This window comes from Ruditapes philippinarum, unplaced genomic scaffold (genome assembly GCF_026571515.1).
Source record: "Ruditapes philippinarum isolate M1 unplaced genomic scaffold, ASM2657151v2 ctg2432_1_1_1_1, whole genome shotgun sequence".
In the NCBI taxonomy this organism is placed as follows: Eukaryota; Metazoa; Mollusca; class Bivalvia; order Venerida; family Veneridae; genus Ruditapes; species Ruditapes philippinarum.
Window position 1 is genome coordinate 340,172 of NW_026852842.1, and position 72,089 is coordinate 412,260.

General features: G+C 31.6%; 1 protein-coding gene, 2 long non-coding RNA genes and 1 pseudogene across 3 annotated transcripts; 2 read left to right on the plus strand and 2 right to left on the minus strand.

Moving 5' to 3' along the window:
- Window positions 1–11,412: 11,412 nt before the first annotated feature.
- LOC132725968 (macrophage-expressed gene 1 protein-like) lies at window positions 11,413–15,836 on the plus strand (annotated as a pseudogene).
- A 6,621-nt stretch (window positions 15,837–22,457) lies between these two features.
- LOC132725936 (uncharacterized) lies at window positions 22,458–26,592 on the minus strand. The gene is made up of 3 exons (XR_009625128.1): window positions 26,360–26,592; window positions 25,460–25,538; window positions 22,458–23,062 (listed from the first exon to the last, which is right to left on the minus strand). It is a non-coding gene; the product is annotated as an uncharacterized LOC132725936 (long non-coding RNA).
- A 3,404-nt stretch (window positions 26,593–29,996) lies between these two features.
- On the minus strand, window positions 29,997–40,576 carry LOC132726043 (sarcoplasmic reticulum histidine-rich calcium-binding protein-like). The gene is made up of 5 exons (XM_060711294.1): window positions 40,379–40,576; window positions 36,877–36,948; window positions 36,486–36,540; window positions 34,491–34,527; window positions 29,997–32,504 (listed from the first exon to the last, which is right to left on the minus strand). The coding sequence occupies exons 1-5, from the start codon at window positions 40,535–40,537 to the stop codon at window positions 32,417–32,419; spliced, it is 411 nt and encodes a 136-aa protein (XP_060567277.1). The 5' UTR covers window positions 40,538–40,576; the 3' UTR covers window positions 29,997–32,416.
- A 1,174-nt stretch (window positions 40,577–41,750) lies between these two features.
- LOC132726053 (uncharacterized) lies at window positions 41,751–43,854 on the plus strand. Its single transcript, XR_009625140.1, has 2 exons — window positions 41,751–42,381; window positions 42,487–43,854. It is a non-coding gene; the product is annotated as an uncharacterized LOC132726053 (long non-coding RNA).
- The last annotated feature ends 28,235 nt before the right edge of the window (window positions 43,855–72,089 follow it).

Sequence of the window (72,089 nt, forward strand, 5' to 3'; positions counted from 1 at the left end):
GGGGGGTGTCTGTGTGGGCAGAGGGGGAGAGTCGTTGGGTCGTATAATGTGTATTTTATATATTTTGATTTAATTTACGTTCGAGCTTTTTCGTCTGTTCAATTTCTTAATATCTTTCATTCATTGGAAAATCGTTATTTCAATGCCATCACACACTTCGATAAAAAGTTGGCAGACGGGGAGGGCTGTGCCTCAGCAATCATTCACTCTAAACCAACACCTCATCTATCGCCTAGTACTCCATGCTTAAACCGAATAGCGGCACAAAATTACTAGATTTTCGCTCTGCAAGGTACGGATCTCCGACATGTTCAACAGTCAAGTCTTAAAGAGTTAGTTTTGAAAATCAACAAATTTGTGATAATTTTACCTCTATGCAATTTCCACGGAGTTTAGCCAAAGATATGTATGTTTGAAGACAGAAAGTAGAGAATCAACATGTAGGCAGATCAAAATAAGAGAAAATTAATATTGTTACAGTATATTCTGAGAAATAATGAAAGGAGGCTAGCCCTCTAAAAGGGTTCGCCTCTGGTATCTCTTTGGGGAGAAGTGACCCGTGCCTCGTTTCCAACGCCCTTCTTTATATTCCTGTGCTTAGGAGGTTACAAACACATCACAGCACAAACATTTAATCGCTTATCGTCGGCGCCAAAGCCTATTCTTTAGGCATTAGTCAGGACACCGGCAGTTGATTCAGATCTTTTGCGCCGTCCTCAGTGACGAGCACGCTCCAAGCGGAAGTAAGAAGTTAACACACACTCAAAACTGTCGTCTCCAATTTATTAGTTTATGTAAAAATAGATTTGTCTCTCTTGAAATACTTTATAGTATAGTTGTTTATGGTTATTTTTGGTTGCGTTGTCATATTTTAACCTTATATTATTTATAATTTTTTCATTCATTTTACATAATTTGGTTAATTTATCTTATCTATTGACCCTTTAACAATACCCTAATGTTTTTAATGTATATAAGTAGTTTTTTGAGTATAATTACGTTATTTATTTTAGTGTTACAAATAAAAGACATTGTAGATAGTTATATACACATTTGGACGACTATTGTGGGTTCTCTCGTTCAAGTGGCGAAAAATAAGAAATTAATATAGCAACGTCACCAAAATTGGAAATTATTGGCAATTTTCACATCTTGATACTGAAAAACGTACAGGACAAGATATTCTCATGCTCAAGCATTTTAATGTAAATTATAGAATAACAACCTCCAAGAAAAACAATATTTCATGTTGATTTCTCTTGTCTCTATTATTTTAATCAATCAGCATTTTTGAAACTAATTTAACATAGACTTTTTTTTATAACACATAACACTTCAATATTAACATTAACATTTGCACTAAACTGGCCTTACTAACGTATGACAATCCTCCCGCTTTCTGGGTTGCTCGTAAAACCCACAGTGATTCTCATACTGACGAGATTCAATTAAGGTAGGTCACATGCAGAGAGTTTGAGGGCCGGTGTGCAGAGGTCACGAGGAGGGGAAAATACTATATTGAAATAATAGACTTAATCAATTTAAATATGTGCAAATAGATAGACTGAAAAAACTGATAATATATATACAATCAGAGGTAGGTTGGGATCAAAAACACATGGGATAAAAGTCTAATGACGATATAATGGGAATAACTTGCAAATGGTTTTCATGACCGCTTGGTAAAAAAAATTACTATATACTTAATCTTTTGTAAAGAGGTGTTGGGGGGTGCATCCAGGATCCACACCAGTGTTTTAATCCTCAAATCAGGCTTCATATTTTTTTTCTAATTTCCTTAGTGACTTTTTTATGTGTATCTTTAAATACTTATATTCTAAGATTAAGAAGCATTTTTGAAGCTAAAGTTCCGCAGTTAATTAATCAATCTATAAATTATTGTATCATAAATAAATTTTTTGATATCACAGAATACTACCGCATCTCATTGACAAGTACATTAAAGTATTCATGTCATTTTATTTAAAGCCCAACAGACATTGATACTACCAGCTGTGGTGACAGATAATTTTTATTTGATATTTTAAATTAAAGTCATCTTATTACATCTTTATAACAAGTAAGTATTTAAGAATATAAATTATATGCCTAAATAATACATATCAAATTATAATTTTAATTAATTTAAAAAAAAATCTGTCTTAAATAACCATTCATAATAATATTACTATTACCTTTAATAATGTACTAATATATTGTATTATATAATCTTATTATTTGTCATCATAAAACTTGAACTTTAGTAACAGAGATACTCTTCTCAAACTAACCCGTTAGACCGCACTCAACGAACTTTAACAGAAAACGTTACGCGTACTGAGTCTTAATTTTTTTCGTTTCTATGACCGATCTTTATATACGCGCAAACCGGGACTCGAGGAAAAGGGGTTCGCAAACAAGCAATTTATACCACGCCGCCACACCACACATGATACAAGGAACAAAGAAATATCATAATAAATATTGGTGAAATTAATTATTGAAAATAGATATATTATAATCCTTAATTGATATTGATTATGTTGTCTCATACAGCGGCCCAACACTTATCTTTATAGATACTCTAAGTTAGGAATTAGGCCACTAGTGAGTACGAAATATATACATCTACTCCCTTCTTTTCATCGCAAATAACAATCATTACCCTTAAACAAACACTACCGACTAGGGTTGCAAAAGCTATTTTTGTTTGATTATTTTTGTAAATATAGAAAAATCACAAAATTCCCTTGTATGAATAATAATTTTCAATATTTATAGCTTTAAGTTCTGACATTTGGTGCATCTGCACATAACATTGCTTAACGGTTAAACTTGTATTCAAACGAGTCAAGTGCATCGTACGTTTTCCAACAACAAAGCAGACAATGGATCTCCGTTTTTATCCTCAATCCCAATTGCGGGACAATTAGGGCATTTCCCTCTTCGTTAATCCTGTAAGACCCATGTCACTATACACACGTTTATCATAACTCTCAGCTCTTATATTGCTATATCGGCACTACATCCTTCACGTCTGAAAGTGTTTTCTGCTCCGAAAGTACAAATATCGCCACGTGTCTCATAATATCACCTTTTTTCGATACAGCAACAACTAGGTACTTACACAGGTTTATTGCACCACAAAACTAAACTGTACTCTGTTTCTCAAATGAAATTACATTTGCGAACTCGGAAAACGTTTCTAATGGGTGAATATGCGGTTTCTCTTTTTATTGTCAATTATTCTCATTTAAATTATCATTCAATCAAAAGGTAAATATGGCATCTTTATTTCATTAAAAACAGATTTGTATGATTTAATAACGTCGACGAACAATATTGTAAAAGGCAAAATAAATAGATAAAATTAAAGGCATCTACACAGTTCACTATAATCCGACCCTTTCCTGCGCTCTAAATAAGTACATTCCGATTTGAGCGTTGGTAATAACGAAACGGGGCAGAGAGCTATTCTTCTTCTATAAATATATAGGTTTTTACATATTAACCAGCAAAATGAATTAAATAGTGTTACAATGCAGATTAAAAATGGACATTATTATTTGTTTTATTTTTTGGACGTCTATCTTTTAATTTTTTTTATTGTGAAAATTTGGGTTTAAAGATAAAAAAATTTTTCATTTAATTTAAACAAAAACAGAGTTGTGTGATTAACGCGCTGACAAATTTTAAATCATAAGAATATGGGATACTACCATATAAGTCGAAACTTATTTTTATATAACATAAACTTGATGTTCCTTGAAATTATTAACTATTATTGCACTACTTTATATTTTACCTTTCATTCAAATAATTTATGAGATTTAATCCAATTATTGATTTAGTTGAGCTGATTATCTGGCTTGTGACATGGTGAGGTGAAGATCTAGGTGCGGTTCGTACCTGTATTTAATTTATCCATTTATCTTTATTTCTTTCTTGCATTATCTAAATTCCATTATAATAATCTAGTGTGGGCTTAATTAGGGTATACTGAAACCTTACCTGTCTAGTTGTTTAACTGTATTTTTACAATTTGTTCTATCAATTTTGAATCATGGGTGTGTTTAAGAGAATGTGGAAGGTGTGAAAGGTGTTCAGGGCTGTGCGAATGTGCTGAATATTAATTCTTCTGATATGTAAATCAACTTATGTATATAAACAACTCAAAATTGTGTTCTTATCAGTGCTGCTTGAGAATGTTGGTTTGATAAAAAGAATACCCTTTAATGAAAAAATTAATGAGCATGCTTAGTGCCATATTTTTAATTAATTTAAGTGAAACGTCGTATAATATTCGTTATATATGTAAATATGACTTCTCTTATTAGAAAAGAAAAACCTCCTTGAACACCATGTTCTTCTGATTTAACAGTTAATGTCAATTAAGTATGCTATTTCATCTCTTTAGGATATACAAAATTAAGTATTAATACTTAAGCTTTATTATTAATTTGAGACTGAAGAAACATGAAATCTAATATGACTACTAAAGTAAATAATTTTTCTCTCTTATCAAAATGAAAAGGATTAGATCATGAATATTAATTAATCTCTCCTGTCAACTTTATTTCTTCTCAATTAACAATTTGTCGCGCAAATAAATCATTATCAAAATTCTGTTTTTGATTCAAATAAAATATGCCTTACAACCCTTTGATGATTATTAAATTTTAAAAGAAATTGACTTTAAAAGAGATTACGGTTTTATCACAAATTTAAACACTTTGCCTTCAATTAAATTGCAATTTTTGGAAGAGTATATATTCGAGTAGCAATATTTATGTTATGTTTTCTCTACCAAATTACAATACTGGCTAGTGAAAATGAATACTACTCTTTTTTGTCATATTTTTACTTGTCGGTGTTTGGTTTCAGTTTGCTATTGAATATAGTTGTTGGACTACCCTCTTCTTTTCATTTTCTTTTCTTCAATACTGTTTTAATTTTTTGAAGTTGTTTTATAAAAAGTTAAGAGAAGTCCGTCTTTTCTGATATTGCTTCCATAGAACACTAGAGAAACCATGGCCAATTGTTTGAGTGACATTAAAAAAAATGGACTCGTTCTTTTTTGTCCTTTTAAATTTATTCTATTACTCTTTTACGTTTTTTGTCTGTTTTTAGCAAAAAGAGGATAAGGGTTTTCAGTTAACATTTACTTAAGAATTTTTAACTGAAAAATATATACTGTCTAGTTTAAGTTGCATTGAAAAAGGACTGACTCCTACATCCCTCATTTTCTTTTACTGTTTTTAATATATTTGCTACAATTTTGATTATTTCTAAAGCAATCCACCTTAATTGAGTGAAAAAGATGACCCCAAAACCGCATATACTACTTACAAAAATATTGAGCAAATCCCTTATTATAATATCAGATGTTTCTAATACGTGTGTAAAATAATTGAAAGCATTCTAATACTGTAAAATATTGAATGCAAACATGAAGAAAATCATAAAGTATCAAGTTCTTTTTCTAAAAGCAAATTCAAGAAAACAAAATAGAAATCATGAAAGATGTTTTTGTTTGGATTACGTCGTACTTACACAGTATAGGTCATATGATGACTTTTAAGGCTTTATGGGTAGGTGGAAGTCTTTTCAATGTTGTCTCTCGTGCATATATCTAGGCCACGTAAACCAACCCTGGCATTTGATCTTAATTTCTAATACCTTAAATTTTTCCATTTATTTCTATAAACTTTCGCACGCCTTTAATATTACTTGATAAACTTTCAAACAATGTTATTTATAAGGTTACATAGGCAATAAACGTAAATATTTTATTAAAAACCCTTTTGAGAAAAGCAAAGTTGAATAAATTATATGGAATATGGACATTATTTTATCTATCGTTTTAGTGTACAATGTGTACTTTACAGCTTGAAATAAACCTGTCATACATTTAGGCCTGTTTATTGGCAAATATTTTATTGACGACTATTTTATTAGCAGTTTTTGATCATTCATTGTCGCCTTACCTCCATACAAGCTGCCTTACTCACCTGCTCAGTTCTTTACATCTCTCCTCCTCGCCGATCCTTCCAACACACCACCCGTTACGGTAATGACATTTTCAACCTTATCGTTCATGAAACCAACATTCACCCCAGCATTCCCGCTGTATATCACCTGGTACGGGGCCGACGAATCTACTAGAAAAAAAACAATAATAAGAAGAAATTCATTTAAAACAATCCAATAAATAAAATCATAAAAACAGCAACAGAAAACAACAACAACAAAAAAGAACACTAAAGAAGGGAAGTAATTCAAAAGGAAAATAGCCCTGGCATTTTAACTTTGAATATGAATTATCTGCCCTTCATTATGCAGACTTATCATAGTCAAAGGTAGATAACACGAAAAAGAAATCGACGATAACATTGTTTTAAACCAAGATGCCTCTATTATAATACACTTAGATCTAGCAATGTTTCAATAAATACTATATAATATATATGATAATTTCAAATCACTATGTTACACTGAATACGTTTTTCCTTTTGTTTTGGATAAGCACAAACATGCACTTGATTTAGGAATGCATGCTGTGTCAAAAGAAAAATACAAACATAAAGCCGTTGAAGGGAACAAGCTGTGATTTTATCATTAATTATAAAACAAAATTGAAAGATACACCTGTAACGTTTACTTTAACATATTTCTATCGTATCAAGTAACCTTTTTCCAAACATTCAATGGATATATATTATTTAAAATGCCCTGATAAATAACCTTGGGTTTTTATTATGAAAACAAAAGAATATCAAACATGTATTAATACCTGGATATTATATTCATTTAGATAATGATATCTCTCCTATAAGAGACAAAAGGAATTAAGATAACTTAATGTGCAAATATGTCTTAAATATAAATAATACGACATAAAGTTTAAAACACAATTAGTCACCTATGTAGTAATTATCATCTGTTGTGATTTCGTGAGAGGTCTTACATTTGTGCCCTCGTCGTTTGAAAAGCGTGTAGGGTGGCTTAGACTTGGGTGTAGTGAGGGGCAGTTTGGATCCGCCCGAGGCCGATAAGTGGGGGCAAGGGAGGTGTCAGTCTGTGTCTTGGTGGAAATTGGGGAATACATATATATATAATATCCACAAATCACCGGTTTACAAAGTTATGTTATGTTAACCAAAAACCACGAGCTTCCAACATTTTCTTGAAAAAACCGTTGGATTTTATTGAAATAGCAAAGACGGTTGACTACATTTCGCATAAATTGTTATACTTACATGATGTCAAGATAATAAGTAGTAAACTTACAGGCGAAATTGAACTAAATGAACGTCTGTTATTCATATGTGATCGCAAGTATGCTCTTCTTTCGAAATTTCAAAGTATTACATTGGTCCATTGTTTTCTTGTATAAGGCACTAGCATTCCCGGGACTACACGTCTGTTTTCATGGAATGACACAAATATGCCACATTGAAGGTTCCGTGATCTTCGTTGTATTTTATTTTAAATTTAAATATTCACAATTTTGATGTATTACTTAGTGTGCGCGCAAAGCATGTATAAAGCATATAGACCAAGGTAACATCGAAAGTTTATATATCAACACCTATCATTAATTTTTCAAACTATATTTGAAAGGGGATTTTTAAGCAATTTTATAGAAATGAATTAATTACTTTGAAGGGGTGTATGATGCGCATTGATAGTATTAAACGGAATCCTTTAAGAACGCCAAAACGGTAAAATTAGAAATGTTGTAGACTGGATTTGTTTGAGCCGATTCATGAACATGTGTAGCTCAAATATCAAGATTGTTGTTTAAGGCCATTGGTGTTGAAAGTAATTCATTCGATCGGGGATTTCGAGAACACTTGACATAAATGTGTAAGAAAAGACGACGGGAAAGGGCTTCAATAATTAAGCCTTTGAACATTTAGTTTATACGAAGGCGTAGTTAAAATGAGAATTGTATGTTATATGGACACAACTTTTAGTAGCAGCTACTAGTTGAAAATGATAATTAAAGTGATGAGATGTAGAATATGTTATGCAAGATGAATACTTGTTATATAGTATTCGGTGTGACTCTCCAGTAGTGTTATTACTATATTACTACTGAACGTTCTAAGCCGGTACCCCTCTTTGTTCTTTCACATGTTTACATGTATGTCTTGTGTATTGTTATACGTTTTACATGTTCTATTTTATTTTGTTAAATTGCTATTAGCGGTAAGTAATTGCTTTGCATTCCCTCCTCATATCCTATTGTGTGCCCTTCCTTATGTCCTTCCCAAATTTTCCTAAAACCAAAACCTTGTTCCCTTCATTCCCATAGCGGCCCATTTATTTCTCATCATTTCACTGATAACCTGTCTCTTCCTTCTTTTCACCGCCATTGTGTCCTCTCCCGTTTTTTTGTTTGGTTCAGTGACATCTGAGTACCATGACTTGTAGAGTGCTGTCGCCTTGCCTTGTTGAGTAATAATCTTCATCATTTTAAAGAAGAAACTAGGCATTATATAGAAACTACATAATGGTGATTTTGTTTAAGACAATCTTTGCAAGTAGGAATGCATAACGTTTGGAGTGAGTAAGGAAATGAGATGGAAACCCTTCCTGATGTTATATTACTTTTGTCATTCCACTTTTTATCTAGCGGTGTATAGTCCGAAATAAAATGAGTGAATAACATAAATAAGAAAACAATGTGAAGCAACCCAGCAACGCAGGACCACCGAAAGGGATTCCATAGTAAAATGGTCATACGATAATAGCCAAAAACAGCTATTTATAAAACACATAACATTGCGTATTTCGAAACTAACAAATAGTGAACAGTAGTGTGGCCGAAAGTGTGCAGTTTTAAGTGTGAAGTAATGTGTAGTAAAAAGTGCTACCTTTGAAACTTTGCCTTTTTCATATTATAAAATTGTGCATGTATAATGTTGGCATGTTTGAGATACATCATCCAATATTACATACATTTTTTATTGATAAGTCTTTTAGTCTTATGCCCATAGATTAGGAGACCATTTAACAGTTATATATGCCTCTTCAACATGCATTGACACGCTTATAAGACACTGCTTCATCACATACACTTACTACACAACAAACACGCTAATTTTAGCATACAGCGAAGATATCCTAATTTACGGAGCTCTTGCGTAATGCAGGTAGAACAGGTAAGTGCGAATGCTTGCTAATTACGTTGTTATGATTGGAAATTTAATTTGAGTAAAATCATCAAAGTGTTTAGGTAGCGCATCTGTAATATCATAGACACATATTTAGTATATAACAGACACAAAATAGAGAAAATGTTTACAGGACAAACATCCTTAAGTTACATATAAATCTATTATCATGTTAACTGAAAATATATCTAGAATCAATTTTCAGTATTAGATTAATGCCGAATTGTTTTCGGACATTCCCTTGAGTTTCTAATCTATGATGTAAATGACACAAAAACAACCGAGTTCATAATTAATAACTTACTATTTTCATATGTGAGAGTTGAAGAGAACTTTGCTTGTCATGAGCAGTTGTGGGTGTCAAGAGAGGGTACTGTCTTGTTGCGGAGTATACTACTCAAGAGAGTTGACTTATGAATTTTGTCTATTGTGACTTGCGTATTCTGTTAATATATTGAAGTAAAAATGATTGTTTCCCCGACTAAGTAGGTATTTAATTATAGGGGTACATCTCTTGACTGCCGTTATGGTACCAGAATATTCTAACGATGCTCTGCAATACAGTTTATATTTCAATAACCTTATGATATCTTTTGTTCCTGTAATACTTTGATTTATTTATTTGATTTATTTTTTTTTTCTTGCATATCTTATATAATAACGCAATTCAGTAATAAAGGGCACGCTGGAATAACGTCTTTTAAAAACATAGTGGTGTTAGCAGCAGATAATCCTGTCTAATATGCAAGAAAACGCCATCTGACGCAGTTTTGAATAATACACGGTTTACCTTTTGATTTTGTTGTTAATGTAATCAACTGATTCTGCGTGACTTGTTTTCGGGTATAATTGGTTCATTGGTAGATATAACAATGTGTTTTGATTGGATTATTAAAACGTATAGTGCCTCATTAAAGCATTATGATAAAAGATTTATCACGATAATATTTCTCTTTGATGTTAATTTGAGATTGTGCAACATATTGATATTGTGATAAAAATTCATGAGGGCCTATATAGCAATGTTTTAGGCCTTGTAGTTGACGATTTGATGTCAGATCTACTCGTATTAAGCAGTCATAGTTCAAAAATGTTGTTTTTAAGGAATCTATAATGAGTTATTTAAAGTCAGCACTTTCTTTGCACCACAATATGTCTGTGTTAATTTGTTCAAGTATTTTTTTGCTTATGTGAAGAGGAAGGAACTTTCGGTAGACATTTATAAAACAGTGAAAAGAAGTATTATTTTAAAATTAAGTCAGAATGTTCATAGGTATTAATAGGGAATTACGATAGATTTTCACCTCGCGTCCGCTTCTCTAATTACACATCGTGGCAGGGAGAAATTAGTAAATAAAAAGATTCATAACAGACTAGTTAGGGCATATCTATATTACTGAGCACGAAAATGAGTTCAAGGGTAGTTTCGAACTATATATTATACACATTACATATGAAGTATAATCGGGAGGAATCCCGCTTCTTTTTCATAAATGATGAACTATAAGATATTTTTTCACTTTCCGAATATAAATATAAGCGTCAGTATTTAAATTGCATGTGTTAATATCATACTTCAAGTTGGTTTAATACATTCTGCGTTGTTGTTTTGTTTACTCGGTTAATATCAATTGTTTGGATCTTTACGATAAATTGAGGAAATTTATTACGTTGATACAATTTAGTATCATAAATAACAACAAAATTTAATGGACGGGGAAATTAACTTATACCCTCACATGCTTTTTGTCCAACAACAGATACCATGATTCCAGCCATCAAAACCATGTTCTAATACACCGCACGATAATCATGTCTCTACCCGAACACAAAATGTTCATTTATAATATCATAATTAATTAAATGTAATCATATTGATCACATAAGAACATAGATACAACATGATTTATAATTCACAAGCAATATTATATAAGAACTAAATGAACATTTTCTATAGTTTGGTCTAATACTTGGAAAAAGTGAAGCCAGTTGTAGACCGTTTAGTACTAAGCAAAGGTTGTTGTTAAGAATTGTGCACTATAATAATCTATTCAGAATAATTTATGTCAAAGTGTAAATTTAAACAGAACGGAATAATATTGCAGGATATTTTCCCTGAAGATAAACTGTTTAATGAAAGACTCACAACTTTCCGGTCAGACCCTCTTCTTACCTTAATATTATAACCAAGTGTCTCGTATTAAAACGCAGTTATCTACAGCTGTGTAACTGAAAGTTTGTTGATTTCATTCTGTAATCATGAACAATTCCATCAGATGTTTTATTGCCAGTTTAGTTTACTCATCCTTTCTTTTGGAAGTGATGACCAAAGAAGAAAAGCATAAAGATAATAAGGAGAAATTTGAAATTGGAGACCCAAGACGTTGCGAAAATACCAAAGTTGGGAGATTTGAGGTTCTCCCAGGTTCTGGATGGGACAATCTGATGAATAAAGAAATGGGTATGGCGATAGCTGTAAATTACTCAAAATGCAAAACTACTGATGACGGTTTATATCTGATACCAGACAGTACACGAGCTATTCCATTATAGAATAGCAGAATAGATACATTCGCAGAAACAATAGAGAACTCGAATGAGTACACGAGTACATTATCAAAGTCTATTAATGTTGCAGCAGGTGGATCATACAAAGGTTTGGGTCTCAGTGGCAAGTTTTCTGCCGAGTATCAAGATGTTAAGACAAACCAATATCGAGAAGAGAGCGTCACAATGCGTGTTCAGGTTTTCGTTTCTTCTTTTTTACATAGAAGTTTATTAGTATTTTTCTGTTTCATTTTTGCATGGTCTATTTGTTGTAAATAAATTTGTAATAAAACCTGGAAATAAGTTAAGCACACCCCAGAAATTTAAAATTGGTTGTGATTATTTTTTTAAAAACAAAAAGCACTGTTATGATATGATGACTTCATTGAGCTAAGAAAGTGTGATATGACAAGTAGCGATACCAATTTAGTAATCACAAACCAGTACATTTATGAGTTTAGTTAATTTTTATCCAAATTATGGAAGTATAAGCAAATGTGTTGTTTTTACCAAACATGTAAGTGTTTATTAGTTTGGTGTTGGAGCGTTTACAAAACATTTAAATTTTCTTACAAAATGATTATATGAACTTCCCGACTAAACAATGATTAATGTCAATTCTTATTAAAGAACTATTTTTCTAATTTTCGTCAAACAAAGATTACTTCTGTGGGAATCATAGCGAGCACACTTGTTAAACCAAAATCTAATCATAACAAAAGTAATTGCAACGTTTTTTTAATATTATCATTTCAAAAACTCATCAATGATGAAATGTAGATAAAGCTATGTCGCAGCATGGACACTTTTAACGAAGAGTAAGCATATTCAAAGAAAGTGTAGAGACACTTTAAGTTGTTTCGACTTCTAAACTTGCACAAGTTGGTGGTTTTTATTTGACATCTTGTGCACAGAATTTAATTATGTCTTTTCAAATATTAAGCACATGATACCATTGCATAATAATCGCATTTCAATATCAATAACATATCAATAATCAGTTTTTATTCATAGCCAGAGCCTTAAAAATTTATATTATCGAACTATATTGGTTCTTTTATGTCTAACTTTTGGGGTCATATCATCCGCAATTCGGAAAGGAGTTTTGCACTTTCCATGACACTACCTTTTTATTTAGAAAACTGACTTAAACAATAAAGGCGATAATTCTACTAAAGACATAATCTGTACAGGAATTTGTACATTTTTTAACTGACTTTAGATTTAGTTGTCGGATATCCATATTGAATTTTGAGTTATTGGTTTCATTTTCTGTTTTAGGCTCGCTACGTCAAATATAGGGTTAAATTACAGGCGGATTCAGTATTTGATGAAGCGTTTCACAATCGTTTAAGGAAAATTGCAGCTATTCTGATATCAAATTATACTGAAGTAGCTCGCTATGAAAGTGGTCTTCTTGTTCGAGACTTTGGTACTCACGTGATAACAAGCATGGAAGCAGGGGCTGCTATAATACAGGTAAATATTTTCCCGTTATTAGTTACTATGTATAGGATAATATAATTCCCTTTAAAGTAAAATAATATTAATAAAAAGTGCAAAATCATGCAAAAACAGGGAAAATAAGAAAATTCAAAGCAGTTGCCTGTTTCAAACTTAGATTAGCAAATGCAAATTCTCAACCTGTAGTATTTCAGTAAAAAGTTTAATCATATATATTTTTAATTTACATTATATATGAAGAATAATCGTGCTGTCCTCATTTCATTTCTAAGTCCAAAAATGTCCAACTTCCAAAAAGCAATGAACATCTAGACACAAAAATATACCAATTGCTTTTTATCACTAACAATGCAAAGGGAAAAGTGCACATGAAAAACACCACCATGTGCAGTATACGAAAGCTGTGTTAAGACCGCCATGTCCAAGTACCTGACTGAAATGTCAGCTTAAGATTTCATTATCAAGATGTTACTGTCATATCACATTACACAACAATGTGAAATGCACGATTGAAACCAATTTCTTTACTGGAGAACAAAACCGAAACGAGAATTCCGAATTAGGACGGAATAGCTGTTTTGCAAGTGTTAGGCACGCTGTGGGTGTCGCGGCAGTGTGGGAGGAAATTATGGGAAGCCCTCGGGAGTTAGTCCTGGGGAGGGATGTGGCCGCTCTAAGCAAACAGGTGTAGTAGACGATCCACGAGATAGTAAACAAGCCATGAGCAAATGTAAAACAGGAGTATTTCCGATATAAATACGAATAAAATATAACGCGAAAATTTTGATTCCCCGTACTACAAATAATACTAGAGATAAATCAACATAAGAGACTGTATAGCAGACAAATATATAATACATGACTATTTTGACAGGTGAAGTTTCACATCAGTGCCAAGTCTTGTTGTGCATATCATTGGCATTTTCCAGTACTATTATTTTTGTCCTATTTTTTACCCTTTTTTTGTTCGGACTACTGTACTTATACTGCATATGCAATGTGATTGTTGATTTGTAATTCCTTGCCAGGATTGTGTCGATACATTAAGGTACGCCTGCAACATGAAGTGGAAGTGGGGGGGGGTGAGGTTCATTGCGTTCTATCGATTTTTGGAACGGGGGTGGGGTCCGGGGGTGCCTGGAAGTATATGGTAACTGATGGTAATGACTTCTTTTATGTCTTTCTAACTACTCTAGTAGTCTGGCAAGCATGCTACAAAGTAGTTGCGACGTAAAGGGAACAAAACGGCAAATGACCGCTAAATACAGCTGCTTAATTTTATGTTTTCTAGCGCAGGAGCGGGAGAACAGGTGGATGCGAGTTGATGCGGGGTGCGTGTGGTAGGTAGGCATGGTGACGTGGGGCAGGGCCCTTCCGCTCACGAACAACATATTGATACAAATGTGGATTTTTTATTTTAAATGTTATATGTCATTTGTTTCTATTCATTTGATATTAATTAGCTTTTATTATCTGTTAATTTAGATAAGTAATTCTTACTTTTGCTATGTAACTGCGGACTGGAAATATTACATATTATGGATAAAAACTTTGTAGGGGGTAGACGAATAAATGTTGCACAACAACAATGCGCCAATAATAATTCAGATGTTTTTATAATGCGTGACTTAGTTCGTCATATAGCTGACTACAATGTTGGCAACGGTAATACCAATACCACAAATTACGAAAACGGACATTTTTAAAAACAACACAACAATTCAATAAAATCAATCGATTACCAAACTTTATACGTTTACTGCAAAAATATTGCTAATGCACCCTTTTGTGCATTAACATATGCAGATTCCCTCGAACTTATTTTTATCATTCGTCCTGTTGGATCGGGTTTTAAATGCGACCTTGAGTTTCTGCAGAAGTTATTACACAGCATAAAAACATTAACATCCTGTAACGTGTTCATTTATTTATGACTTTGTTTTTTCAGGCATTCAAATTTTACGCCTAATGACTGGGTTGATTCAATTCGTCCAAATTTAGTTGCCTTAGACAAGTCTGGTGAGCCTATTTACAACTTCATAAACTACGTCACACTACCAGGTGTTCAACGATCTATAGTCTATGAAGTATATAAAACTGTGAAAACTTCGGTGGATAATTATTACGAGTATAACACACATCGCGGTTGCACGAATCAAAGTATGCCTAATTTTAGTTTTCAGTCAAATATTGACGACGGCACTTGCAACAAAACAGTTGCACATTTTGATATAGGTGGTGTATTTCAAAAATGTAAACCTAGCGGTTTTATAAATCTTTGTAAAGATATGAAGCAGCTAAATATCTTCACGAACTCCTTCAGCTGTCCTGCTGATTTTGAACCAATTTTAATTGATACAAATACAAAAATTGTCTATAGGTCTCGCCGGCAGTGCAGTTCTTGCTGGAAATATTTTGACTGTTGCCACTGGGAAGATGAAGAAGCACGCGCTGACATTATATTCTGCATATTGGTGTGCTAGTACAAGAACGGATTTACCTAACAGATATATGTTTGGTGGACTATTTACATCTACAACTGATAACATTATTACACAATCGAATTCATGTCCGATGTATCATCATTCCCATTCCGCCCTCCTACCTTTCAAAGTATTAACTATAATGTTTGATAGAGCATGAAGATCACAAATATTCGGCGGCTAGCTGTGATTGGAGTTTGGAGGTGAGTGGGTGTTTAGGAGTTGCAGAGAGATGGGGCAATCCGTTACGGGGCGTGAGTATGAATTCCTTAATAAACGTGTATATCTGAAATACCTTGGTTTCAACAACATAAACGAAAAATTACAGCTTTGCTGTCACTGACAACCAAGAACGATGGGCCACGGCCCATTCTCCAGTCATTGCCCAGCCCGTTCAAGTAAATACCATGCATAGAACCATCGCCTGGTCCTCCCAAGGCCCCTGTATTATTGCTAACCATGCCGGCAAAGTGCAAACAGATCTGCTTCTTCCTACGTTACACACAGACCCCCATCCTTTGCCAGTTCTGTAGGTCCGACATTTCTCGCTTCCTTTGATGACGATTACGTTCATAAAGGTATGGGCCCACGGTAGCTTATGGGACGAGAGCAGAGGACTGGCCGATGAGGAGGTAGCCTGGCGTTAGTAGTGGCGTGAAAGGGCGGCCGACACGTTAGCACTTAAAGCAGTTTCACAAGCGAAACTCGCCGAACGCACGCAGGTACAGGTGGGACGTCGGAACGGACGGGCAAGACAAGGGGACCAAAGCCCGTTCTGAAGAAGTATTGTACATGTCGATGTCTGTTGCAAGCTGTGCGAGGTGTAGTTTGTTGCGGTGGTGGGTCTGGGAATAAGGGTGAAGTGGGGAGGTATTGGCGAAGGACTGTTAAGTGAACGGCATGAAAGCGGACGAGGCGACGTTGAATGGGCGGGCGTGTATCACCACCCCGACATTTGGAACACTCGAACAACGTGCAAATGCAAGTTGTACAGTGTTCAGACTGATTATATACTGCATTTTTGTAAAAATGTCAAATCTACAGAAATTAAAATTTCAAAAGAAAACATGTATTACTTTTTATATGTAAAGATAAGTACCAAAGAAAAACACAGTCAAAACTATATTTTGATATATAAATGCATGGATTTCTTGCAGACCATTTCTTATTTCTACATGTGTCCCAGACAGAATAGACATCGAGGTTAAAATGAACCCACTGAAGAACAAAAGAAACAATTTGTTTTGGGACCGAGCCCTAAAGGTCAGCACATGGGTAGGAATTAATTGAAAAGAGAAATGATATAAATAGAGGATATTGAATTATCGAATGAGTGTATGTTCAATATTGAATTGAATGAACCAGTTGAAAAAAATTATATTATACGGACGTCTGGGGAGCATGATATTATATAATTCAACGAGTTCAATAAATTCAGTAATGAACTAACACGAATTAAATATTCTTTTTATCACATAAACAAACATAACCAAACATAAAGACCTTTTAAAATGAAAGAGAGTCATTTTTAGTAAAACGCTTACATTTAGCGTGTCTTTACACTATATTTGTATAACGCAAATGACGTCACGTCAAAATATATATACGGCCATGTAATACCGTTTTTACGGAGTCGCAAAAGCGGCACGGATATGTGATAAAGGATGTATTAAACATTAAAAATAAGATTACTTTCTGTTAGAAACGAGTTTTAAATGTTTACAGGTATCCAAGAAACTATCACCCAGTCAGTTCATATTTTCATATCAATATGATATCAAAATTACTAACAAGAATAGACTTGTAAATGTTTTGAGCGTCTTAAATTATCCAAGATAAGGTACTTATTGTGTCAGTACAGAAATTATTGAAGATTTTAATGAATTGCAATGTAACGACCAATGGAATACTTTCATTATTTTTACAACCCTTCTCACCCCTCCGTCCACATTTTAAAAGACAAAAATACCTATAGAGTTACACCAACTGATACATCGGTATCCCTTTTTACATGCCAATCTTGCAAAAAGTCATAGCATAAAAAGTCGGCTGCTTTCGACTTTCATTGAGTTTCCATAAATGTACATATTACTGTGATTCTTCATCGTAAATAGGGTTATAAAGTCTGAATAACGTCAATTTCCTTGATGTTGCGTAATATTGATATTCAGTCTGGCGTCACAATATAAAACGATAAAATCGTACACAGATGTATGATGAAAGCATGCATTTTAAGGTTCAATAGCAATAAATGCATTTAAAATACATCATATAATTGCTAGGCTCTCTTATATGTGTTAAGTTTATGCTAATTGATTTTGATACCACTCTTAACATAATTTGGGAATTTGGTAAAATGTAAATACTATTTTATTTAGCTCATATGTAACAGGAATAAACAAACTTGTTAAATTGATAACAGTTTAATAACGCTAATATCTTTTTAAAACAATGAAATAATCTTGTTAAATTCGCAACAGTTTGATAACTTCTTTAAAATTTGCTTTGATCAATCGCTTGTCACAATAGATAACATGTTACTACCACTAAATTACCGTCTGATGAGACATCTTTTTTGAAACGACTTGTATACATATAATCATTTTTGATAAGCAAACAGATTTCTAACGGACGACATGTAAGAAGATTTATGTTTAAAGTGTCACACCACATAAATGCTGAACACTGTCAGAGTATCCTCTTCATGATTCATGTCACAAAAATTGTCAAACAAATGTACTCATATCTACAAGCAATAACGGTATACAAGGATCGATGCAACAGCTATCACTAATATTGATACAATCACTATCCCAACAATAGCTCCAATACTTAGACCGGCTCCACCACCCCCTCCGCCCTCACTCGAACTTCCACTGAAAATAGAGTAATTCTACATATACATCGTTCCTCGAGAGAAAAAAAATCAACATTATTCCTGAAAATATCAACATGTATTCTACTCTGCTGTTCTACTGAAAACGAAACATCTCAATATATATTTACTGAAAAGAAATAGAATTACATTTCATGGTAACACGGAATTGTTATTTAAAGTTCAATGTAGTTATACCCGCTATCCAAAATGGTATAATTGTCCAAGTAGATTATTATTGAGAATTCTACAGTGCGTAGGAGAGCAAATATAATTTAAATATGACTTCAACTTTATTAAAGACTACCCCTTCATACTCCAAACTTAATCAATTAAGATGGCTGTTTCCATCCTATTTTACGATATCATCAATTACATTCGCAACTGTTCGGTCCTCTTCGTCAAACTCCGGAAAAGGATCCAGAACACAAAACTATCTAAACTGGCTAAAAAAAGTGAAGCATGCAAACAAATAGCAAGTAAATGCTAGGAGGTGTTGAATACAGTTTATCATAGGATTATACATTATATTTATTTATATTATATTTACATAGGATTTTACAAACAGATAGTACGAACACTTTATTTTCTTACATGCGTTAGTCATTATGTAAAGATTACACCCTCTACCCTTGTTGACATCACGTATTAGAGCTAGTTTCAATTCGTTTCTGAGATGATTATTGATAATCAGCGAATGTAGCAAATAAAGAGCAAAAAACAATCTCTTTTCTATTTTTTTCTTATAATACTACATGACAAAAAAAATGGTTTTCTTACTATGACCTGTATGATCTATATGATCTGTATCTGGAATCAGATCTATACGAGCGGGATCTACTGTAACTGGACCGACCTCCACCTCGCCTCGCCTCGACCTCGCTTGCTGAAAGAATAAAGCACATCGTGTTTCAAAGTAATGTTTATTCTAAGTAATAACCATTATTGTTTTTTTTATTACCATTTCCTTGCCATATTAATAATAAAACATATAACGCCTGCTTTAGCTAAACAGGTATCGCAGGTTCGATCTTCGGACAAATTGTCTTTTGTCTCTCAGCGCTGATCCAGAAATAATTGATAAGTAGCCGATACATTGCAGAGAAACTGGTATTTACTGGCAAGTTATCTAAGACGCCCTTTAGATTGGTCGACCAATGAGATGTAACAACATCTTTTGTGTTTTAAGTGGGGTAAAAAATCAGTTAAGAAACAAACAACCAAGTTTATTAATCATTTTTTGATGTGGCGACCGTTTAAAATTTATATAATTATTTTAGTAACAGCAACGTCATCTATTTGAGTGACGTTTTTCCATATATATATAATCAATTTTCACTATCAGACATAAATCGATAAAAGTAATACCCAGCAGTTTTAGCTTTTTTGATTCCCAACGTGCTTTAATATTGTTTGAAGAAAAGTATTTCTCCCTATTCAATCATCTTTATTATATCAAAATGTATAATAAACCTCGATAATTTCACAATATTTGATGAAACCATGAGAGCCTGCTTTAAAAATTGCTTGATCCGTTGATTTATGTTATGAAATTGTAATAAAGTATTTGTTCAATATACAAAAATGCACTATAGTATATGATTTAAGCTTATCGATTGATCTGCTGTCATTTACGGCCGCTTATTTTTGTAGTCGTTAGTTGTTTTTTCTCTTTGTAGGTTACATTTAGGTTATAGTGTTGGCCTTGGTTTGCAAGTGTCATTCTGCCACATTATTCCATGACAAGAAGTTACAGTATTATAAATGTTTATAAAGTTATAAAGATTTTACTCAAAATAAAAGAAACAAAATAATCTTACCGTCAGGAAACAGAAGATAGACAAAAACAAAAATGAATACAAACAACAGTGTATTCCTCATAATTCAACGCTTCTGTCTACTTTAATTTTTCATAACAAAATGTTCCTTCATTTTAACTTCAATGTATGTTATATTATTCGTAATTTATAGCTTAGACTTAACTGACCATCTGTATAACGGTCATTTATCGTTTAACTATACAGTAATGGGAGTTGTTACGTTTGAAAACGATCTATATAAACCTTAATATAGGTTTAAGAAAAGTTTTACTTTAATTCCTATTATAAGCAGTATAAAAATTGCCAAATAGATTAAAGAACATTTGTCGGGTATTTAGATATTTTGTCGCTTGGTACGACCATTTGATATAGATCGATATTTCTGACTTTGAGTGGAATAGGGTGAAGTATGCGGAAGAAAGTTTTATAAATACGTTCTTCCTAGTCTTCTATGTGCTTTACTTTTAGTCGGAGACTGACGTAATGGAAAGTATGCTGATTTAAACGGTTTCTAGTATTTTAATCATTTCTCCTCAAAAAGGCCAGCATCTGACTATTACCATGTGTGAGCGGTGCATAATGTCACGCGTTTAGAAATTGACGGGAATGGGATCAAACACGTTAGGTATATGGTTTTTTATGCTAAGTAATATGACATTTATTTGCTTAGGAAGCATAAAAGTGCTTTACAGTAATTGGCCTCCCACTTTACAGTAAATGGCCTCTGAATCATTTCATCTATTTTTGTATGTTTTTTTTATTTGTTTGATTGGGTTTTACATCACACCCACACAGTATAGGTCATATGGCGACGTTCCAGCTTTACTGGTGGAGTAAGACCTCAGGTGCCCTTTCGTGCATTATTTCAGGCACGATCTGGCACCTGAGTAGAACCACCGACGTTCCGTAAGCTAGCTGAATAGCTTCCTCACTTGAAAGAATCCAAAGTCCCTGTCGGGATTCGAACCCTCAGCGCTGAGGGGCAAGTGGTTTGAATATTTTTGTCTGTAATCTCTTTCGGTATCAAGGAGGCTGCTGTTTGCCGTTTCTATTGTTGTCCGGCAGTACGGCAGGGCTCTCATGTATAAGGGCTGAACAGAGAAAAGGAGGGGAGTTGGTCAGGGAATTGGATAAAAGATTAAGTATGAGTTTTTAGTATAATTTGTGTAAATGAATATAATTGAGTATGAAAATAATATTATAGTAGAAGACTTTGTCCTTCTACTCGGCTTCAAGTAAAATAAAGGATTAATATGATATTTGCAACAAGGTCAAGCCTTTGATTGCTACCGTCAGTATGATAATCTAAAATATGAGTTTATCTTGCATCGTTGTTGGTAATTTCATGCTATTTTCACTGAAATGAAAACCATTCAAGTATTTTTTGTATAGTAAATCCAATATCAAACATAACGTAAGGAGCGTGCGTATCATCAGAGTTTTATTAGCAAACTTTTTACAAAAAGGTCTTATTATTACAACTACTTTTAATCACACTTTTTTTTTAGTTTATAAAAGTATCAACATTTCGTGTATGTTCTGAAGGAATATTTTTCTTTCACATAGTTTCTAGTCGCTAGTCTCCTGTTATTGTAAACATGCTGTAAACAAATACTGTAAAAAAACAAATCAGCCGCTGCTTTAGGTAACAGAATAATTACAGTCTTTGCGGTTTAAACTAGAACCAAACTGATATGTGCTCTTGCACAATCCGAATTAAACATTATAGAGTAATACATAAGTTATATGTTCATAGCAATTATTTTAAAATCTCACTATTGAAAAGTATCTACTGCATTCAATCTTTTAATAGTATACTGCATACAATTGAACAAATATGAAATATTGGTGAACGAGTAAACGGCACATGTTGCAAACAAATGTTTAGTTTGCATGGCAAATCTGTTAAATATATACAATATTCATAGTGTTACACTAACACTATATTTGTTAATATAAGTTTTTATTAAATAAGATGACCGCATATAATAAGAGCTACAGAAAATGTTATATTTATTCTGTTATATCGTCTATATATTTATCTATTAGGAATATAATAGGTAACATTCATTTCATGAAGTGGGTAATTAATTAAAATTTATTTTTCATATGCATTTACACAAAATTGTAAATCATGCTCACTCATAGGAATATATTTGTGTTGGTAAAACTATACAAAGTTGAGAGCAAAGCCTGAAAGCTAATGCTGCGTCTTGATTCTTTCTTTCGTTGATTGTTGTACGAACAGTGAGACAAAAATTTGTATAATTAACCTAATTAAAATAAACAGAACAGAACAGATTTTATTATTCAATATGACTTGAACATAACAGTTCCTCGTCATTACACAAATATACAGCATATAATAAATAATAAAGAAAGGTAGTACGGTATGAGTATTTATGAACAACAAATAAGAAACAAGAAATACAAAAAATAAGGGAAAATATTGTATCACATAACGTAGTTCAAATTGTGATATTTGATATTTACGGTTTGAACACGACGTTTGGTATCACAGTAAAATATCAATGTCAATCCGTGTAAGAAAGGTTAAATCACAACACTTATTATCTACAGAACCAGTAGACAACAATTACAGTTACAGCAACAACTAGTATACTGGCAATAACTATTGCTACTATAGCACCGGTACTTAGGTTTCCTCCGCCACCGTCCTCGCTTGATCCCCTGAAAAACAACAACAACAGCAGTAAACATAAAAATGGTTATTCCAAAGGTGACCTTCATTATCATTATTGACGTGGATTTGGAAAGAAAAGAAAACAAGTACTAAAATAAAAATCTTTTCTGTGGTGTTCTGTAAGTGGCATCAATGTAACAACATGTCATAACTTAAAAAAGGACAATAAAATATTGCTTTGATTTTTACAATTACTTGCACAGGTTTTCTTTAACACATTATTTCCTGACTATTGACCTAATTTCCTTTGAACTTATATTGTGTGATTTACTAATTTTTCTGGGAATCAGTTTTATTTCTTGTAACAAGGTCCATTTTGTTGGTTTACTTTCCTCTCGAAGATCTATATTTTCCTATATCATCTGTATTTCATGCTCAAATTCATATTTCAAATTCTCAACAACCTCTTTGATTATAAAATCGTGATTTTATACATATCATGTGTCATGGTTTTATTTGGCTGCCTAGTCTTATAGGATTTTGAATAAGACGCATGATTTACTACGGAATGACACGATTAACTTTGCGAGTCGTCAAGTTGTGAACAAATTCTAATTTTCCAACTTTCCAACCTTTTTTCCCTTTTTTAGATGAACTGTAGTGAAACAAGCAAATTCCCATTCAAGTTGTCGCCCTTGGATGACGTCATTGGGGGATACGGTGGACATTGCCGATACGATTACTAGTAATTACATTGATAGGGGGAAGATTGTCAGATTGAAATTGCCAAAATTTTGTGTAATTGAATAAGATATTACATAAAAAGGATGGTCAAATGAATAAAAATGTTTACTATAATAAGGTTAATAACTTAATAGTAGACAATATGACAATATAATTACCATTTTCGTTAGATTCTTAATAATTCTTATCACTTTACTGAAGTTTCTTTGCACATATGATACAAAACCACCAACAAAATTGATCAATCTCTGAAAGCAAAAATGCCTTTTGATGGTTCTTATATTTTGTTGAAATCCAGTAAGCCGATGTCGTGTATATAATGCATAACTAATGAGTGGTTTTATCTCGTAACATATTCTGTCCATAACATAATTTGTGTATTGTTTGCAAGCCTTTCGGACTTTTTGCGATAACTGCTAAGAAGTATGTAAATTATAAGTGAAGCCGTCCAGTAAGTATCGACAGCATAGTAATAGCTATAAAGGATATTTGTTTAGTTGAGTGGAAGATGGATTGTTATTTCACTTGTGATCATGCTATTTCACTGGTGAATGGTGATCATAAAAATCAATATTTTCACTCGTGTTTTCTGCTGCCACGAGTGAAAATATTGATTTTTATCATCACAAGTGATTTCACCGAATTGAACAAATTTATTCTATTTCTTCTATATGCTTTTATGGATGATTATTACTTTCATTATTTTCATTTTTATCTTCACGGTTGTTATTTCACAGTACAACGTCATATTTCACTAAAATCTAGCCAGAAATAGCCCGGAAACGAAAATTACTTCATATGTATATTGTTTAACTAATCAGGGGTAGTAACTCTGGGTTTAATGGTCGAACCCGGTAACCTCAACGATATTCTCATCTCTTGATAGAAATCGAGCCATTAATTTTCAAGAACTAGCACAGAAACGAAACTCGGACGCACAGATGGGCGCACACACGGACAACGCCAAAACATTACCACCTCCCGATTTTATGATATTAACTGTGAATGTGTGAATATTTCGTTTAGACACTATTTTAACATGTCGTTTTTTTATTTTTCATTTACGTGTGACGAATTCGTTTCTGTTTCCGGGCGGGGGTAAAGGTGCTTAACGAATAAGTCACAAATGTGTGCCAAATTCGTACGAACTTGTCACACACGTGTGAGGAATTCGAGCAAATTTTTAACACGTGTGAGGAATTCTTTTTTGTGAATATTGAGGTTCAAGAGTGCCTTCTTTTACACTGCTAAAACTGAATGTGATTGACCTTTGCAATAAGTAAAGATTTTTCAACATCTGTGTTGTTTGGCTGGATTATAGAATTATTATGACAATGTTTGTTTCTCTTTTTTGTATTAAGTTATTGAAATCCCTAAAAACAAAGAAAAGAAATAACCCATTAAGAACGTCAAAAAGGTAAACTTGAAAATGTTGTAGCTTCAGTTTTATGAGTCTCAAATTTGAAATCAATTGCACACAAATTGAGCAGGTTAAGATTATATAATCCATCCTATCTATAATGTTTTGCTAAGTTTTGTCTTTTTGTTTTTGTTTTTTATTTTATTTTTTTTCTATTTTTTATAAAGCTTGAAGGTGTGCTTTACTAACATATTGTTTTATTGAACATAAGTAGAAAAAAAACACTGATACCGACACAGAAACAAAAAATAACAATATGAATACTTTAAATTTTAGATACCCATAGCCACTCCGTCATATTGTACGTGATCTACTAGCCCTAGTCCTGCTGCCGCTCACTCTTGCATCTACATGTTGTTCTAAAATTGTAACATGTACCTATTAGAACTGTTCTGAATGCATGTGCATTAAATAAATAGCCTACGAAGTCGATTTAACACATCTAATTATTATATTATTTTTAAGTCCGTTTACAGTGTCTTACAGTTAAAAAAATGTAAAATGTTTGGTTTAACGCATGCATATAGCATTAAAAAAATCCGTTTAGTTAGTTTAAAATTCATGACAAGAATACTAGCGACTTAATAGTACTGGGAAATAAATTTACTCTAAAACATGTGAAAAGGTGAACGGGTATATCACGTGACATTTGTTTAACGGTGACGCAATGTTACCATAACCAAAAGTACTACAATTTATTCTTCGCTTTACAATATTGTACAATGACCTTATATCAGTATATTACTTTTCTTTAATTGTTTTTAAGTTAATTATTGTTTACCTTTATTTATGAATCAGTACTGACTTATTTACATGTACATTCAATTTTATTAAATTATAATACAATTAACTCGATAACATATTGAATCGTAATGCATTCACAAGTCCCATATATAATTGTTCTGCCATTGAAATGCATGCGATATTACCACCTCACCTCCGTGTTAGCATGAACGTTAAATAATACAGTATCATATCTCTATATATACGTCACCAACGGTATGGTATGTCTATGACTTATTATAGTCATAATTCATTTGTTATATTTTGTAGTTTTCTTTAACGAAAGCTGTCACATTTGAGGGATTATTTTAGAAACTTGAAGCTAGAGGCAAATTTACATACACATAAAAACGTTTATTACTTATTATGCTTATACATATAGAAAAAAACAACTCACCTTCGGGTAAGAGTAGAGAGATGAAAACATAAATAAATGTAAGAAGCAACAATTTCCTCATTATGTTGTTCGATAAATTTAATCCCTTTAATTACATTTATACAATATTTATATTGTTTTAAAACCTTTTTAAAAAAATTATTTGCTCAAAGTTTTGTATTGACATGAAGTAAATAAGGAGATCGATAAAACGTATTTCATAAGTCAATGGTATGAAATTTGATACCCCAGTACACCTGTTTTGAGTGTCAATAAAACACAATATACTATTATCTGCAATCAGTAATTATCAATATACAAAATAAAATGTGTAACCAAAATTATGCAAAATAGTGCTTATATAATTGATAAACCAATTGAATGAAAAATTTAAATGTTAAGTTAATCAAATCTTATCATATCTTTTAAACAGGTTAGATATGTCAGAATGTTTGTATAAAATGAAATTATTTTTTATGATATTATTGTACTTTGCGAACAGTTTGTTTATCATTATCTTTATTATATCGTTACAAAATACACTGATGGGAAATGAAAATGTGTTTAAATTACAAATGCAAAGTTCTGTAATACAATGTATAAAATCATGTGCTAAAAATGATGTTTGCCGCTTAACACTAAATATAAAGGCTATAAAAATGGTCCACACTAGAGTTAGGACACATTAGATTTCTTCCATAAAACTGACCGGACAATATTAAATGTGCTTGGCGGAAAAGAGCACAGATGTTGGACGATTGGTCATTCTCGTGCTTTAATGGTTTTCCACTTGTCCACATGATTGCAACGTAATAAGAATTTACAGTTATAAGCTTTTATTTAGTAATCAACCAGGTTTCAAAAAAAAAAAAAATCAGAAAGAAAAATAAATAAATAAAAATATAAAGGAAAAAATCAAATAAAAAAATCAGCGGTTAAAGGTCTATTGATTAAACCTAATTTCTATTTCCTACTCTGAAATAATTTTGTTCTTACAGACCAGGGCGTTTTAGGTATTTTAGTGCGATATTTACTGTGAATTCTATTAGAATCTACCTTATGGCTATGATATTGTTTTAAGGTTTTCCTACTTCCTCTCTGTAGGCTAGAAAGATTATAACATTGTTTCTGGAGGTCCAGTTAAGGACCATTCCTATCTTCTGTTTTATTACAACATGTAAAGGTGAGGAAAAGTGGTAACAATCGCCACATTTTTGAACCACGGACAAATAGACAAACTTAACCCTAACTAGGAAATACAGTACAAGACATGCACACGGGTAGAATGTCGACCCCACTCATCCTAATTTCAAACCTGAACCTATAAGTTTCAGATCAAGGGGAAGGATGCATAAATAGGTGAATAGTGCGTAACACATCCTCTTTATACACAAGGCAAAATTTTGACATTAAATCACCTTTGCTGACCTTGACTTCTGACCTGGTTCATGTGCATGACACGAAGTCTCATGATGAACATTTGTGCCTAAAAATACTCAATTCATGTGATTTGAAAATTCTGCCATGCACAAAGAAGTTATGGCATGGACAAGTTTGGATCCACGTACACGCACACAAACACTGAACAGCCATTTCGACAACTATGTTGACCACTAAGCATAAAACTTCAAAGCATAAGCAAGATACAGTGCCGACAACCAAATTCTGAAATTTTTATATGAACTTTGACCTCTTTTGACCTTAACATTCATTTTGCACAAGACAAATCGCCATGGAAATCATTTGTTCTTACTAATATTAATATCCATCCATGTATATAGAAGTTTTACTAACAAACAAATGTTGGAAAGTATTTGCCCTTTGGCCCTGGTGTAAAAACCTTGACCTTTACAAGATTCCTGAATTTTTCGCGTGACACTTTGCCTCACTGTCCAGAGTAATATCAAAATCCCTCCATGTATGTGGAAGTTACACTCTGGACACGGGTCTTGCCCCCGACTCGTGTGACCTTCACCTTTGAGCGGCGGACCTGGGTTTTGTGTTAGACACACCACCCCAATCACGGTGAAAATTTGTACCAAATTATTTTATAATCCTTCAAAGAATGAGCAAGATAATGACCGGACAAACCCGGACGCACATACACCAAACTATACGCCAAAAGTTGCAACTAAGTCGAGTTAACCGCAAGCAGGCTTCTGACAATGGACAATTTTGGACAACTGCTCAATCTGCTTGTGTAAACTAGAATAAACAAGCAATTATCATAGTATTGCAAGCAATCCATAAGTCCCCTACCGGTAAGAGCCCAAGCAACATTCTGAAGGGCCATTGGCCATTCACTTATGTTTCTATTTTAAGTGATCACACTGAACAGTTTTTATGTACAGACAGACAGACAGACAGACTGAAGGACACTCTAAAGTTATTTTTTAAACATCCCTGTTATCAAAATATAACATTTTTAAAGCAAAATTTAAAAAAAAAGGAGATAACGATGTCATACATGATGTGAGTGTAACAAAGAACAATTAGTAATGAAGGTATGAATATTGAATGTTTATTTTGAATTTGAAGTAAATGAAAGTTAAAAGAACGAATAGGAAAAATAAAAAGTTTAAGGAGGAGATAATTCTGGAAATATGGATGCTAGATTTATAAACCTTGTCATATTATTGTCATATTATTATGATGTGGGAGTTTGAAGAAAATCCTATCATAATTGAAGAAAATTACCAATTTCTCAAAAAAAAGTCAAGTTCAAAAGGGGCATAATTCTGGAAATAGTCTTGCTAGAGTATTGAACACTCACAAATGTTGAGTGATAATAAAAAACATTTATATGAAGTTTGAAGTAGATACGTTCAGAAAAAAAGAAGTTATTAAAAAAAACAATGTTTTTTTCATGAAAATTTTAAATTCCAGGGAGGTAATTCTGATAAATTTTGTGCTAGAGTTGTAAACTTTATCACATATGATGTGGTTGATGACTAGCAACTTATATTTAAAGTTTGAAGAAAATACCTTAATAAATAAAGAACTTATAGTGAAAAAACTGAATCAGAAATCTTGAAATTCAGTCTATTTGTTGCCATAGCAACCAGAATTTTCAATACAGGAAGATAAGAAAAGAATGTGCATAATTTCCATACTGCCATCTACCAATATGTCAAGTTTCATAAAAATATTTTCAGTAATTTTTGCGTTATCACTGGATCCAGGTTATGTGTAAAATTTGCCATATTTTCAGCCTATTTGTTGCCATAGCAACCAGAATTTTCAGCATAGGAAAAAAAGAAAAAGACGTGCATAATCTCCATATTGCCATCTAACCATATATCAAGTTTCATAAAAATATTTTCAGTACTTTTTGCGGTATCGCGGGATCCAGGTTATGTGTAAAATTTGCCATATTTTTCAGTCTATTTGTTGCCATAGCAACCAGAATTTTCAACATAGGAAGAAAAGAAAAAGACGTGCATAATCTCCATACTGCCATCTATCCATATATCAAGTTTCATTAAAATATTTTCAGTACTTTTTGCGTTATCGCGGGATCCAGTTTTGTGGACGGACGGACTGACGGACGGACGGACGGACAGACAGACGGACAGACGGACGGAGGGTAAACCTAAAGTCCCCTCCGGTAAACCGGTAGGGGACTAACAAGATTTATAAAATAAAACAAAAACCCAAATTTACAAAAGAAACAACAGCTTTATTTTGGATTTACATCACAACTTGTTTAATACTCAACTACACAAAATAAGTTAGATAGTACATGTGAACACTGTTAAAGTGAAAACTAACATTGAAATAACACAACATGAATCACTCTTTTTCTAAGTTAGTGATAACATCCTTTACAATAACACATAACATCGATCAAAAGATATCTAAAACTAGTTTTGACAGTCCTTACTGTATAAGTTGCTGTAAACCAATCAGTTATACATCAAAATTCTTTACTAGATTTCTAATTTAATAAGTTAATACATATTTCAATTTAGCACTTCAAATCTGTTATAAACAGGACAGCAAAAAAACATTCACGACTTAACTTTAAAATTCTGTGCAAAAGTTAAGTATCACCAGAGGAAAGGTAAACTATACCAGCTTTGTGTCACAAGCGTATTCACCCAATTATTTTAAGTGTGATGGAATGTAAAAGCACAAAATATACATTAAACAAAATATCAACATATTCCATAACAACATTTAAAATCAGGCTGTATCAACTTCTAAATTGATCCATGCATTCCTAATTAACTACTGAAATCAGTTAAATATGTCCTTTTATACTTTTTACATTCAGTCTTCTTCTAGATGATCATAAAACTATTGTTCTTTTTTTTCTAAAATAAAAGCATTGATCTATCTTGCAATTCTTTAACATGCAATTCTAAAAGATTCATTCCATTTCATAAACGTTTTCATATGTTTAAAAGTATATAAAAAATGTATTTGACCTTTATAATAATTTGACAAAATTAATGAAAAATGTTTTGAAAATATCATAGCCCCAAAGTGAAGATGTCCCTTACATCAGCAAATTTATTCTATGGCACAAACCATGTTTTACAGTTGAGGGGAGATAACTTAAATTTGCATTTTGTTATCATAACGATTCAGAAAAAACAATTCAGTAAAAAAAACATTTTTTTTTATCAAACAAAATTTTTAACTAAATATTTTCAAGCTATCAGGATTAACCACATACATACAGCTTCTGCAATATTTTCATTGTAAATTCAATAAAATACAAAAACCCAATAAGACACATTGCCCAGAAATGTTTGTTTCTATGTCATGATATTGATGAATTTGAAAGCTGATAAGCTTTTATAAATACAGTATGATAATGGACATTTGTTCACTTTCTGATTATTATATAATTATATATTATTATAATCTACATCTACTAATAGCATTGCACAACCATTTTACAGAGTGTTTGATTGTAAAGTGTAAAGAAATAGAAAAGAAAAATGTATAAAAAATATATAAAATTGCAAATTTGAAATAAAAACAAGAATTTAAATGATAAGGAGTCTAGCAGAATAAAAAAATGTAATTGCTTCCATATCAAATTGTTTGTTTATCTGGTTTTAAACACACTTTTGTTCCTGTCCACCTGACTGGCTTTCCTGGATAACTAACCAGTAATAACTGACCAACCACTAGTCTAATCCCGCATCTTGCCCAAGGACATGAAGGAAATGATCACAAAAAAATAAGACAATGTCAAATAAATGCATAGAGTAACAACTTATTATTAAACTAGGTAATGCTGCAAAAATCTATGTTGACATAAATAAACTAAAATATATCCCTGATCAAATAGAAAAAAGGAGAAAAATTAAATTATTAAACAAAAAGCAGGTGGATTCACTATTGTCGGTGCAAAACTGAAGCAACTATATGAAAATGTTGGGAGTTTCAAAAAAAATATTTCTTGACAATATGTTGAAATTTGAACCTGACCACTATTGTCATGCATGCATTTTTTGCATAATGTCAATCAATAGCCCTACTATTTTACATATAATTCATTCTGAAACAATTTCATCTTAGTAAAACAAATCTTAACTTAAACTTTTAAAAATAACAAAAACGGCAAGGGCATGGCACTATTAATTATCTTTCAATACTGCCAGCATTTTGCCCAGATAAGAAAATAATATAAAAGTATAAAACAAGTCTAAAACATATCTCTTAATCCTTACCAGTATCAACAATTAAATACAAACTTCGATCTAGCTCTAATCTATAAAAACCTCAACAATCTTCTCTATTTTGTCATTTAGGAAAGCAAAAATGTTCAGTCAATACATATTTTCTCAAGAAGCTACAAGATCTGTAAAATATTCAAAATAATTTCCTTTTCCCTTTCAATTTACTAACTTTACAATTTTATACAAAGTAACTATGTCATTTTTTGCACTTACTGATACAATAATTGCTTTAATAGTTTTTCAAGTTTGTTTTGCTTATTGTTTACATATTGATAATGGTCCAAACAAAATCATGTATGTATGAAAAGTTGACTAATGATTGTGAAACTAATAAGTGAAGAATGAATGTTGGAAGGTAGACATGTCTATCTGACTAGTGGCTTTAAAGTTCATCTTTCTTCTGATCAATCCAGGATTTTACACCTTCTATATCACCATCTACTTCATCTTTGTTGAAACTTGGTAAGGCACTGTATTAAAGAAATAAATAAATATATACTTATTATAAGATAAAAAGAGATTGCCATATAAGATACAACTATTGCTCCCAGTACAGAGTAGTACAACAATCCAGAGATTGGGTTTATGACAACTTTCCAGCTTTACTGGCACAGGAAGACCTAAAGGTGCCTCTCTCTGCATTAATTCAGGCACAAATGAGCACCCGAGTAGAACCACCGATGTTGTATAAGCTAGCTGGATAGCTTCCTTATGTGATTTTCAAAGTGTATGAAAGGCAGATAACTGTATATAAAGGTAATTGAAAGGCAGATAACTGAATATAAAGGTGATAACTCAAAAAAGGTAGATGCCACAGTTATGTAACTTCTTAGGAAGTTAGTGTATAAAGTTTAAACCAATTTGTACATGAAGAACATAACATTTCCATCTTGCAATTATAAATGACCATACAGATTTTGCAAAGTTCATCCAAGGGAGATAAGTATAAGTGTATCTGGAGATATTGTCAGCCATCACAGTTATGAAACTTAGTCTGAAACTTGGCATGGCTTTATTTATAATGTATTTAAAATTCATTGGTACATGTACATTCAGAACTTAAACAAGGGCAACATTGTCTCAATAATTATACGCCTATCACAGAAGCTTTTGACAGAGATGTGGGCATTATAGATATGCATATAGGAGATATTCTCTGGGCAATATCCAGAAAATATCTGGATATATTATCATCTCTAGTGATCTTTTTATCTGAACATAGACCCCTATGTGTGACCTTGACCACAGGGACCTAAATTTTGCATGCAACATTCTGCCTCACAATAGTGAACATTTGTGCTTAGTTAAATTTAAATCTCTCTAGGCCTGGTTCATGCGCGCGACACGGCTTCTCATAGTGGTGAAGATTTGTATGAAATTTCATTAGAATCCCTCCGTATGTGTAGAGCTCTGGACAAAATCTCTATATTTTATCATCTTTAATGACCTTGACAATCATCTTTAGTGACCTTGACCTTGCATATATTAACCTAAATTACATGCTTCACACCAGTAGTCATGATAATGACCATTTGTGTTTCAATCCCTCAATTACTGATGACTAAATGGTCCCAAAACACATTTTCATATCTTTATCTGAACTTTGACCCCTATATGTGACCTTAACCTTGGCTGCACGGACCTAAATTTTGCATGTGACACTCCGCTTCACAATAGTGCAACACTCTGCCTCACAATAGTGAACATTTGTGCCAAGTTATATTGAAATTCCTCTATGCAGGTAGAAGTTTTGCTCTGGACATGCGTTTTTCAAAGACCTCTAAGTGTGACATTGACCTTTGACCTAGAAGCCTGGTTCATGTGCGCGACACGGCTTCTCATAGTGGTTTACATTTCTATAAAGAATACCTCTGTGGGTGTAGGATATATGCTCTAGACAAAAATTGGATGCCGCCCGCCCAGCGGCCTGCAAGAGGGGAAACTATAACATGTATAATGCGACCCGTTTTTCAAACAGGCGTATAAAAATCCAACTTGTTGGAAAGTTTATACTTCATGAGGGTGCCTAAAAGATTACCAGCAAAACATCTAAACAAATTCTTAAGATGTTACAATGCTGTTGCATAGTTGTTTATCATTAGGTTCTTACACAAATCTTGTCTTTATTTTCACAAATTTGACAATATGACATTGATATCAGTGGAAAATGAATTAAAGGTCCAGCTGTCACAGTCCTGATTTAACATGCCTTTCGTCTATTGTCATAAATTACACCTTTCAGTTGATGTCATATTATTGCCTAAGGTCACCAAAATAAATTGATTTATCTTTTATATAACCTCTCCACATCAGGTTTTTACCAACTACAAATATAGTTCGCTTGAAAGATTCAATTAATCTTTTCATACTATATACAGGATTACTGTTTTTCTGAATATGTATGTGTACACATGTATGTACATAGAAACTTGTAAATTAAAACAAAACATACTTACTTTACAAATGCTGCAGACACTTTGTCAATAATTCCACCTAAAAATGAAAAGAAAAATCAGATCAAACTGAACTTATTTCACCAATAAAACATACTTAAATATTGAAAATTATATATAAACACGAGCTCTGCTAAAATGGGGTACAATACACCAGATAGCTCATTTTAAAGAATGTATCACAGACAAAAATATGCCTTTAAGATAGATAGCAAATTGTTTGCTATTAAATGGCAAACATTCATGAGATTTCCCCATGATTCAATATTATACATTTTAGCAAAATGAATATACACTTTAGCAATAAAATATTAAACTGATAATTGATCTTACCTGATCATATTTTGACTTAACAAAAAGAACTTTAGCGTTTGAAATTATTTTTTGTCCAAAAGGATTGCAGTATTTCAAATGAAATTTTAGTAACACATTTATTTTGGTAAATCAGCAAGTTGTTAATCAGTATAGTAATTTTATAAAAATAATTTAAAACACTAAGCTGGTAAAAATTTATGTTGTGCCTGACCAATTTAATTTTGTAAATACTTACTAATAAACTTTAATCTATACAAAGATATCCCTATAAAATTTTTACCTACTCAAAGTATTGTTTGCACATATTTTTGTTATTGATCCAATTTGCATCCAGTCAGAACAAACTTGAGAAAAATGTACAAACATTTGAAGAAAAGTTAAATGATTCAAGAAGAAGGTTATTATTTACATGTTTATGTGAGGCCTAAAAAAATAATGTTGTGTTTCCGGTGGCCCGACCGACCCTATTTTTTAGCGCCAACCCAGTTTTTTATCGATGTACAAAAAAAAATGGCGCCGGTACCGAAGACGGGTTTTAGTATTGCGAGTCGACAACGATGTGAGGCACAATTGATTCGGGTTCCAATTATGTATTAACGCGCACCGGCTAATATGGCGGCACAACAAGCAGCCGAAGTGTCACTGCTGGCGATTTTCTTTAAAAATACGATCATAGTTTGGCAAAACAGGAAATCAAATTAATAGACCACAGCAAAACAGCTCAAAACATTTTTCGGACGTGCATGGTCATGTTAAGAGTGATAATATTAAAATTGAAGCCAGTTGTTCGGTAAGAATAAAAAAATTAAAACGAAAGTCGAGTCATGCCATTGGTAAAATTTATTTCAAAATAAAATATTGAAGACTAGGTTTTGGTAGTCTAGCATTTTAAGTACTTTTATATGCTATAGAATATAATTTAAAGTACATATAATCCGTATCTGACATATCTACAATCGTTGATTGACTAAAAAAAAAAAAAAAAAAAAAAGTCTGACCTACCGACCCTACTTTTTTTCGCCTCGCCACCAGAAACACATCAATTTTTTTTAAGGCCTGATTAATGATTTATTTTGCAGCATTTATCACAATCATTTCTTCTGCTTAACTAATGCCAGTGATTTTTTTCCCTGCATTTTACAGATGAATAAAGGCTGTTTCCCCTAGCCCTAAATAGGTATATTTTCCCCTAAAAATGCTACTATTTTTCCCCTTAAATGCCCTTTGCACATTTTTCACTAGAGCCATGACTTAACAGCAGCTGACTTATATCAGCTTAAGACAGAACGCTGTCCCTACAGATCGCCCCTGCATGTATCATGGATGTTAAATTGAATTGAAATTGAATATTCTAAAACATGTGTGGGTAAACCATTCTCAGTTGTTAGAATTTGATTTTCCCCTTTTCTGATTTATCGCGCTATATTTTCCCCTTCAGAAAGCCACAGGTTGTTTTGAAAATTGAAAAAGAAATCACTGAATGCAGTGAGTATGGGCCATTTTTACAAATTTAACCTCACTTTGGTAATCTATGTGCATTGTACTGTAAGTACTATTTGCAGTGTGTTAATTACTTTCAATGTTCACTTCACAATATATAACTTTTCAATACATTTTCTAAATTTTCATGAAAATAAGCATGAATCTTTAGGCATTCTTCTTTAATAAAGTACAAAGACATACCTGGTTGACATATTGTGTTGCAGACACCTGAGCAAAGATAACAGAACTTGCAGTACTGAAAATAGAATAAAATATAATTATAAACAAGAAACTATTTAAATAATTTATAGTGCATCAGGTCATTACAAAATTACTCATGCTGTCAAATATAAAATTTCATCTTTTCATAGCTGCTTGAGTAAATGGAGGTAAAATGATTAGGCACAGTACTCATCTGTCTACTTTCAGACACTATTAAAACATTAAAATCAAGAAAATGCTGGAGTTTAATTTACCTTAAATTTGAATTTATTTACAATTGCTATAAAAACTTCACTATAAAGGTGAACAACTCAATATCTCAGAATAAATTATGCACATTTATTGGTAAATGCATTGATAACAGGCTTACTTTGCACATGTGACAGTTTGGTTTTGATGCACTTTTTTCACATGGACAGTCTTCTTCACAAAGCTTGCAAAACTGAAATAGCATTAAACAATTAAAAATCTTTAATTAAATAAAAAACATTCACATTCATAATTAATGACTTTGGAAATAAAGTACATGTAGCTTGGCTTTCCTCTGATTCAAGCTTCCTTTATGCTGTCAAGAATATTGAATTCATCACTTAGTAATTTAACACATGTTACACATTGCATGTACTTTGTTTCCATTCCATATTCTAATTTCTATGATTTTCTATGATTTTCAAGAACAGATTAAGACCTTTTAATCTATGTTAGACACTTTGTTTAGCATCTAAAATGTCTCTTTAATATTTAAGAAGCAATGCAATTTGGATAAAAATGATTTCATGCTTTATCTCCTTTTGTTTATTAATAATATTTAATATAGCAAGATTATAACATTCTCTAATTTTACTAAGCTCTAAAAATATCGGCAATGCTACATGGGCTAATGATTTCTAAAAAACTGAAAACATCCTTAGAAAAATTATGTTGATTTGATAAATAATTATAATATAAACAGTAATTTTGCTAATAAAACTTGACAGCAATTCATCTGTATCAAAAATGAATTGTGGAAATGCTTTACTTTTTCATGTCTTAATATATGTAATTGAATTATTCTAGCATGCATAAATATACACATCAACTTTGTCACTGTAAGCAGTTTTGGTTTGCATAAATTATGCTGATATGTAGCAGATTATGCATGTTTTCTGGAACTCCTTAATATAGTTTCTAGTTTTTTAAAGTTGAACGCCAGTGTTTATACTGACTCAACTACAAACAACAACCTTATTAAATCATGTGGACCTCCGTGAGATTGGTAAGAGTGTATCAGTGACCCTTTTTAGCAATTTAGAGGCTAAGCCTTTAAGTTTAAGGGAAAATATGCTGGGGATGCAAAAACTAAAAAGTCATATATGTTGTATGGTTATATCACAGGAAATTGACATTCTATAAGCAAATAATTAAAAAATAACGGCAAATATACCCCTCTATACTATAAATAAACACAAGGAATGCAACGCCTTTTGCACACTCGATACACATTTTATCTAATTACACACGTGGAAAATCAATGTCAACAAACTAGTTTAGCAATTTCGATACACAATACAAAATTAGTCCTTTTACAACCGCTGATATTTTAAATCAAAGCATTGTATAATAATAAATTGGCAATATTTACTCAAATGTCAACAAAAAATTTTGTCTGGGACTCCATGCGCTGACGTCAGTGACTACACTGATCTGGGCTGAATATAAACTATAAATTTTTTTCCTAATAATCTATTTCCCATAGCATGAGTTTAGTTAAAAGGCCATTCTTTATGATTAAATCACCAAATGAAACCGTTTATACAACAGAAATTTACGCACACTATGAAATGTCATGAAAATTTTCTGATGAGAAGCCCAAGTTACTTCCCTTTTATGCTAGAGTTACGTTTCCCAATTGGTTTTTGGGAGTTTATTTTTGTTTCTATTTAATAAAAAGAACAAAAATATGTGAAACATTTGACACCTTAGTTATTTAGAATTATTTAAAACTAATGCTATAGAAAATAGATTTTTAGGGGAAAAAATAAATAATTATCTTCAGTCCGTAACAGTATAGTCAGTGACGTCAGCGCATGGAGTGCCAGACAAAATTATTTGTTGACATTTGAGTAAATATTGCCAATTTATTTTTATGCAATGCTTTGATTTAAAATATCAGCGGTTGTAAAAGGTATAATTTTGTATTGTGTATCGAAATTGCTAAACTAGTTTGTTGACATTGATTTTCCATGTCTGTAATTAGATAAAAGTGTGCAAAAGGCGTTGCATTCCTTGTGTTTCTTTATAGTATAGAGGGGTATATTTGCCTATAGAATGTCAATTTCCTGTGGTTATATATAACTGACAAGAAACTACAAATTAGATAAGCAGTCTTACTTAAACAGCGAGTGAATGAGCACCTTATTCTTCTCTTTCTTTTTTTTTTAAAGAGAACTAATTTTTAAGTGCTTTAACCAATAACAGTTTTTTTTTATTTTTATTTATTTATACATTTTAGGAACATAGCACAAGATACAAAATATAAAATCATACAGTTAAGAGATAACATAAATAATTCATATATATAAAATGAGATCATAAAACAGCATAAAAGAGCACACTTTTGTCATAAAAAATAAAATAAGAGGTACTATGCACCTATGGATAGCCCATTAAGCTAAATGCTTATTTCCAATGGGGTCCATAGAAATAAAAACTAACATAATTTTAACCCTTTCCCCCCCTAAAAAAACAAACAAGATAAAAAATAAACTAACTAACTTTGGTCAAAATTTTGGTTGAAAAAGGAAATATATTTATAAAAGTATGCCCTTATTAAAATAAGCCTAGTATTACTATCACAGAAATATTTGATCACAGTGCCCAACACATTAGTTGTACACATATATATCTTCTGAAAGACTTTTATAGCTTTCTAGTAGGTACTTTTTAACAGATTTTTTGTATTGCACAAAATTATTAATGGATTTTATATATTCTGGCAGATCATTCCAGTCTTTAATTCCATTATAATAAAAGGTCTGTTTCATCACAGAATTACACTGGGGGACAATAAAATTAAAATTGCTTGATCTAGTATTGTAAAATTTTGCATCAGCACAACATCTAAAGTCGGCTCTAAGGTATGATGGACTCTTTTTGTAAAAAATCTTATACATATGATTTAGTCTTAACTGTTTGACTCTGTTTTCTACATTTAACCAATTTAATTTTTCAAACTCATACACTGTTACAGAAGTTCTGGGCGGTAAGTTTTGGACAAATCTTAATACCTTATTCTGAGTAATTTGTAACTTTCTTTTCAAATGTTTTGATAAACCTTCATACCAAGAGGAACAAGAGTAGTCAAAATGACACTGAATCAGGGCTGAACATAAAAGCTGTTTTGTTTTAGTATCTAAAAGTCTGCTCTGCCTGTATAAAAACTTGAGCTTGGCATTCACTTTAGAAATAACGTTGATGAAGATCAATTTATTATTATACTTCTCAAATTTTATATAATAAGTATAAAAAGTTGCTTATATCAATATTAGAATTATATGTAAATACAAACAAATCCTGGTTTAACTTAATATTTATTTATATAGTTTCATAAGGAAAGGTCAAAATGCATTTTTAACACTGAACCAATCAAAGTTTGACACACACAGAGGGGGCATTTCAAAACTAACATTATCTTCTATCATTGAACACGTGCTTGAATACTCATACTAAGAAAATATACACAAATTTATCTACATTTCTTGAAATATAAACAAAATCTTACAAAATTATCAAATATGTCGTCAATATCTAAGCAAATGACAAATTAAAACCAAACTGATTATTCTATCATAATCTTGAAATAACCCCTGCAAATACCGGGTCATGTAATTTACCTTGCAGTAATCACAATAGCCACACAAAGATCCTTTAGCATACTCTAATTTTTCCGAATCAACATCAACTTTTTCTTCTTCCATTTCTTTAACGTTGGCATCTTTACTAGCCAAAGAAATTGATAAAAATGCAAAGAAAATGCAAACTGAAACCTTCATGTTGTCACCGGATTTTGAGAAGAGTGCTCAAGAAAGATAACCGCTGCTTTTTTTTAGTTTGGCTAAATTCCGTACGGGACAGAACCACACCGTTCAATCGAAAAACGGCTCTGTCTGGTTATCCATTTTCTTTGGTATATATGAGGCCTACATAAACTTTAACCCCGGAAATATGCAACGGGGCCTTATTCAGGAGAGGGTTGGTCTACTAACATAATTATGATTAATTTGTTTGTGTCTTATGGAAAAAGAAAAAGGGGGTCAACATTAATTACAATCTGGGACATAAAAAAGAATTACACACAAACCAATTCATTTTTTTTGTCTTGGTTACAATATAAAATAAAAAAGAGGACAAATACTGTAGACTTAGGTAGAATGAGTAAAAATTTATCTTACTCTTGTACTGTACATAATTTCTTTTAAAATCGATTTACTAATCTGTTTAACCGCGGTCTATTCAGAATTTAAAAGTAGTTTTCTTACAAGCTGAAATAGTTTCTTTACAAAATAAGGGTCGTTCTATCAAGATCATTTTGTGTTCAAAACTGTTCAAAAAGTTCATTAAGGTTTTTACTTATTATGTTTCGTATAAAATGATTTTTATCAAAAAGGTTATGAAACTTGTAAGATAACTGATTGTACAAACCATGAGAATAATTAAATAGTGGTACATTTAGATTATAGTGGAAAGATATAAAAATACTGTTGAAAATATATATGTCACTGACATACATTTATAAGGTACTTAATTATAGCTGTGCGGCTCTGGGTGCCGGTGAAAAGCGTTCATTTCAGTGTAGGACACATTGTTGGATACCCACGAGCGAATCATTTAAACACTCATGCTATGTTACATGTTAATCAACCATGGGTATCCGACGATGACTAAGAAGGAGACTAGCACAGGGTATTGACCAGATTGCTGTCTTCGCAGGGCGGGGCTTCCACTTTGGGGCGGGAGACCCAAAATCAAAGTCCGTTGCTATTCCCCGTGATGGGCGTGGTACAACTGACTATTGCATTTATGCATTACACCGATTTTTGTTCAGAGAAATATACATAAATACATATTATGGCTATATAAATATCACATGCCTATGAAACACATAAAATGCAATATCAATATAGAAGTGTGTTTTGATTGCTCAATACATATCGTCTTCCTAAAATAATCCAATATCTATAGCTCAAAAGCATAGCAAGGTCAGTAGTATAGAGTATGATGGTTCCGGGACACTTTGAAGCCTAAAAAAGTGTTTATCTATCAAACCAAAGGGTAAGACAGCTCGACATAGCTTACCCATCAACCCAAAAAGTAAGACAGCTCGACATAAAACCCCATTTTATTGATTTAAGAACACCCTCAGGCCAAAATCCCCCCGGAACCATCATACTCTATACTACTCATAAATAGAATACTATAAGGCAGGCGGGAACCGACGAGTCCTTTTTTATAATTAAAATATATATAAATGAGTTTACAAAAACAAATATATTGTTTAAAAGAACGAACATACACCGATAATGTAAATCCTCAATATGTTACAACAAAAAACGGAAGATTAATGATAAAAGCCGCGTGTGCTTCATGCGGTAAATTGAAATCTAAGTTTGTAAAACAAGGCGGCTAATCATGAGTAAAAAAAATGTTTATCCGGAACCAACTTTTAAATAGTTGCAGCCTATAAATCAATATGTCGTTCCGTATCACGTGTACAGTTTTCCGCTAAAGATCAATAGTGAAACGTCATCCAGAACATTCGCCTAGTGTGCAGCTCAATAGATGTTAAATGCGTTGTTATTATTTCATCAGCCAGGAATACAGAGTGGTTAGACAGAATGTAAGTTGTTTTACCATTTTTCTTTAACAAATATAGTAAATGAATTATTTATTCTTTTATCTAAGAAGTTCTTTCGTTAATCATTAAATTTTGTTTTTATTTTAGGGCTGAACAATTTGAGATAGAGATGTTTAAATATATAAAATCCCTGGAAGATTTTCTTTCTCGTAAAACGGAGAACGGAGAAGTAATTACGCACGATGAATGCAGTAAAATGTGTACTTATAAAAACACAATTGAGTACATTTCTAACATTCATAATTTTATGAAAGATCATGCTCAACAACAAGTTACAGAAGATCAAATGGCTTCGTTGAATAATAAACAAAAAGACTTAATAAGAACAGATGAAATAAAAAAGATTAACGATTTGGGATTGAAATCGTTGCAGCAGGTTCCAGATGTGCAACAAAACCTACGTCAACAAAGTAATAAAACAAAAGCAAAAAAAACATACAATCAAGTGAAAAATGAGGTACAAAAATCATATTCAAAAGATCGGAACTTGGCTGGAGAGGTTACGTTGGAGCTTGAAAACACCGACAGCTGTTTTAAAACTTTAAAAACACTAGACAGACATACGCAGAGTGCTGGAAGAACAAAGTTGTTTTATAATATTCAAAAAGGAGAGGTTTTAAAAAAAATCAAGGATTTTGAAAAAGGAGGTTTTTTAAACAAAATAATAGAAAATGACATGCCATACAAAATTTCACACTGTAACTTTTTGATTAAATTGTACAAGTTTTCACTCAATCATTATGATATAATTCATTGTTCATTGTCATTGCATTTTCTACAAAAGCATTGGAGTGTTATTCCACGGATATTTGATGAATTGAAATGGTAATAAATTAATATTGAATATCCGTGGAATAAGAGTTGCAAAACGACGAGTGTCGGCAGATTGATTTTTCCATTCGCTGTGTTGAATATTGGAAAACTTGTAAGGGGACCGACGAGCCTAAAAGGCTCTTGTAAGGGAAGGTTCTTGTATTGGAAAACTTTTGTAGAGGCTCAAAACGACGAGTGTCGGCAGGCTGATTTTACCATTCGCTGTGTTGGAGGCTTGGAAAACTTTTGTAGAGTCGCAAACCGACGGGTGTCGGCAGACTATTTTTAAACATTAGTGAAATAGTTTATTATTGTTTGTTCATTTTCTTTTTGATTATTGATGTTTAAATGTTTGTATAATATATCATATAAAGACACTTTCTGTTGTAATAAATATATGAAATATAAACAATAATAACCACACAGCACACTTGTTTTATCTTGATACTGTATATTGTTATAATTCAAACCTGGAATGTAACTGATTACCTCTTTTGGTGGAGGAAGTCCGAAAGGGTCGAAGTAATTATTTCTGTAATAACACACCCAATGTGTACCCGGTCCAATAAAGTCATCTAAATTTATTATCCCGCATTCTTTACTATTAGAAGGTAAATTATTTCTACTGAAGACGCCTTGAAAGTTTTGAATACCAAGTTGTTTTACCCATTGTTCTATTTTAAAGTTAGATAATGGTTTGTTCAGGAATTTTATTTTTTTTTTACCCTGGGAATTCGTCTATATGGAACTCGTTGTGCATCAACCTGTAAACCCTTGCCACTTAATAATGATGTAATTAAAGGTATTCCTAGAGATGCTGCTAACATACCAAGGAAACCACCATCTTGCCGTTGCTTGTTATTTAACTTAATTACCCCGTCATTCATTAATTGTTTTCTTTGCTGTGGTGTAATAAATGGTAATATTTTATTTCTTTTATTTCTTGCTACAGATACCATACCGTTTCCAAGTATTTTACTTACACCAGTGCTAGCCAAACCACTTAATGCTCCAACACCTAAAGGGGCTAATATTTTTGGAGCCAATTTTGTAATAAACGGAATTAAAGTGTTGAGAAAACCGCCTTGACTGCGCATTTGTTCCCGCGATATCTTAATTTCTAAGCCAGATTTATTCTGTTTAGCCCTATCAATTTTATTTATTTGTGTCTGTGTTAAAAGTATTGGGAAAGTACCATTTAAATCTTCATACTTCAATCTTAAAGTATAAGGGCATTTATCTCTTTATGATTTCGCAAGTTTGTGCTTTTGTCCTTCTGATAAATTTATTTTATATTCAACGTAAGACATTTATATAATTTATATAATTATTTTTTTTCATCAAAGACGTCTGTCTTAAACAATAACAATTTCATTTCCAATAGTATTTAATTGAACTGTTTCTTCATACATTACAATGGCATAGACACGAATAGCTGCAGCTGGCGGTACATTTAATTTTGCATCTAATGTAAGATGCTTGGGATCAGATGCAATTTCTTCTTTTTTAAATTCCAAGTTAAAATGAATGAATCCAAACAAACCCTCAAAGTTTGATATATTTAAAAGAGACCCAGTATTTTTATCATTTTGTTTGTGAAAATAATCTATTACATCGTCATATATTCTCGTTATACTAGAATATTCTGTTTCGGGGTAAAAAACACCATTTCCAACTTCAAGACGACAAGATTGCAAAGTACAAGTGCTATTATTAGCATTTAATTTAAAAGTATCTAATAAATGAGGGTTTTGTTCTTGTGAATTACTTTTATTAGCTCTTTGTAAATAAACAAACACATGTTTAGGATTCATTACACCAGCTGTTATTCTAAAAATAATATTGCTTTGTTCTATATCAGATGATTGTGTGACCCTTTCTCGAAGATAGTTCCACTTTTTTGCTTTCAAATAATGTTCAGAAATCAAACTATATCCTTCAGCGTTAAAGATTAACCGAGGAACCCATAAGATAAGTTTAGTAACTATAACTCTTCCATCACCAACTCCAGCTGCCTTATGGATTAATTCATCGTCGTTTGTTAATTGTAATGTAATTTGAATTTGGCTAGGGGGCAACATATTTGTCTCTAAACTCCGAAAAAATGAATAATTGTTTAAAGGGATTTTACATTTAATTTCATTACCTCCTTGAGCTAATAATTTTCTTGCAGCAAAACCTTTATTAAATCCAGCCTGATTAGCTCTAGATTCAGCTACATTTGTAGAATCCAAAGCAATTAATTCATTTGTCCCAGTTGTTTCTGCATAATCTTTTGTTAATTCAACTAAATTTCTTACATTCACAACCCTATATAAGTTATAACAATCATATACATTCTTTCCATTTTGTTTTATAACTAATTGATCAATTAATGAAGCTGCATTGTTTATTACAGCAATTTGATCAGCATTATCATAATTAGCTCCGTTTGCCAGTTTATTTATTTTAAAATTTACCTCAAAATACCCATTGAACCAATCATAATATGAAGATCTATCATTTATAGTAAAACAATATCCATTTTTCTGCTGGGTGACGTTATTGTCCAGGATTGTTATTAAAGGTGTATCTAATCGAATAGGTGTTTTTTCATATCTTTCACAGTATTGTTTTGATCGAAACATATATATTATATATCTTTTTTAAATAATCGCCTTCCGGATAACAATTCATTTATTTGTAAATTTATATCTCGTCTTCCTGATCCAGATAACAATTCATTTATTTGTAAATTTATGTCCTCAGTATCCTTCTTTCTTAATTCTTTTACAATTTTATCGCCAACTGGCGGAGGTTGTTTCTTCTTTTTAAATACACCTGTTATTTTATCAGCAGCTAAATTTCCGACTTCAGTTCCCACCTTTTTGGCGCCACTTTCAATAGCAGTTTTACCTACAGTTTTCTAATACTTTTTTACCTACAGAAGAAAATAAAGTGTCAAAAAAACCTCCTGCACGCGAGGAGATACCTTCTCCCGTCCAATTATCAACATGAATATATAACTCCACTATTTTCATCATATACTTTTTTGTGCATTATATAATTTACATTTCTTTTATAATTAATGTAAAACTTGTTTCTACTTCATTAAAATTAATTTTTCTACCAAACACATCTGTAATATATATTCTTATCGAATTTATAATATTTCTATTAATTTCAGAATAACCAACCCTAATAGGTTCTTTTGTAAAAGGATAAGCTCTTGTTAAATCCGCAGTACTCAATGCATATATCACATCACCAAATTCTCCATCAACAAGTGAATTATCAATCAGATCACAATGAATATAAATTGTATCCACAGAATTAGTTATATTTGGTGTTAAAGATCCCCATTCTGTTTTATTTACTTTTTTCTTTTTAAAACCAAGAAGTTTACAAAATTCTGACAGTGTAAAATCTAATGAAAAATTATCCATAAGTGATATTAGAATTTTAAAACTACTCAAATCAAATTCTAAACTTATAGGTGCTATGGCAGAAGCACCATCGAAATCATTATTACTTATTAATGTTTCTCTTATGTAATTATTGATATCTGTGTAAGAATAAGAACCATTTGTAAAGAAAATGTCTTTCCATTCCTTACCATTATTATAGCGAATTCTCTTATTATCATATTCATCACTTATATTATGCCAAGAGTAAGTCATTGAATTTATTGAGTCTAATCCAACAATATATCTTTTATTTTTATCTAAAACTAAAGGACGACTAAATCTTACTGTGAATTCACTTGGTGTATTTTTATTATTATTATTATTTCTTCGAACCACTTCAGAACTTAATACAATTTTTTGTTCCATTATATAAAATACTTTTTATATAATTTTTCATGTTGTTCCGGACTTAATACCTTCAGTTTTAATAATGAATCGATAATGCGAATGCCTTCATTTGTTAACTCTGGATTATTATTTCCAGCATCAATCGAACCACAAATTAACTTTAAATCATTCATTAATTCGTTTGGATCACAAGCACAAATGCCTGATCCTGTTATTACCTTTTTAAATTTCATAGATCTCTTGTTAAATGGTAGTTTTGATTTTTCTGTTAAATCCTGAAATATTTTTCTTGAATGTAAGGAATATGTTTTCTTTTTATCATATCTTTTATTTATTAAATCAATAAAATCATCATCTACCTTTGTGTTCATTACCTCTTTCCCAGTGTTCTTATCTTTCGCTACTAATATATTTTGACCATACAGTTTATGTAGATTAATAGATAAATTACCATATTGCCCATCTCGAGAAACTTTATATGAATTCCTTATTCCTTTATTCAAACCTTTTCCCATATATTTATCTTGTGAAAGAATATCTTGTAACGTATTTCTGTAGTTTTTATAATTATCTACCTTTCTGCGATACATTTCTTTCGTTTCTTTTTCTTTTGTTGTGAGTGCATGTTTCCTTCTCGTGAATCCAGCTACCTTCATACTATACTTTTTTATATTACCTGATGCACTATCAATTATGTTCATTATTTCTTCACGAGTCATTTTCTCATCAGGATTATCGGACTTAGTATGATAAAAATCAAAAATCTCCTGTGGTGTGTTATATATATCGTCTAATAAATCTAGATCAACCTGCTTATTTAAATTAACTGTAAATTCTTTCCTCTTATTATCTTCTTCCTCACTACTATTATCTTCTTCCTCTAATGAAGGCGGGGATTCAATTGTAATTGGAGGGGGTAATGTTCCTGGTGCTTCTTCTTCAAACAATTTTAGAGCTTCAGCTTCTTGTATCTTTTCAACAAATCGCCTCGGAAGTAATGCCAATTCGTCTTTTAGACCAGGCAATGCTTTTAACTGACTAAACAATGTTTTTTTTTTTTGATCTTCTAAGGTTTCAGTGATTGGTTTGTAAATTTCTGTATACATTTCCCTGCTTGCACGCTTTCTTATTTTATCTTCAATAATTTGATTACGTATATGTTTAATTTTTTGTTCAGATTCAATCTTTTTTTTTGTCATTTCTTTTAGTTTTGATAACATTTATATAATAATGTAAGATAATGTAGGATAATGTAAGATAATGTAAGATAATGTAAGATAATGTAAGATTAGTTATATATAATGGAAATTCCTAATTATGAAAAATATAGAAAATCTGATAATAACTTTAAGCAATTATATTCCTATATGCCAGACTCATGTTTTAGAATGCTTATATGTGGATGTTCAGGATCAGGTAAAACAAACACTCTTATACACATGCTAAGGGAACCATTAGTTTATTACGATAAATTATACCTCTATTCAAAAAACTTGGAACAATCAAAATATCGAGACTTAATAGATTCTTTCAATGCAATTGCCAAAAAGATTAAAGTAGAACCAGAGGATATTCTATACTTATCAAATTCAGACATCATTGATCTTGATGATATTGACTCATCAAAACAAAATATAGTAATATTTGATGATTTTATTTGCGAAGATCAAAAAGAAATAACAAAATACTTTATGCAAGGACGTCATAAGAACTGCTGTGTTATCTATTTGAGTCAGTCTTACTATAAAACACCAAAGGATATTCGGATTAACTGTTCACATTATATTTTATTTGACAGTCCAAGTAAACGTGAAAATGATATGATTTGTAGGGAACAATTAATTGATCGGGATTCTTACCAAAACGCAACAAAGGAGAAATATAGTTTCTTGTATATTGACAAACCAAACAAATTTTGTAAAAGAAATTTTACTGGGGAAATTACTAGAGATAATGGAGGAATAAATTATATATAATGGGAATTTTTAATAATGTTAAACAAAGAAACCAATCAGAAAGCATCAGTAAGATCAAATTTGATCTTGACCTGACTGACTATGCAAGTATAAGTCAATTTAAAAAACTTTAAACAGGAAATGGAATCGTATCTTAATAGAAACTCAATTAGAAAACAATAAAATGAATAAACCGTTTAGATATGGGTGGCAATGAAATAATCAATTTAGGAAGTCCTGACAAACCAAATGATGCAGTTTCAAGGAGATTTGTTTATAGAAAAGTTCAAGATTTAGTTTCAAATTATAACCTTGGATCTATCAAAAGAAATACAGAAGTTACTACAAACTGAACGCGATAATATCGAACAACTAAAAAAAGACCTTGATCAGAATTCGCGTACAATAATTGATTTACATATCAAAATTGGTGATGAAATATCAAAAATATCAAAAAGCACTCGACGAATCAGATGAACACACCAAACAAGAATTAGCTAAAAAACATTAGTATTGTTCAAGAACAGATAAAAGAATTAACGGAAAATATGATTAAACACGATGAATTGAAAAGAGTATTACCGAAGCTGAAAACAAATTAAAGAATATGTATAAATTAGAAATCAGGACAGAAATAAACAACCTTAATGATGCAACAGCGAAAAGAAATAAAGACCTATTGGATAACTTTTTAAGTAAATTTGCTGAATACAAAGCCGAGCTAGAAAAGTCTGCTTCTACAAGAAGTGATGGTCAAGATTTTAAACTAGATGATCTTAAAAAGACCATGAACATTTTAAAAGCCAAACTTCAAAATGTACGTTGATAGTTGTGATAACGCCATAGGTGAAAATATAAATATCCACTTTTGATTTAACAAAATCTGTGAAGACAATTTATATTTGACACTAAAATTACAAAAATAAATATTCTTTGGGGGCTCTGGGTGAAATAAAACAGCACAACAAAGAGGACTCGATGATCTAGATGTTGTTACTACAAAGAGACTCGATGATCTAGCTGAAGTGATTCTTAAATTTAAGAAAGGATATAAAAAGTTAGAAAAAAGAATTACAACAGTAAGCCGTGAAGTGTTTCTTTTTGGATATTATAATAACAAACAACTGCATGTGAGTAAACATTTTATATATAACGAGGGTTTCAATACGGAAGTTTATTATGATTTTGAAGATAAACAATTAGCAAGAACTATAGAGGGCAGTAAAAATTTCTTCATAATGTTCGGAATAATAGCTAGCAGGATTATAGATTACAAAAATTTCATAGCATTAAATCCCGATAATAAACCAGAAGACATACTTGAAATTTTAGAGGACGGAGAGTACGTTATTGAAATAAATATGATCTTTGACAATGTTCGCTCTACTTATCCAGGTTCTTTAATACATATAGTCTGGCAGCATGAACATGGCTTCAGTAGTCATAGCATTTTTCCTAAAAAAGATGATTCATTGCATCAGTACAATGATGAATTTAAAAAGAAATTTAAAAAAGGGGATATCATTAGATTTTCTATTAGTAATAATTATAAAGAATGGACTATTGAAGCTGGAAGTTATGCAAGATTCTATCTAACAAATTAATATAAATGGGTATTTTTAATAATATAAATGAGAAAATAAATCTCCGTTATACAAAACCGAAATCTCCTTTATTCCTGTCATCAAATACTGAAGATGGCGGATTATTTAAATGGGTAGTAATAAATAGAAGTCAGTCTTTAATTCAAAATGGAAATAAAGTAGAAATTAAACAAAATTGCACGCTAATTGTAATAATTGATGCGATAAAAGTTAACAAAGGACAATGTGGATTGTTATTGAAAGATAGAAACTCGAAAATTCTTCAGAGTTATAAGACAGAGAACAACAGAAGGAATGAATCAGTTTCAATTACCTATGCTGATAAATTTAAAACAAATGATGAGATTTTTGTCGAAGGTTTAAATGTAAAGAATATTCAATTAACAATTTATGGAGCTTAATACCTTCTCCTAACGGAGTTTGTCCTAGACAGTGGCGTAGCTACTGTCCTGATAAGCTAGAGTATTGATGCCATTATCAAGAATATATCTTTTATCATCATAACATGACAAAGATATTTTATTTACAACATAAGAATATATATCGTGTTTATTTGACCGAATAACTTTAAATTCGTGATATTTTTGAGTTGAATCAAACAATGCCTCCTTATAATTATTATGTACTATATTTTTCTTTACAACGCTTTTCTTTATGCCTTTGCATTTCTTAACGTTAACTTCATTTTCTAATAAGTATGAATACATTTTAGACCGAAGTCCGACATATTCAACTATAGGAATTCCAGCGGCTTCATCTTTAAACTTTCCAATTACTTTTTTATTTGCATCAAAATAAAACTTTGATTCTGGATCATAATCACTGTTATCAAATAAGTCTTTATCCTCATTAAAATCTGCATAAGCATCTTCTGTTTCTATTTCATAACAAAGCGAATCTGTATCAGTAAAAAGGAGTTTACATTTTTGGTAATTGTACTTTTCTAAAATGTAGTTATAATGAAAATCATACATTAAATATTTTGATAAGTCAAGAATACACATTCCTAAATAGGTTGGCCTATTCAATAATTTTTTTGTTAAACATTGTTGCAAATTTAAATGAAGGTTTTGCTATGTATTTCAACAGCACATTTTCATCATGAGTTAATTTTATGTTAACTCTTTTTCTTAAATTTTCCATTGTTTTGCCGAAAACGGAATTATTCATTAGTTTGAAAAAATCCTTTTCAAATGGATTCTTTGCTTGAGATCTTTTCTGCGTGTTGAAATCAATGTATTCTTTCAACCAAGGACTTTCATCAAAAGTCAACACTCTGTGAATCTTTGTTATTTTCAACCCGAGTTGAACATATAGTTCGAGATTTCTATGGTGGGTCACGTAGTTTTCTTTTTTCATTAAAGTTGGGACAAGCTTACGTACATTACTTTTTCCTATATTAAATTTGTTTTTAATGTTATTACTATACTTTGAAAGCCATTCATCAGGTATAACAATCTTTTCAGGAGCTAAAGGATAATCATTATGAAGATCATGCAATTCATCCGGATATTCAAAGTCGCATTCTATAATGAAGTTTGTTTTACCTTTTGCGATTAATTTATTATATTGTTTCTGAGTGATCCACTTAAAATTCCCAGAGGGTAAAGGCTGGTCTCATTGCCCAACCGTAGAGGTTGTTCGCATCTAATACATTATGCATTTAGATGGTAAATCCTTATCATAATCTTTCATATACTTATTGTTTGCTTGCTGTAACGATTAGCAATATAACTTATTCCTCCTCTCTGACCTTTTTCAATAAAAAGATGAATGTCAATATCAGAAATTAAGTCTAATTTTATTTCCTGTCATTTTCAACATTGCATCCCAAGCTAAACCTGGGCTGCTAAAATAGTGGCAAGGGTCAAGCTTGTAGTATTCCAAACATGTCTTTCTAAAATTTTCAAAACATCAGCTAAAAGTAAAACATCCGTTTTCAAATATAGGTCATGAATATTCTCCCATTGTTTTTATTTTAAATTTTTCCCAAACATTTTTAGCATGGGTGTACTCGCTGTCAGATATACGTGCCTCATTTAAAACAGAATAAAATTCTTCTTGAGAGGGTAACTTTGTTTCTTTCAAATTTCTCAAAAAAAGAATCCGATGAAGTCATATGATAAACGCTCTTTGTTTTGAGTAATTCATAATTCAGTAAGTCATCAAATTCTTGAGGTAAAAACTTAAATTCTCTGGAATATTTTTCACTAAGTTATCTAATGACTGCGACATAAATTGAAAACTATCAATGAAAATCAAATTGCTTATCATAAATGCCATATATTTTTTCCATATTGTTAGGAATAACATCAATTTTCTTTTCAAATTTTCCTATTTGTTGCATAATAAAATGACTATCATAACCTCTTAAATTGTGAAATATAACAGGAATTTTGCGTGTCAGTATAAAATTAATATTACACTCCGAGTGAGCACTTCCCCTAAATTTTCCCGTTATATGACAATGGTCACGAACTCGAATATCATCTTTTTCATATTCTTTTCCGCAGATATTACAAGAAGTTTGCTTTTTGAATAAGGCCTCATCTTCTTTTGTCATTTTTAAAGGTTTGTTAAAATATGCTTTCAAAGTGTCCATACAATATTCCTCTTCCTTAAGAATAGCTTTAATAAATTTATAAACTGCATTTGGTCCTCTGTAAACTTGAGTTGGTCTAGTATGTTTATCGTCGTAACAACAAACCAATTTATAACCATATCCACAGTCTATATGCTCTTGATATGGTTCAGTTATAAATGAGGATTTGGATGATGGTAAAGCAGTATTTACTTTTTCGAGTTATAGACTCAAATCAGCATAAATTACAAAAGGTGCCAATAATTGTTTGTGATAATTTTTTGAACTTAACTTGTGATCCCTTTTTTGGCATTGTAATAGCTTGAGTACCATTAATAGCTAAACAGTTTGGCCTATGCTCATTTAATATTCTTTCCTTGGAAAAGCATTGTAGGCAGGATTTACAGAAATGTTTTCGATTGGCATGTTTTTGTTTTGTTAAAGAGTAATCGATTAAAATCTTTTATCCAAACATAATGCGCGTTGTTTTACTTTTGGAAAGTAATAACATATCGCACTTGTCTGAATAATTATATCTGGATATGTATAACGGAAATACTTTTTTTTTTTCGTAACCAATATATATTAAATGAAATATTATTCCGAATTTCTATTTTGGGTACTTGATTTATTGTGACAGGGAATTTTATTTCAGTATAATCTAATTCATCTACATGCCCTCTATAATTACTAACCTTTCAGAATGTGTAGTTACAGGGAATTTATAAGCTAAATGACACCATCTAAAACATTCTTTATCCTTATTTTTTATATTAATTAATCCTTTCTTTGCATTCTGTAATTCTTTGGGTAATTCAAAGTAACTTGAAGCAGAAAGAGGTGTGTATTTATATCTGTTGATATAATGTGCATCAACTGATCTATTTCTCCATCCACTACCTTCTGAAATCCAATTACCAATCTTATTTATTATTTCATCAAAAGTCATGTCTTAAAGTGTCATTTAATTCAGATTTATCTATGATAATTGAAGGTTTTGAATGAAAATAAGCTGATTTGTAAATTATATCTTCTTGACTAATTTTCGCAAAAGTTATTTTAAAAGAACATTTATTTTTATGCTTTTTAAATTGCGAAGTTCTAACTGAAGTAATTCAAAAGCATCTTTTAAAGTGAAATAAAGTTGATTTTTCGGATCATATTTATATGAAAATTTTAATTTCAAATTTCTTAAAATATTGATTTGGAGATCGCTCAATTTCCATATCTATATTTTAGTATTAGAAAATATCTTTAAGCACAATCTTTACGCATATCTAAACTTATATCTTAAAAGAAGAACAAAAATAAAGAAACTTTTTATTATAAAGTAGTGCGTTTAATAAACGAAATCTTTTTTTTTTCTAAATAAGATTATATAAAGAGATGGGTGAATACAATAACATTAACTTATATAGTAAATTGTTTTTTAACAGTATTAGCGATGAGTTTTACTTTATCGACGAAGTGTTAAGAGTAAAACGATATGAGGAAAAAATAAAAATGAATAAAGACTTTAAAAAAGGGATAGAAAAAGCTATTAATTATTGTAAAGAAATTATAAGCTCTTGTAAACAAAAGAAGGTCGAAATCGGTATAGATAAAGAAAGAATGACTCCTATATTAACGGAGATACTTGATAGCAGCGAAATAAATATAGCTAAATGTCATGATAACAAAGAACAATTTAGCTTATGCAACGTTATTACCGATTTAAAAGAGATATGTAAGAAATGTAAGGTCGCCTTAAACGGATATGATGATTTTGAAACACAATTAAACGATAGTATTGAATTATATTCTCGATATTTAGAAAGTTTAAAGCGCGAGGATTAAGTTGCGAGGCTAGTTTATTCATTTTTTATTCTATTATATTATTATATAATGGAACAAAAAATAGTTTTAAGCATTTTAGTATTAGAAATATCTTTAAGCATATCTAAACTTATATTTAAAAAAAATATGCCCATTAAATTTTGCTGTTCCGGTCTTTACTCTGTTTAAATTGTTACAGCACATTGATATTAAACCGCAGGATTGACACCAAGATCTTTTAGATGCGGCATAAATTGAAGGATAATATGAATCTTCACCATCTCCGTTTGGAGGTATATAAGTTGCTATAACGGTTTAGGGTTATTACGATAATTATTTATGATTAGGTCTTGGGACAATCGCATAAAATATCACTATTTTCCTCTACAGGAAATAAACAACCGCAACTCCATTCAATAAAGTTTTTTTTGTTCTAAAAGGTAAGGCTCTATAATTGTTTCTAATTTAAATCGTATATTTCTTTTACTTCTTCTTTAGTTAATTTAGTAATATTGGCTCTTAAAATGTTTCTATTCTTTCTAACTTTATTAAATAATATTGGTAATTTTAAGAGTTTCTGATTTTTGTATATAATATGCAAAAAAAATCGCATTTTTGTATCCATACTGTTATTTAATCTATTCATTATATAACATGCTTAAAGAAAAAAACTTCACATTTTTACAACGCACTAGCTATAAAGATATTTTAAGAGGTTTCTTTATAACCATTTAGCTTATATTCTTTCATATAAATTTCCAAAGGTGTTGTATAATTTGTATCTTTTTCTATTTCTAATAGTTTTGTAAAGATATCTTCGATAACTTTCTGTCCATCATAACTTGTGGAGGTTACCTTCCCAATCCGCGCTTCAGTAATTAATTGTTTAACTTTTTGATAATGTAATTTTAAAATAGTTTTTTTGTCTGCAACTTTGAGTTTTGTTAGCTAATATAGTAACTACTGAAGGTAAAGCTCCTACTAAAGCTACAAATATAGGTATGGCGGGAATAAGTGCAAGTGCAGTTGAACAACCTAAAATACCTGCTGTTATTTGAAGTCCTACGCTTACCCTTCCACAAAATTTATAACTTTTTTCTATATGCCGATGCAAGTCTTGTTAAATAATCTATTAGTATTCATCAAGATTTTCAATTTGTTTACTCATTATATTATTTCAGCATTTATTATTTTTGGCATCTTTATCCAACTAATTGAATTTATCAGAATAACCTTTCCATTTAACTAGTGCTTGTTTTTTCTTATAGTCACGCTTTATAACTTTTTCTATTCTAAAAACTTCTTGTTTAGTTTGGCATCAGTTCTTGTTCATAAAATGAACCCTGGACCAGCTCATTATTTAAATCCCTGATAGTATATGTTCTTGGGTTTGTATTTTGAATTCCATCAATTGTAAATATTTCTTCTGTCCAATTTGGTGTATATCCTTTTTCAAAATGTCTCTTAATTTTACTTAAACGAACACGGTCTCCAATCTTAAATTTAGCCTTACTTTTTGATACTTTTAAATCACCATATAAATTAAAATAAACATTACCTTTATTTAACTGTTTGCTCGCTTGTTTAGGTGACATTTTTATACTACTATGTCTTGTGTTGTTTGTATTTTTCTAACATTTTTGGTAAAATCATTTAAATAAGTATAAGTATTATTAGAGGTGAAGTATTTCCACATTATTCGCTTCAGGGATCTATTGAAACGTTCGATAACCACAGCTTTGCCTTCATTAAATGTGTGGTACATGTTTATTGTATTTTTATCTAAGAATGATTGAAAAGTTTTATTATAAAATTCCTTTCCTTCATCAACCCACAAATTCTCTGGTTTTCTGCCACCAGAAACTATTTCATTAAAAGCCTCTGTAACAGAATCACCAGTTTTATTTTTTATCGGAACAGCCCAAGCATACTTGCTAAACACATCAATAACTGTTAATAAGTATTTTATTGCTTTGTTTATCTTTAGAAAAGGCTTGCATATCAACTAAATCAGCAGACCAAGTATCATCTACATCATTTACTATAACTCTCCGTTTTGGAAACTTCCGTTTGATTGGTCTGTGTAATTCATTGGCTAATTTAACGTTCCATGTTACTTCGGGGGTAAGTCGCATGTTGCGCTTATCATGCTTTGCCCCCTTCTTACGTTTTTTGAATTTCGTGTTTGCCCCAAACCAAGTTTTATATTTCATATTTATAACAGGCTTTACTACTAAATTTTTTTGCTAGTTTTTCACCAATAGTTTTTGATTTAGTTGTCTTTAAATCAGATAACATTTTCTTATCACACTCACTTTTACTTAGACCACTATCGTAACAATAGTCATGATTCATACATACTTCATCTAACTGATTAACGGGTGATCCATTAACCAGTGGGTTACCTGGTCCGCAATAGTTATATCCAGGAAGAGTTAAACCTTTTTTAGGCAACAAAGGTAACATAGCTTTATGAATATCTATTGAACCGCCTTGTTTTACAAACTTAGATTTCAATTACCGCATGAAGCACACGCGGCTTTTATCATTAATCTTCCGTTTTTTGTTGTAACATATTGAGGATTTACATTATCGGTGTATGTTCGTTCTTTTAAACAATATATTTGTTTTTGTAAACTCATTATATATATTTTAATATAAAAAAGGACTCGTCGGTTCCCGCCTGCCTTATAGTATTCTATTTATGAGTAGTATAGAGTATGATGGTTCCGGGGGGATTTTGGCCTGAGGGTGTTCTTAAATCAATAAAATGGGGTTTTATGTCGAGCTGTCTTACTTTTTGGGTTGATGGGTAAGCTATGTCGAGCTGTCTTACCCTTTGGTTTGATAGATAAACACTTTTTTAGGCTTCAAAGTGTCCCGGAACCATCATACTCTATACTACTAAGGTCAACGTTGTTCTGACTGGTTAGTAGCAACCAATATATCATGATTCCAATTTATTCAAGGGAGATAATAAGGTCGTAACAGTTTATGAATATACCGGTAATTATTTCCCTTAGAACGTGCAACCTTAATGTTGTTTTATTTCTACAGTATAAATTAAATACAATGTCTGTACAAGTTAATATTAATGCTGCACATCAAAGATGCCCCAAAATGAACACTCACAGGTAATGTACAAATCAGCCTTGACAATTGTTCTCTATTACAGATGAATAAAATCGGAAGCACTTATCATTTTTTCTTTGTATGTGCTCGTTGTTTAATAAGTTGCATATTTTACCTAATGCATAAATTCACAAAGTAATGCCATGTCTGAAATTCTGAAATGTTTGTCTGTTGCGACAAAGATTGAAAGGTTTGCCCCAAACAAAATAAATTGGATAACAAATAAAAATGGAATGATATTGGTATAATTAAAATAAATTAAAGACAAATTAAGACAGAGGTAAAGAAAAATATCTCCTTTACGCCTAGAATATGTCCATTTTGCCGGCATATATAATTCTTTAAAACATTAAATTTTTAAAAAAAGGTTCTCTTATTGAATTTTAAAAAAAACTCCCATTATGATATTATATTCAATATGTAGAATAAATTTTAGTTTGATAATTGTAATTTATAAACATTCATTGTGCTCGTTATACAAAATCATCTCCGTTGGACTGAGATCCCGAATAATGTAATGTAATGTAATGTAATGTCATTTAATGTAATGTAATTTAATGTAATGTAATGTAATGTAATTTAATGTAATGTACTTTAATGTAATGTAATGTAATGTAATGTACGTAGTATTCAGGCTAGAACACCATCAAGGATGCTAGGCTGAGCTTCTTAGGCCGATTTGGTAGACATAACTCTAGACTAGTCACTTCAGAGAGAAAGCTATGAGATACAAAGGAATCCGGGAACCAGTCCCTAGCTCTTATTGTAAAGACCCCTTGGTTCTTTTACGTGGTGCAGTGTTTAGCACTGATACATGCGAGGATTACCTGGGGCTTCTTATCAGTACACCTCTGTTTAGGTTTGGAAACACTGAAAGTGTCTCTGAAATAAGTCCATTTCGCAGGCATATGTAAGTACCTTGCAAAACATTAAAATAAAAAAAAGTCCTATTGGAATTCACAACAAACTTGTATCTTGATACTTCATTTAATACATATAATTTATCTTTTGATACATTGTTCCATTTATAGAATATTATCTTCGTTGCGACAATAATATGTCCATTTCGCGGCCATTTTGCCAGCACAGAATCCTTCAAAACAGCCTATAACAAACTTACTTATTTCACTTTATTACTTTAATATTAATTAGTTTCACGAATAAGCAGCATATTTTAGCAAAAGAAGATTTTTTTTAAAAATGCCCCCATCATACACCTGGTTCCCTGTTAAAATTTGGTTCCTGTCATTTGAATATATATTGACTGGCTCATTGACACGTTATCTATTACGTAAATAAAAATCTTTACAATAAAAAGAATATCATATTCAAACATGGCACTATCACTTAAGTTAAATAATAACTTAAAGCTCGATGGCATGTTACACATTAGAAAAGCTATTTTTATAAGGGAATCTGAAAATAGTTTAATTTTGTTAAAACAGAAATGAAATAAAAAAAATAAACAAAAGCAAGACTAAATTTTTTCCCATTGCCGAATGAACGAATGCATGTCTACTAGCCGCCGCGTGCACACGGCGTCTTATAATAACGGATTTTAATATCAAGTTATTTAATAGCAAATCTTAAGTCAATGATCGAGCGGATTCTTTCATCATACGTTCATAAAAAGTCGTCTTAATTTATATTATAGCAATTCATATATGATCAGGTTGCTTTTCAGGTCAGTGTTGCTCATTTTAGTTTTCAAAAATTAGATTTGTCCACCCGGTATGGCAGTTAATTTTAAATGGTATCAGATATCGACAGAATGTGTAAGACGAAATTTCTGAGTCTTTAACTTTGTTACATCCGTAATAAGTGTATATGATTATTTTTGCAGTGCTGCGATGATTTCAGAGGTCTGACTGACAATTGCCCAACTCCTTGTTGCGTACGTAGATCTAAGACGGACAATTCATGTTAAAGGTGTGAACAGTCATATTAATGTTGAAAAAGTGAGTTTTACATTTCTGTATGGAGAATAAGGACATTTGCCAAATATGTCTTTGCAGGTGATTATTTATTTTAGGTCAATAATTCATGCGAACACCGTATACGTAAGTCTTATATTATCACATGTTGGTGTTGGTAGTTTACGCAGTAAGCCATATAGAATTTACCAGTGCACAGTTCAGCCACCGCATCGTTTCACTTTCGCAGAGGTACAATGCGAATGACTGCAAAAAAGATATCCTGATCAATCACAACGAAATTGACCTGCACCGTCCGGGAATCAAACCCGGATCGCCCGATTCACAGTCCATCGTTCCAGCAATTGCGCTGACCGGACCGCTCTGTATTATTAGCATTATAATATCATTTCAAATTAATGGTTTTATGAAATTTCATAATTGCAATGACCAACCGAATCAGTTATTAACGCACACATGGCTGACATTAATTTACCTAAGCCGACAATGAACCGTTTATTTATTGTAAACTATTTGTAGTTTTTGATATAAGAATAAAAGGATTATTTGTCCGTCATTATTAGCATTCGCTGTTACCAAATAATAGATGTGACCTAAAGTCTAGCTATTTTTTATGTGGAAAGAAATATAAAAATAGACAAATATCCAGGTGGTCCGTGAATGATCATTGTTATGACTGCAACTTTTTTGCGTCAGTTTTCAATACTAATTATACATTGATTGAACTTGTTAAAGGCGTGATATCTTTATATCTATTCTTTAGGGGCACTGAATTCGGGAAAAATGACCAGGTTATGTCGTATATATCTTTAATTTTCATGATCTGTCTAGATGAGCATTTATACCACATGTTAGTGATACATCACCATACTGGTTGCGTTTTGTAGTACTTTAACTGCAGCAACCATATGCATTGGATAGAATGTTCACAAGGCACAGGCTTTATGAAAGGGTAAAAAATGTTAATTCTTGAAGAAAAAACTTTAGTTTCTCTTGTACAGGTCTTGTAAAATAAAAATTAAAATTGACATTAAAGAGTAATATATTTAGTGCAATATATTTTATATAAAGGTAGGATTTATTATCCGATTTGTAATTAATATTTAGTATAATATGTCTGGTCAATATTTTAATCGCCTTCCGCAAAGCGGAAAGTCCGAAGGTCCGTAATACGTTCGTGTTCACTCCATAACTTTTAAACCGACAAAATATTTTGAAATAACTTGGCACAAATGAGCACCATTACGAGGCGATGTACAGAGCGCAATAATTGGGCGCCCGGTTGCTACTCCACAGGTCAATTTCATATTTATTCGTTTATTTCAGTCTCTTTCTCACATTTACAAATACAGTACAAAAAACATATACATTTGAAATACATGTAAGACCAATCAACTAAGATTTATAAGAGACATATGTTACTATTATCACATATAATTTATTTACATATAAAACATATAAGAACTAGTATACTCTTGTTAATCTTATTTATTTTTAAAATCCTATAAAAGAGAAGTAAAAGAAAAGAGAATATACTCCACACTACAAACTGAACAACCATTTTTTGAAATACATGTGAAATTTCACACTCAAAGATCAAGTGTTAAAAAGTCTACATTTCGTGTTCGCTCCATAACTTGCAAACTGCTAAATTATTTTTTTTTAAATAACTTGGCACAAGTAATCACCATTATGGCAGACAGACAGATATCTTTATTCACTCAAGCACATTTGTACGTACACAATGAGGATTTTCTAAAATAATGAGTATAATACATTAGTTTTCCAGCTGTAAACATACATAATTTTGCACAATATATTTTTTTTATAATGTAAACAATATGGTAAATTATTACAGTGTGTTTTCTGGGGGGGGGGGGGGGGATTCGGATATTCTTAATTTTAAATAATTTAACACTTCATCTTGATAAGAAAAACAAGAAATAATAATAAAAAAAAAACCGCAAAAAAACAATAAAAAAACACACATATATGAAAGAGTCTACTAAGAGATTCAATCAAATTATAAATACACCTTTATGCTAAAACTTTACGTTCAAATATAATTATGAGATGATGTGCAGAGCGCAATATTTGGGTTGCTGCCCCATAGGCTAAGGTAAAAAAAGTCTACATATCGTGTCCACTTCATAACTTTTAAACCGCGGATTTATTTTAAATAACTTGAGACAAGCGATAATGAGACGACGTGCTGAGCACAATAATTGTGTTGCTACCCCTAAGGTAAATGTCACACTCAAAGGTTAAGTGTTAAAATGTCTACATTTCGTATCCGCTCTATAACATTTAAACTGCTGCAATGTTTTCAAGATAACCTGGCAGAAATGATCACCATTATGTCACCATGTACAGAACGCAACAATCAAGACACTACCATCACGGTCAGGGTCACACTCAAAGGTTCATCTATTTTTCGTATCTGCTCAATAACTTATTGACAATTCAAAGGTTATAAAACTACTTGGCACAAATAATCCTCACCATTACACAATATGCAGAGCACACCATCCAGGTTGCTACACCCAAGGTCAAGGTTATATTTTCTCCACAACATTTTGACTTAATGAAATATATTTTCAATAACCTGATACAAATAAAATAATCCCCATCACGAAACAATGTGCTTATGATATGACATTGTAATATATTGTGTTGATTCGTCACTTAACACAAACGTCACTTACCCATTCCGTAGAGCATTGGCTCAATCAACATCTTGGGGGTTCCACTTAATTAAACGCATTATAAGGCACACGGCGCTGGGACATAAACTGCTTGTGTGTCATAATCACTAGTCTGGACTGCAGTCTATGTAGAGCTTAAGTCAATAAAATGTGCTAACCCTAGCTCTTCTTTTTCTTCTTTTTTCTTGTTTTGATCATGCTTGGATGATCTTGTAATTGCCCTTTTTGTTGCAATGATTTACAAGCATGTCAGATTGTATATACATGTAATTATATATATATGATAAGGGAATCATTGTCGCTACTAGCGATTAGAGTAAAACAAGAATAATATAAGCTAGCCAATTGATGACTTTTGTCAACTTTGATATAATGACAGTGTTATTTTTACTGGAATAATCCCTGTTGATGACGTTTTAACTGCCTGAAAATTGTTTTCGGAACTAAAGTTTAAGTAAATTACAGAAAACATCACTAATTGCGAACACTGTTATAGGAATACTGTTTTAACCAGTCAAATTAGAACGCTTTACATTTAAATTATATCTTGTACTTTGTATCTTGGGACACTTGTCTGCCTTCCTGGATTTTATACACCATGTTAATGTCATGTATTAAATAAACTTTCAAATTATTTCCGTGTTTCTCTTTACCGTGATGATAATCATTATCTCACGAGTAGTATCTTTAAATAAATTTTTTATGTGACCTTTAAAATGGAGGAATATTGTAATCAATAATTTAAGGTCGTCGATTGATAAAACATTTTCATACAAGGAACTAATTCGCTCTATGCTTAAAACGAACTCCGGGTATAAGGACCACATTTTGAATGTCTTAGTGAATTTTCTAAATGCAGACGTTGAAATAGTTACGTACATTCAACAATATCGCTAATATAAAGATACATTTCATTATTTTTTCGGACTATCCCCAGAACCATTTTAGCGATCTTTTTATTATCTTTTTTATATGCGTTTTTCCCTTCAAAACATTGCACTAAATTCGTTGTAAACATAAGATAAGGAACTTTACGAGTGTACAAAATAATAACTCTTTCTAACATTGAATTTCTGATTAATCTAATAACGTGTTTGTAAGCGTCTACTTATCACGAATAGAGGTCCCTCGCGGACATCGTTTTAGAGTTTATTCAATCAACATAATCTTCACCTTGAGACGTTATCCGATTAAGAAAACGGTTCAGTCCATCATTTAGGTAATATTTTTACATGGAACGTAAGTTAATTCCTGAAACTACTTCTATGTTTTTGTGTTGATAATGAGGTAGTTCTAATATGAAAATAACCACAAGGGAATATGCCATATATCAGAAAATGTGGTTATAAATAGAAAAAAATGATCACGAATCTTTCTATTTTACTAGTTATTATTCATTACAAGTGACTTCAACAGAACGGTAGGAAACTTTATATCCGGTCTTTGTTTACAGGTTCAAACAATTTATAACCTTTTATGCCATTTTCCGCACATTATTTGTGTACGGTATCTGCTAAACTTTCTATAGAATAAATGTCATCATCAACAACATAGCTTTGAATTCAAACTAGATCAAGTAAAATAAACTAGCAATACATTTATCCAAACGACATACTTAAGTTTTAACACTATTTTATTGTTGTTTTATCTTATACATACACAATTTGAAATACAAATCATTGGCAAAATTGAGAAAGGAGTAAATATCACAGGTGGCAGTATCAGTGTTTGGACATTCAACCCCACCCTGCCCCTGGACCCCTGCTACAACCCTGAAAAAAATAATTCAACACTCTAAGGCTTAGTATAAGGTACCAAATACAAAACCATCGATAAAATTATAAAAAAAATACACTATCAAAATGAAAAAAGCCTTCTATATACTCATTTGCCACACAATGTGAAACACGAGAAATCGTCGTTTCGGCAAATGAGTATTTGATAGTAGGCTTCTTCCTTTCTATAGCTATAATTTTGATAGTGGATTTTTTTTCTTCTGATTTTATCGGTGGTTTTGTGTTTGTAAGCCTTAGAGTGTTGAATTATTTTTTTCAGGGTTGTAGCAGGTGTCCAGGGGCAGAGTGGGGTTGGCTGTCCAAACACTAATACTGCCACCTGTGGTCAATATACTATTTAAAAGTTTCTTTCCTGTAAAGTCAAACTTTGCGGGTTTTTTCTTTTTTTTCGGTATTATTAAAGTCACGACATGTAATAATTATATTAGTCATATAACTTAAAATTTGGAAGTAAAGAACTATCATAAACAAAGTTAAAATGATGTAAAGTAAAATGACAATATTATGACTACATAACAAACACACACAAACAAACACACGGCAACAAGCAAGCAAACAAGCAAGCAAACTAACGCACGCAAACAAGCAGGCAAGCAAACAAACGAGAAAATGAGCAAACAAGCAAGCAAGCAAGTAGGCAAACAAGCAGGAAAACAAACAAACACACGCAAACAAAAAAGCAAGCAAGGACACAAAAAAGCAGGCAATCAAACAAATAAAACACAAACGCAAACAAGCAAATTAGCAAGCAAACAAGTAAACAAACGCAAACAAGCAGACAAATAAGCAAGCAAACAAACAAACGTAAACAACCAGGCAAACAAGCAAGCACACAAAGAAACGCAAACAAGCAAATAAGTAAGCGGACAAACTGGAAAACGAGCAAACAAACAGGCAAGAAAGTAGGCAAAAAAGCAGGCAAACAAACAAACAAACAATCAAGCAAACAAACAAACAAATGAAAACAAGCAGACAAACAAACAAGCAAACAAACTCAATCAAGCAAATAAGCAAGCGAACAAACAAAGGAAATGAGCAAACAAGCAACACACAAACAAGCAAGAAAACACACAAGCAATCATACAAGTAAACACACGCAAAGAAGCAAATAAGCAAACAAACAAAACACGCAAACAATCAAGCAACTTAGCCAGCGAAATAACAAGAAAATGAGCAAACAAGCAAGCAAACAAGCAAATTTGTTGAGCTTACAACTAAGCAAGCATACAAACACACGCAAGCAAGCAAGCAAGCAAACAAAAATACTCAAACTAGCATGCAAAACAAACAAGCAAGCAAACAAACGAAATAAGCAAGCAAACAAACAACCTAGCAATCGAATAATCACACACACACACAAACAAGCAAGCAAGCAAACAAACAAACAAACATACAAACGCAAAGAAGCAGGCAAATAAGCAAGCAAACAAAGAATGCCCTTTTTGCTCTTATGGCAAATGACATGCCTTCAAAATGTTTCTTTCTTTTCCCGAAGATTTCCCTAATGCTTTGCTTGTCGCACATTCTGACATCTCTTATTCTTCGAAAATTGGGACTAGGATTACAAAATGACATGTGCATAATGTTGAAAACTTGACCTTATTCTTTGTTAGATTACCGTCTATTATATGTTATGAATTTATCTACAGAAATAAATGTAAACAAGCCTGTATAATTATAAAACGACAATCAATAAATACTCACGATATAACACATAAAAAGTATAATTATCGGAAGAGATTTGATACATTCTCTTATCTCTTAATTACAATCTTTTATTGTAATCTAAATATTGACTAGGAGATATTTTTGGTTTTTTAAGTAAGGTAAGCTCAGAAATTCCAAAAAATTTAGCGAACAATGTAGCAAATTGATTAGAAAATCCATATGGTATGTCATTACAAACAAACAAACAAACAAACAAACAAACAAACAAACAAACAAACAAAATGTCTTATCCATGGTGACAATGAGCCGGTTCTATTTTATTATATGTCTGTGCCCAAAACATGCTCCTTTTGAAATTTAATAATTATGATTACACGCAACAGATGGGTGATCCCTGTTCAGTTGTGTACGTAAATATGACCTAAACAAAGGGAAATAAATTTGCCAAAAGGTACTGGTTTTCACTTGACGCAAGCGAGTTAAAGACGGTGAATACCAGATCACAGACAAGCAAAGTTAGTGGAGAACACGAGTTAATTAAGTAAGATCAATAAAGGGATCGACGAGCTGTCCGTCATCTTTGATATGTGCATCCATGTCTCCTCGTTTAATCACGACAAAAGAACTAAATACCAGTATATGTGAATATGAGCTAAATGAAAACACGTTTCTACTTTATTTACATATAACTATGCGTGTTACCAACACAGTATGAACTTTCCCGTGGAGAATAGAGTTAGAGGGTGCCCACATTCATTCTTTTCCGCATCATCATTATAAAAGACACTGTATTATATGATTCGGAGGCATAGAACACCCGGGAGAGTACTAAGCAGTTTTAGGATGAATTATGCTGACATATGTGCGTCATGAACGTAATTTGTTGTACTGCTAGCGTGCGACGGGTCGCATTACCGTTATTATTTGAAATTTCTGTTACAGAATTGTTATTTGTAAACATTGTATTGTTTTGTTTTTTTCACTGTATATAGTGTTAATTTTGCGATTAATTGTCTCAAGTTAATTAAAAGATGTAAACGGTAGAATTGCAGTCCTATACTTTTAAGTCGTTTACTTTCAAACAATCATCATATTAAAAAAAAAAGTAAAAGAAACAGAATCGAAATTGCCTATCATAGGCGAAAATAAAATACTTTCCCAGTCGTCACAATATGAAACATCAGATAAAATGTAACAAATAAACGAGCTTATGAATATGACTTTTCTATCATTATGCCTTTTGCTGCCGTCACAATAATTAAACCCCAGAAAAATTGTAGCCAATCAACAAGCTTTCTTTATAATAATCCGCGACAGGCAGTGCGGTATCTGCAGTCCAGTTAACGCACTATGCATTTATTGGTATACCATAAAGTCTGACACATTTTTAATAGAAAGGTCTTCAAACTATGGTACAAGAAGAATGAAAGCACGTGATAACTAGACATTCAAGTAGGTGATATAATGGTAATACGTTATAGTCCACAACGGTTACAAACAAACAAACAAACAAACAAACAACCAAAACAACCATACTGGTTATTTGAAGCTTACAACAATAAAACTCCCTAAGTATTTGATGTTCGATGTTCAAAACAAAAAACATTACTGGATGTTGGATGCTTACAACTATAAACATTACTGGATATTCGATGTTTACAACAATTAACTTGACTGGATATCCGATGCTAACAACAATTAACTTTACTGGTTATTTGATGCTTACAACAATTAACATTACTTGCCTGGATATTTGATGCTTACAGCAAAAAATATACTGGATATTTGATGCTTGCATCAATAACCTATATAACGTACAATAACTTTACTGGATATTTGATGCTTACTTCAATTAACTTTACTGGATATTCGATGTTAACAACAATTAACTTTCCTGGATATTCGAGGCTTACAACAATTAACTATACTAGATATTCGATGCTAACAATTATTAACTTTACTAGATATTAAATGCTTGCAACAAAAAGCTATACTGGGAATTTGATGCTTAAAACCATGAACTTTTCTGGATATTTGATACTTAAAAAACAAAAATTGCAACAATAATCCTTACTTGATATTTGATGCTTACAGCAATAAATGTACTGAATATTTGATGCTTATAACCTTTACTGAAAATTCGATGCTTTCAACATTTAACTTTTCTGGATATTCGATGCTTTCAACAATTAATTTTACTGGATATTTGATGCTTACAATAATTAACTTTACTGGATATTCGATGCTTACAATAATTAACTTTACTGGATTTTTGATGATTGCAACAATAAGCTTTACTGGATGTTTGATGCTGACAATACTTAACTTTACTGGATATTTGATATTTAAAACAATAAAATATACTTACAACAATAATCTAAAGTTTTTACTGGATATTTAATAAAAAAAATAATAACCCCTTTGATGCCATTCTTATTTACGCTAGATTTTAAGGGGATTTACTTTGATTTTACTAAGAAACGAATTCTTACGGTATTTTTGTTTGTTTTCAGGTTGAAATAATGTTCCTCTCTTTCGCGTTTGAGAGAAACGAACACGAAAATGAAAATCCATGTGTGAATTTCTGGCAACAACATATTATTCGTGATCACCAAATAATCATATTGGCATGCTGCACTGTACTTATTTGGCTGTGTATCTTGCATCTTGAACATTTTATACTAAACAAAGCTTGAAAAACTATTTAAGGTTTGCAGTATTCGATTCCATTAGAAACATTCTTTAATGTTTTTGAAGTAACTTTAAAATGTATTGACCCACAGAAATAAGTATTGTGACTTCGTGTACATAAAATTTTCATGTATGCCACAACACGTTACCATGCAAGATCAAAGGAAGTTAGAATTCCTTTTTTCCTGCATTAGATATGGCCCTTCCTTACTTTTTATACTGTATACATATTTCACAAGTTGTGTAACTTCAGTTGCTGACTTTAACAAAAATTCTACTGCCGGCGTATAAATATTTAACTTGTATTCCTATAGATTTTGGTCTGATAAGTGTTAGTGAGCATATGACCTCAATCTGTATGTTTTGTATGCTCTTCTATTATAAGTACATTAATAAAAATGTATATCGAAGACGTGCCTGTATAATTATAAAATGACAATCGATAAATAATATGAACACACACAACGTTACTCATAAAATGTATAATTATCGGGAGACATGGGAGACATTGGATACGTATCTCTTAATAACAATCTTTTATTGTAATCTAAATATTGATTAGGAGGCCTTTTAGTATTTTTCTCAGATTGCGACTTTTCCCAATCAATCTTTAAGTAAAAGGTTTTATGTCAAGAGGGTAATAGAAATTCTTTATAGCATTTATTGTTGAAAAGTTATTTTTTATTTCATGTCTACATAAATTATATGTTGTATGTATTTTTTGATACATTATAAATCTATTGGTGAGAAAAAGTATAAGTTGCATGTAAGTTGCTGACAGGATAAATGGAACAATATTCCCAAAATGAGATCTGAATGATTCAAGTTGTAATCTTTATTATCAATGTTAGTATACTCAGAAACCATATTTTGCAATAAAATTAAATATATAAAAATGATAATAATGACACGAGTGTTTACAACATGAGCGACCTGCCCTTCCCCGTAAGGCGTCAGTTGCTTAACCTCTTAATCAGGATATAATCTTCAATTGTTCTTCATAGCTTGCAGTTCTCTTAGTGGACATATACAGGCTTACAATAACATTCCCTTTGAAAAAAGTTGTTTATCTAAATGCAATATGCTCAATATTCCTACGATGTCTAACACGCTTTGGAGCGGAAACAATGATTTATGACTCATTATATTTTTACAAAATCTTCTCGCAAAGATATTCAGCGACTTGGATTCAAAACGACACATTCTTTCTTTTACTCCTGATCCTGAACTGACTGAGTAGTATTGTACATCTTTTACATTCAGTATCTGCATTACCATAAAATATGATAACTGAGAGATAGGTATCGAATGTTGAATTGAATTATATCCATTTTCATCTTGCCAACATTTCTCATTCGTAAGATGTGTATTCCCAAGACTCATTGGCACCCATGATAAAGAATACGGATGAGAATCATGATTGGAAATCATTTTTCAGAATAACTCTAGACTTTATGCCTAAATGTTTTGCATTCAGTGTAAACTAAAATGCTCTGTACATAAAACCAGGGTTGCGAAATCTAATTAATCTCATTAATGACGTTTCAAGATACATGATTGTGTTTGCTTTAACAGATCTAAATATTGTCATTACTTCAAAATTGATCTTCATTTTGATTTGGTTAATGTTTTAATTTTGACCTTAATTCTTTAAAAAATCATTTCAAATGAGTTTGTGTCCCGGCAAATTAACACTTCACATTTTAAATATATAACAAAATGTGCTTTAAAGAAGTCCTATATATGTCTGCCCAGGACTATCCAAAGTCTTCCACAGATACAGCTCCAAAGTTTGGATGTCCTAATGACGTGTATTCACCTCCTCTGATGTAAACCTCCTCTGATGTCAGATAATATAATGTTGTAGATGGTGGTGGATCTCTTGTAGTTTTCACAGAAGCACAGTTCAGCCACCAAACGGTGCTCATGTTGTTGATTGAGAGTACTTGTATGATATGTAGCAACTTTCATTTGTCACGTTGTTGGCTTTTAACAGCTTAAGTTTGATTTTGTGATCACTGGACTCATCTTACACATTGTTTCCCTAGAGGGGATGAGTTAAGATTCTCCCACCTTTGAATTTAATAAAGTTAACCATTACATCAAGGCTGTTTTACCAGATATTTGTAATGTTAAAACTATGTTTACTTGAAAAAAAGATATAATTGTGTTTTTAGTCTTAGGCAGCAGTGTGTTATTAGATTATACCTGTACAGGGGTAAACCATTGCCGGTACCATTTCAATATGTGTGCGGCCATCGCTTCTAATCAGGATCACCTATCTACTATATAGGTGACTGTATATCCAGTAGACGGGATCGTTTGACTGACTTATACGCTTACGTTTAAACGTACATAAATCGTAAGTAAGTCAGTGAGATATCTTGCATTAATAAACAATTAAAATATTGATTGATAATCTTGAAGTAGCGTGAAAAAGCACTAACAATTAGATAGGCATATTCTTATATTAACATATAAATATCATATCAAACAACTGATTTATATGATATCAGACATAATTTTTATAATCATAATTTGTTTTCATGATTTTGAGAACAAACATGGAGTTGGCAGTTAAACAGGCAAAATAACCTTGCCCATTAAAATTGATTATTATATCACCAGTTTATTTGTTTCAAATTACTTCAAACATTTGTTTTCTGACAAAATAAACAATTAGTTTTCCTTTACACACAAACAATAACTTAAGTAAATTTGAACATTAGTCAGATTGCAAAAACGCGAAACACTTACACGTAGCTACGATGCCGGTGAAGCATGTTTATTTGAGAGACCGCGGGACATTTTATTATTTCATGTTTTCAATGTCTCAAATTTACGATTTCAATTTCATTAATTCGCAATGTCAACATACTGAATTTATGAATTCACGATTTCATCTTTACTAATTCACGATTTCAACTCGATGAATAAGACAATAATATACGGACCGAGAGGTGATAATCTACTCACTTTGTGAATTATGTCTCCAGCAGCGGGTGATTCATATATATACAGGAATGTTTAGCGTACATTTTTGTACTCTTTTGTGACAAATTTACATAGCATGATGATTAAAGTGTGAATACGATTGTAGAAAACAACAGCAATGGAAATGAAAGATAAATCCAGAAAATTAATGTTTTGTTCTTTCTGTTAAATGCGACACGCTAAATCACAAATTTTGTTCTAGAAATTA

Bases quoted from the DNA above. Each gene is read 5' to 3' on its own strand.
- LOC132726043 (XM_060711294.1), bottom strand. From the start codon at position 40,537: ATGAAGGTTTCAGTTTGCATTTTCTTTGCATTTTTATCAATTTCTTTG. The intron at 36,541-36,876 runs GTAAGCCTGTTA...TTCTATTTTCAG, and splicing joins CAAACTGTCACATGTGCAAA to TACTGCAAGTTCTGTTATCT. The intron at 34,528-36,485 runs GTATGTCTTTGT...TTTCATTTTTAG, and splicing joins CAACACAATATGTCAACCAG to GTGGAATTATTGACAAAGTG.